The 72,089-nt window shown below is 46.1% G+C and overlaps 2 non-coding genes across 2 annotated transcripts; one reads left to right on the forward strand and one right to left on the reverse strand.

Annotated features, from left to right (window-relative positions):
* Positions 1–13,971: 13,971 nt before the first annotated feature.
* Positions 13,972–14,045, reverse strand: trnan-guu (transfer RNA asparagine (anticodon GUU)). The gene has a single exon. It is a non-coding gene; the product is annotated as a tRNA-Asn (tRNA).
* Positions 14,046–60,615: 46,570 nt separating this feature from the next.
* On the forward strand, positions 60,616–60,687 carry trnaw-cca (transfer RNA tryptophan (anticodon CCA)). Its single transcript has one exon. It is a non-coding gene; the product is annotated as a tRNA-Trp (tRNA).
* Positions 60,688–72,089: the final 11,402 nt, after the last annotated feature.

The raw sequence follows: 72,089 nt of genomic DNA on the forward strand, positions 1-72,089 counted from the left end.
CCTCAGTTGCTGTCTCTCAAATGAAAGATTTCATTGTAGCTTCTGCTCTCAGTAAGGACAAAATATCTTTGAAAGCTGCTCTGAAATTCCAGTCTTCACAACAATACTTCTGCTTTCCTTCAGTCCAAATTGTCTGTGCTGACCAGATATCCCAAATTAACATAGTCTCATTTGTCAGCACTTAGCCTATATCCCTCTCCATTCACCCTGTTACCAGATGCCATTTAAAATGCTGTAAATATACCAGCCTCCACCACGGCCTCTGGCAGCTCATTCCATGCTTGCATCACTCTCTGTGTGAGAAAGTTGTCCATAAGGTTCCTTTTAAATCTTTCCCCTCTCACCTCAAATCTATGCCCTCTAGTTTTGGACTTCCCTACTATGTGGAAATGTTTTTGGATATTCACCCTATCCATGCTCCATATGAACTTCTATAAAGTCACCCCTCAGCCTTCAATGCTCCAGGGAAAACAGCCCCGGCCTATTCAGCCTCTCCCTATAGCTCAAACCCTCCAACTCTGGCAATAGCCTTGTAAATCTTTGCCAAACCCTTTCAAAGGTTCACAACACTTTTCCTGTAGCAGGGTAACCAGAACTGAACACAGTATTCCAAAAGTGGCCTAATCAATGTCCAGTGCAGGGGCAACATGACCTCCCAACATCTGTACTGAAATGCACTGACCTATAAAGGCAAGCATACCAAACACCCCCTTCACTGTCCTGTCTACCTGCGACTCCACTTTCAAGAAACTATGAACCAGCACTCAAAGCTATCTTTATTCAACAACACTCCCCATTAACTTTGCAGATCCTGCCCTGATCTGCCTTTCCAAAATCAAAATTTCAAAATGGGGTTGAGAAACGTATCAGTCGTGATTGAATGGTGGAGTTGATCTGATGGGCTGAATGGCCTCATTTCTGCACCTATGTCATATGGTCTCTTGCTGTCCTGGACACAAAGTGTGAGAATTGGGAGCAGGAATAGGTCATTTGGTCTTTCCAGTCGGCACCAGCATTGAACAGTTCATAACTGGATATAAATATACCGGCATCTAGGTGAACAGGGTGGGATTTTTTTCACCGCAGCATCGGAGGTTGAGAGATGACCTTAGAGAGGATTATAAAATCTTCAGGGGTATCGATGAGGTGAACAGCAGGTATTCTTTCCCTGGGATGGGTGTTTCAAGGTTAGGGAGCAAACTTTGAAGATGAGAGGAGAAATATTTTAAAAAGACATGAGGGGCACCTTTTTATTTTAAGACAGAGAATGGTTCTCATGTGGTATCAATGTCCAGAGGAGGTGGTGGATGCAGGTGCAGTTACAGTGTTTAAAAGACATTTGGATAAGTACATAGAGTCATAGAGATGTACAGCATGGAAACAGACCCTTCGGTCCAACGCATCCATGCCGACCAAATATCCCAACCCAATCTAATCCCACCTGCCAGCACCCAGCCCATATCCCTCCAAACCCTTCCTATTCATATACCCATCCAAATGCCTCTTAAATGTTCCAATTGTAATAGGAAAGGTTCAAAGAATCTGGGCCAAACACTGGCAGGTGGGACTAGTTTAGTTTCAGAACACAGTCAGCATGGACTAGTTGGACTTAATGGTTTGTTTCTGTGCTGTATGACTGTAACTGTTCTATACTGGTCTTAAAACCATTTTCTTACCTCCCCCAATACCCATCACTTCTTTGTTCTTCAAAGTCAAATGAACTCAGCCTTGAATACATTCAATGACTGACCTAACTGCAGGAAGACATCCCCACTTCTGAACTCAATTCCTCTTGCTAATATACCACTTGCCTTGCTGATTGCTTGCTGCGCCTGTCTGCCAACTGGTGTAGAAGGACGCTGAGGCCCCTTTGTCCATCCACACATCATTCCTGATGAAGGGCTCATGCCCAAAACATTGACTCTCCTCCTCCTCAGTTGCTGCCTAACCTGCTGTGCTTTTCCAGCGCCGCACTTTTCAACTCTGACCTCCATCATCTCACTTTGACCACATCTCAACATATCACCATTTAAACAATACGTCTCCTCTCTGCGCTTTTCTTTTACATCAAAGGCTATAGATTGTGTCACTGCATTTGCCATGTGTTTGTAAATTGAGACAGACCTGGATCAACTTTTCCAGAGTCTGTCCCTCCGCCGCCCCCCGATTCACTCTTTCCTTTTAGTTGCTGCAAGTTAACAATTGAACCCCAGAATGAAACAAAAAATGGAAAAAGTGGTGAGAAACAGACTGTTGTACTCACAAAAGTTAGACAGAGGAAGGAAGTTACAGTCTATCGTGAAGTTCACAGAGGAAGGAACAGCAGCAGCTTCAGAGCTCATCGTCCAACCTCCACATTTCGACAATGGCCGGCTCTGGTTGGCAGGAGGACCAGTCTCCTTCCGGTCCTCCAAGGTTCTCCATTGGTCCATGGAAAGGAGCTGACGCGCAGTTTCTGCGGGCACCAAGGAATATGCGCAGTGCTTTGCTGACACTGGCGGTCATGCGCAGTATTTGCTGACACCGCGGAGCATGCTCAGTGTGCAGGAATTTGTTACAAATTTTAAAGTTAAAAATCACAAAACACCTGGTTATAGTCCAACAGACTTATTTGGAAGCACTAGCTTTCAGAGCGCTGCTCCTCCATCAGGTGGTTGTGGAGTATAAGATCGTAAGACACAGAATTTATGATCTTATACTCCACAACCGCCTGATGAAGGAGCGGCGCTCCGAAAGCTAGTGCTTCCAAACAAGCCGATTGGACTGTAACCTGGTGTTTGTGATTTTTAACTTCGTACACCCCAGTCCAACACGGGCACCTCCACATCATGACAAATTTTAAGTGTCCAAATGCGAATACGAGAGAAAAACACCAAAGCAAATTTTGTCGAAATGTTTTTCCCCTGTGCCTAGACATGTTATTCCTTTTGCATTTTGTCTGGCTGCTCAACGTTTCTGTCGTTTCCCCAGGGTAGAAGTATTGCAAAACTACAGGGTATAGGTTTAGGGTGAGGGGAAAAGATTTTAAAAGATTTGAAAGACTCGGAATATAACATTCACCCCTTACAGGGCGAAAGTGAGGACTGCAGATGCAGGAAATTAGGGTCGAGAGTGTGGAGCTGGAAAAGCACAGCAGGTCAGGCAGCATCTGAGGAGCAGGAGAATCGACGTTTTGGGCAAAACCGTTCATCAGGAAATAGCCATGGGGAACTGCAGGGCTGTAGCGTAATCGAGTGAGTCTGGGTAGGATGCTGTTGGGAAGGTCGGTGTGAATGGTCTGCAGGGATGATATGCCTTAGCCATGCTTATATTGAGAAATGGTTGCCACAAATCTGCTGTGGGACGAGTGGGTTCCAGTTCGTGGGACACTGACACCAGTCCTGGGGAAGGTGGGATTTGTGCTGTCTCTCGCTTCCCATTCTGCCCCTTGTCCATTTTCTCCCCACCCACTGCCCCCGCCCTTTCTCCCCTCTTCACACTGCACCCCGATTCTCTCCCCAACCCTCTGAACCCCAGTCATTCTCTGCTCCACAACCTCTGTCTCCTCTCCATTTCTCTCCCTTCTCCAGTGCCCCCGCCCGTCCTTTCTCGTGCCTCAGCCCTCTTTGATCTAGTGGCCGAGCAGAGGCTGATAACCAAGTTTAGAACACATGAGGATGGCCTCAGCCGAGACCCTGGGTTCACGTCACACTACAGGAGACCCAGCTACACAATACACTCTCACACACACAAGCACACTCTCTTACATACTCACACGCTCGTGCAGACCCTTTCTGATAGACATGCTCTCTCTCAGACACACAGTAATACATCCCCACACTCAAACCTACGCACACATCATCTCACATGCTTATACTCCATCTCACACACACATAGTACCCAGCATGCACACACACACACACACTCACACACAGTACCCAGCATGCACACGCACACACACGCTCTCTCTCTCATGCATGCACTCACATATAGAAGTCTTTGGGGTGAATCTGCGTTTGCAGGATTATATATTTGGAAATAGAACCCGTCTCACTCAAGATTAGGATACAGATAGACCCTACCCTCACAGCTTTCATGCGTTGTCTGATCTGAGGTGTCACCTCCTTTTATAGAACCTAAAGTTACCTGGAGAATGTGACTTTTAAAAGGTTCTGGGATATACAGATTAATGAACCGAAATCTACAACCCGTTTTAAAAGATGAAAGACTCAACAGCAATCTAGGTTTCTTCAATATATCATTTATGTTACATGACACTATAATCTTTTATTCTATATTCTGTGTCTTATGATCCTCCTCCACAGCAACTACAGGTCCAAGGAGATCTGTCCCAACTTTCCAATCTAACTTCAGAACTGACACTCCTCAGGCACGGCACCATTCACGTCAACCTGTTCCTACCCTGACACCAACGAGCCACATGCCATGGACGCAGCCAGCTCCAGAAGCCGCTGAGACTTGCTCAGTACGAAATACATTGTACATTGCTTCCAGAATTTCAAGCCGCAACGAGTTTCAAGAACATCTGCTTCTCAGTCTGTCTCCTGCTCCCAGAACACTGCTGTTTGTCCCGTCCCCAGGGACCGGGCTCTCTGCACTAGCGGATAATTGAACCATTTTGTTTCTGCTTGCAAGCTGTGCTGGTGGAAGGCAGAGCCCATTCGCTCTTCTGCTCTCTCTCACTATCACTTGGGGTAGGAGACATCATTGACACGAATACATCAAATGGCAACTTTGAACTTGTTCCAAAGGTCTGTTATCGGAGAAATGGCAAGGTGATGTGCTATCGGGACAGACAGAAATGGACACCGGAGACTCTTCCCTCAGGTAAATTGATATGAGTGCCTTCTTGTGCAGCCTGTTTGGTGTTCAGAATTTGCCTTGACACAGCAATCCTGCAGAAAGTATTTTGTTACACGGGCGTCTGTTTCTTTACCGCAGGAAATGGACAAAAAAACAGCAAGTCATGTGTTTCAACTTCACCAGTTCATTACCATCTGAGCGAAGAGGTTTCACACTTGAGATCAGAACACACCGACAGAAGAGGACGAGGCAACTCAGAGCTTCACAAGGGTGCCAGCGCAACTGTGTAAATCTGACCCTAACCACTCTCTGCACGAAAATGTTCTTCATAATGTTATTTTTACTTCCTCTCCTCAAGACTCTGCCTAATTGTTGGCGATCCTTCAGGCGTGGTACCATTTTCACTATATTGTTTTCTCTGTCTAGACGCCTCGTGTCTTGGAAAACGTCAGCTGGGCCAGATTTCAAACGTATGTTCCTCAAGGAGAGCTGTCCCAACTTTCCAATCTGCCTTAATTACTGACATTCCTCATACACGGCACAATTCACGACAACCTGCCCAGCGCTGTCTCCAATCACAGCAATTCCCCGCTTCCTGAAATTTGACTCTCAGATTGGAGCAATAACGCAGTTGGAGGATTCATTCAGACTCGGATTGTGTGGGCGAACAATCTGCAATACTTGTTCTAACTTTGAACAAGTGTTTCGCTTCGCTGTGTTCGCTGCAATGGTAGCTCAGCCCCATCCCCTACTTCTGGCAGTCTGATCTCGTTTAACGAAGATGCTTTTGTGAAAAAGTGATCTCGCACTTTTGCTCTTCTGCTGTCTCCATCACTGAATCACTTGGGTGAGAGGTGTCAGTTTCACTAAAAAGGCCCTGACCTTGCGGTTGCCTGCCACTTTAACACATCACCCTGTTCCCTGACCAACATCTCTGTCTCAGGCTTGCAGCAGTGTTCTAGCTCCAGATGAAAGAACAACACCTCATTTTCCACTTGCCGAATCGTTGTGGATCCTTTCAGGTGTGGGAGCATTTTCACAACATTATTTCCTGTTTCTAGGTCCCTCATGACTTGGAAAAGTTCGGTTCTCCGAGGAGAGCTGTTCAATTTTCCAATCTCCCTTGATTGTTGACATTCCTCAAACACCGCACCACTCACGTCAACCTGTTGAACACTATCTCCAACCATTTCACTTCCCTGTCTTCTGCCTCATTCGTACTCCAAACAGCCCAACCTCGTTTCACGAAGGCGTTTTTTGAGAAAATTAATCAGGCGGTTTTGCACAAGTCAAGTTAAAAAACGCGGGCTCGTCCGGGATTTGAACCCGGGACCTCTCCCAGCTCGGTGCAGCAAAGGGCCCAAAACGAGAATCATACGCCTCGACCAACGAGCCAGAGGGCTGAAGCGCTACTAACCCCCCACACCGCTTGCGCGACCTGAGACTTGCTCAGTATGAAATACATTTGAGATTGCTCTGAGAATTGCAAACGGCAAAGAGTTTCCCGAACAGCTGCTTCTCATTCAGTCTCCCTGCTGCTGTTTGTCCCGTCCCCAGGAACCGGGCTCTCTCCACTGGCAGATAATTCAACCATTTTGTTTCGAAACTTTTCTCTGACACCCGAGTGGCCAGTGACAAGCATTGCCCTCCTCAACATAGGATACAGAGAACAGGAGAAGACCACGCAGACCTCCACGAGTGTATCAACGCGACTGTGCACATTGGGCCAGTATATCACTGGGAAATATTTATGTCCAAGCTTTTTTTCGGCAGCAGATGAGAAGGCGAAGTGCAGAACAGAGCGCTGTTATACCGGAAAGCTGCTAAAGACGACATTGAGTGAATAGGAGAGAATGCTTTCTCAGCTGGGTTATGGTCCCAACACGCACCCGTTGTGCCAGGGGTTCCACCTCGGTTCCACTCTTCCTTCACTCACAACACCCCACACCCACCTCCCATAGTGCCAAGGCACTTTCCCCTGCAACCGCCGAATGTGTAACACCTGCCCATTTACCTGCTCCCTCCTGAATATCCAAGGGCTCAAACATACCTGCCAGGTCAAGCAGCACTTTTGCCACAACCTAGTCCGCTGCATTCGCTGCTCACAGTGTCGTTTCCCCAATGTAGCATGAAGCATAAACTGGGTGACTGCTTCGCAGAACATCCCGGTTCTGCCCGCAGAAAAAAGGCCCGCCACAGTGATGACACTTTTGTCATCAAAAAATGAAGTAAATTAGAGGAAAACTACAACACCATCAACAATATCCTTACTGGCATAAAATTCACAAAAGAGGAGAACAACAACAAAGTGCCATTTCGAGATGTCACAGTAGAGCGAACAGTCAATGGTAAATTCAAAACAGCGTCTACAGGAAAACAACACACACGAACCAAGTACTTAGCTACAGAATCAATGATCCCTACACATACAAACAAGCCTGAATCAGGACACTATTTCAACGAGGCATGACACACTGCAGGAGCCAGTAACGACGAAGACCAATAAGGAACTGTACAGCGCATTTAAGGAGAATGGGTAGGCAAAAGGTCCACTGAGAAATACTTCCCTGACCGGGAATGGAACCCGGGCCGCAGCGGTGAAAGCGCCGAATCCTAACCACTAGACCACCAGGAAGACAGCAGGGCTCTCTCACAGCTCTAATGTAAATTGCTTCCCTGCCCGGAAATCGAACCTGGGCCACAATCGTGAGAAGGCTTCCACCAATGTCATTGCTTGTATCCATTGCTCCCGATGCGGTCTCCTCTACATTGGGGAGACTGGAGACTCCTCGCAGAGTCAAGTCACAGCGCTTGAGGGAACATCTCCACGACACCCGCACCAATCAACCCCATCACCCTCTGGCCCAACATTTCAACCCCCCTCCCACTCTGCCCAGAACATGCAGGTCCTGGGCCTCCTCCATCGCCGCTCACTCCCCACCCGATGCCTGAAGGAAGAACGCCCCAACTTTCGCCTCGGATAAATTCAACCCCAGGACATCAATGTGGACTTCACCAGTTTCCTCATTTCCCCTCCCCCCACCTTACCTCAGTTCCACCCTTCCAGCTCAGCGCTGTCCTCATGACCTGTCCTACCTGCCAATCTCCCTTCTCAACTGTTCGCTCCACCCTCCTCTCTGACCTATCACCTCCATCCCCACCCCCATTCACCTATTGTACTCTTTGCTACCTTCGGCCCAGCACCCGCCAATTTATCTCGCCATCCCTGGAAGCGTCCTGCCTCTATTCCTGATGAAGGGCTTAAGCCCGAAATGTCGATTTTCCTGCTCCTCGGAAGCTGTCTGACCTGCTGTGCCTTTCCAGTACCACTCTGATCTAAACTCTGGTTTCCAGCATCTGCAGTCCCCACTTTTGCCTACCCAATAAACCCAGTGTGACGATTTCACATCAACAAACTGACACTAGCAGACACAACGTCTTCAGAAACCCTAGCCACATTACTTTACATTAAAGACATCTGGGAAATGATTTCCAGATAACTCAACCCTCTCAGCATTAAACAACGGCTAGTGAACCTTAAATACCCTATACAAACAACCCGCAAACGTATGTTATTTACAAAATACCATACAAGGAAATATATACATGAACTCTGCCGCACAGTTCTCTGTGGCAAGAAATGCTGGGATGAGATAAGGAAGATTTTTTTCAGCCAAAACGAATCGGCACTGACTGGACAGCCATTTAAAATCAACGCTGTCAGGCCAGGATGGAAGATCCAACAGGATGAACAGATTTCTTATTTCCTGAAGATTTACAAAGCTGAGACTGGGTTTTGGTGTTTGTTCCCTTTCCACTCCCAGGAGCCGCAGTGGTTGGGGAGGTGAGTTGGAAAAGTGAAATATGTCCATGAGCAGCGTGTGGGGCGATTTCAGCTTCCCCTCCTCTGACAGCGCTGTGACGTGACTCTGATGTTCTCAGGGACACTTACTGACGCGAGACAGTGAAAAGATTCCCTTTCCCGCAAATTAGGAATTCAAACCGTATGCCGGCTTCATGACAATGAGAAAGATTAATTGGGGTGTGTGAAGAAGCTGTGAGCTGCATTTCAAAGAGGTAGGTGGAGTCAGATGCGTCATCCATTGCGCCCCGGCAATGTGCGTTCCTGACGCCACCATGCTGCAGAGTTCTGACGTTAACACGGACATGCGCAGCAATGGGAACATTCACAAGAGGAACAGCCAAAGATAATCACCGTCACTGCTTCCCTTCCATTGTCCTAACTTGGTAAAGCAGTACCTTTCACTGGCAAATAAAACACATTCGTCCTCAGGTGCCTGCTTCATTTCGATCACGACTTCACGCCCCTCACTGTTCTCGTCTCATTTCCAACACTTGGCTCATAGCCTCAAAAGTAGCTCTGTGGGTATCTGCTTGTTCCACCCTGACAGGCAATGCGTTGCAGATTTCCAACCCCTCCACTGATGTGAATCTTAAAGAAGAAACCGGGGAACAGTCTTCCTTTCTTTTTGACGACATTTCTCAACTGTTGTCGGCAAGGTTCACACCTGCGTGGGGAAACCGCAATCGATCTCAAATCCATCGTATTAACCACTCGACCCACGAATAAAGAACCACACTGACAGCTTCATTTCCCAGGTCTCTGCCTGCGGAGCTGAGAAATAGTGAGTTATTGCTGGGTTTGTTTGAATACAATCACTTCACAGGTTTCGAAAGGGTTACATATCTGCACATGGCGAGTCTGGTTGTTTCATCACGAAAGATGAAATAAACTTTCAGTTAAAAGCAAAAACAGAAATTGCAGGAGCAACTCAGCAGGTCAGGCACCATCGGTGGAAAGAGAATCAGAGACAATATTTCAGAACTCTGTTTTCTCCCACAGGTACTGCCAAACCGGCTGAGTTTCTCCAGCAGCTCCTCTTTGTGTCTCTGATTCTCAGCATCCGCAGTCCTTTACGTTAGAAATTAAATCAATTCAGCCTCATGTGCAGGAATGAGAATCCTTTCAATTTCCCAAAAATTGGCAGAGATTTCAAGGCATTTGGAAAGAAAAGTAAAAGTGACATTAGGAAGAACACTTTCTTGTCCCTGTCTGACCGTGACAAGGAGGCAGATTCAAGAACACAAAAGGGAATTCGGTGGCCATGTCCAAAGTAACAATGTGGAGACTTACAGGGCGAAGGCAAGAGAATGATACGAATAGAGACTCTCATTTACTTGCTGTGTAGAACCAGCAGAGCTAATGTGGGCCTCAAATTGCGCTGTGACACGTGTTGTGATTCAGAGTGAACTCACAGTTCAATCAACGGAAGGTGGGGATTTAGAAAAGTTTATATTTATCCAATCTCCTCACGTCAACGCAACAACAAAGTGGTTTAATTATCCGCCAGTGGAGAGAACCCGGTTCCTGGAGATGGGACAAAAAGCTGGCTAAGGGATATCAATCCACATTGCTCTCTTTGCCACGAGTTCAGAGGGAGAACATTGGAGGGACAAAGGAGAGAATAACGATCTGTGTCGGAGGGTGACTAACTGTTCATGGAGACTATTCCTGGCTAACAATAAGTCGTGTGTAACAGCAGACGATGTGATAACACGGCCTCGTGTGGGTGTGGTAGGGATCAAGGGCATGGGGGAGTTCGGGTCCAAATAACATTGAACTCGATCTTGAAGACTGGAGGATTCCAAACGGAAAATGAGGCGCTGGTCTTCCATCTGGAGTGGAGCTTTGCTGGAACACTGCTGCATGCCTGAGACAGAGATGTGGGTCAGGGAACAGGGTGGCGTGTTAAAGTGACAGTCAACCAGAAGCTCATCGTTTCTGGGTGGGCTCGAACCACCAACCTTTCAGTTAACAGCCGAACGCGCTGACCAATTGCACCACAGAGACAGGCGATGACGTGGGCTGCGCCATCGCTTAGGGGAGGCTATTAGTGAATTCATAATTCAGCCTCCCGGCCTCGAATTCCAGTTGTCGTCTATCAGTTTTACTTTTCCATAATAAAGCCTGGGACATTCATTGTGGAGACACCGGGGACAGGCTGGAGACACATCCATGTCAGGAGGAACTAGCTTTCTTACTCCGGGCCGTCATCCTTCGAGCCTTTCCGTGTTTTGCCGGTTCCCGAGTTCTCTCATTGGCTCGGAGGCGAGAAGGGGTTTGAATTCCTGATGTGCAGGAACGACAATTCTTTCAATGTCTCAGATCAGGTCATGTCCCGAGAACATCAGAGTCAATCTCCCGGCCTCTTCAACAAGGGGACGGTGTCTGGACTGTCTCTACTCAGTCGGACAGTTCATCTTTCATTCTCCTCTCAATCCGCTTCCCAAAGAGTTTCTAAAGATTCACAAAGCTGGAGACTGGGATTTCTGTTTTGCTTCATGAACATTTTTCCATTTCGTAACTGACAATATTTTGCCAAAACCTCTTCCCAATTGTACGCCATGATTCATTTCCAGGGATGAGGAATTTCCATTTTGGAGAGACATTCCCAAGGTTGGGAATGTTCGCTTTGGAGCAAAGAAGGTTAACTGGAGATTTCCTGGGGCTGTTGGTCATGATGGGAGAAGAAGCGGTGGGAATGGGCAGATTAATGATCAGAAGAATCAATTGCCACTGACCAGAGTCAGTTACCAGAGGACAGGGATTGAAGTTCTTGAATGAAAAGCAGCACTTGTGCCTAATAAACATAGAGAATACTGCAGAAAGCCAACAGGTCGAGCAGCATCTGTGGAAAGGTAAACAGAGCTGACGTTGTGAGGCTGGTACTTTGTTTGTTCACAACCCGACTTTCCTGCATGGCAATCAATTCCCAGACATGAGAAAACTGGATTTTATCGAGACGGGTTTTGTGAAGTTTGAGCGATAATGCAGCCAACAGGAAGTCATTTAAAATCGCCAGTGAAGAAAGCATAGTCAGCAGGTTACCACCCTGAGCGGGGGAGCCCCAAAGGATCTCTACGCCAGCACCTTAAGTGTTCGGCGACAACTACACGCCCAAAGTTGTGGTCTAACATTTCTCATGGAATGGTTCTAACAGGAAAGGTGAGTATTGGGCTTGTCCTGTCCGCGCCATAGTCCCAACCTATTCTGTTCCCCTGGATTTGATCAGGACAGAGGAGGCTGATGGGAGATCGAACTGAACTACACACATTGCTGAGTGAAAGAACGGGTGGGAAGGATCCATTCCCATGCATAGAGAGATTAATAATCAGGGCCGAAAATAAGGAGCCACTTCAAGAAATTTGGGGTTCATTAGCAAAGCTAATGTGGAACTGTTCACAGAAAATTGTGGTGAAAGTCTCTCGAGTTATTTTGATGAGAAGTGTTGATGATGCTAATACAATCGATAGGATGAACGTAGATTGGTAAATGTATTTGGTGACAGCTCTGTTCTAGCCCTGTGAGCGAAACCTGGATCTGAAGGAATAAAAGGGACATTAACAACATCGATCTGAAATTGGATACGTGACAAGAAACAGAGCCATCATTAACAGTTGGCTTTTGAACTGGAAAGGTTTTCTCGTGAAATTAGCTTGAGGCTTGAGGTATGCAAGGTCAAGATAATTTAGGTAAAACACGGAAACGCTATCCTCATTAGCAGACAGTGAAAGGATTACAAGATGCAAATTAAACATTTTCGATAAGTGATACAGGGGACTGGGAAGATAAGTATTATAAACTGTGAACAACAAAGTTCTGGAGCACAACACTTACATTCAAAGACCGAAAACATCCAGGTCCTGATTAATCAGATCGCATTGTGGTGCTTTTCTGCAAAACATCCACTTGCAATGTCCTACAAAAGAGTGACAAAACCCATCCCTGTCAGCCGAAGATAGAAAATCCGAAGGGATGAAGTTTTGCTGATTTTCTGAAGATTCACAAAGCTAAGACTGGGTTTTGGTGATTGTTTCCTTTCCACTCCCAGGAGCCGCAGTGGTTGAGGCGTTGAGTTGGGGAAAGGAAAGTGTGCCCGTGAGCAGCGTGTGGGGCTATTTCAGCTTCCCCTCCTCTGACAGCGCTGTGACGTGACTCTGATGTTCTCAGGGACACTTACTGACGCGAGACAGTGAAAAGAGTCTCGTTCCCGCAGATCGGGAATTCAAACCGTATGCCGGCTTCAGGACAATGAGAAAGATTAATTGGGGTGTGTGAAGACACTGTGAGCTGCATTTCAAACAGGTAGGTGGAGTCAGGTGCGTCATCCATTGCGCCGCGGCCCTGTGCGTATCTCACGCCGCCATGCTGCAGAGTTCTGACGTTAACACGGACATGCGCAGCAATGGGAACCTTCACAAGGTGAACAACCAAAGATAATCACCGTCACTGATTCCCTTCCACAGGCCCAACTTTGTGAAGCAGTATCTTTCACTGGCAAAGGAAATACCCTTGTCCTCAGGTGCCTGCTTCATTTCGATCACGATTTCAAGCCCCTCACTGTTCTAATCTCATTTCCAAACACTTTGCTCATAGCCTCAAACGAAGCTCTGCGGGTATCTGCTTGTTCCACCCGAACAGGCAGTGGGTTACAGATTCCCACCAGTCCCAATGTGAGTGAAATACTTTTCCCCCTCCGCTGATTTGAATCTCAAAGAAGAAGCCGGGGAGCAAGCTCCCTTTCTTTTCGACGACATTTCTCATTTTGTACTCGGCAGGGTTCACACCTGCGTGGGGAAACCGCAATGGATTTCAAGTCCATCGCATGAACCACTCGGCCCACGAATACAGAACCACACTGACAACTTCACTTCCCCGGTCTGTCTGCCTGTGGAGCTGAGAAAGAGTGAATCATCGCAGAGTTTGTTTGAATCCAATCACTTCACAGTGATTCGAAAGGGTTAAATATCTGCACATGGCGAGTCGAGGTGTTTCATCCCAAAAGGTGAAATGAACTTTCCATGAAAAACAAAACGAGAAATTGCAGGAGGAACTCAGCAGGTCAGGCAACATCTGTGGAAAGAGAATCAGAGACAACATTTCAGAATTCTGTTTTCTCCGACAGGTACTGTCAAACCTGCTGAGTTTCTCTTTTTGTCTCGGCTTCTCCACATCCGCAGTCCCTTACGTTAGACATGAATTCAATTCAAAAACCCCTTTGTGGAGAGGATTTCCGTTTGGGGAACACTTTCCTGACCCCATTAAAAGCGTTCAGCTTCGAAGCCGAGGAAGAACAGCAAACACAGCGCCCCTGGGTGGGCTCGAACCACCAACCTTTCGGTTAACAGCCGAACGCGCTGACCAATTGCGCCACAGAGACAGGCGCTGGGGTAGGATGCACCATCTTTAGGGGAGGCTATTAGTGAATTCATAATTCAGCCTCCCCGCCTAGAATTACAATTGTTGTCTTCCGCGCAGTCTTGCGAGGAATCCCGGCTTTCTTAACTTGACTTGTGCAAAAATGCCCGATTAAACTTCTCAAAAAGAACCTTCGTTAAACGAGACTGGGCTCACTGGAGTACGAATGGGACAGCAAGTGAAATGATTGGATATAGCATTTAACAGGTTGACGTGTTTACTTCCCAAATTTTCTTCTCCCTATGCCAATTGGCACGTGGCTTGGGCAGTAATGTTATTACACACACTGGAGCAGTGGGATTTGAACCTGAGCCTCAGGGCTCTATGGGAGACTCCAGCTTCACCACACAAAAAAAAACTCTAGTAGATAGGTCCTCTTCTGTTGAATGAGAGGAAACAGCTTCCTCCTCAACATGATAGACGACCACTGTACCCTCCGTGCCCATTACAATAACTTGAGCCGCCTCCTGTTGAATGAATGAGTGGGAACCCCTCTCCGAGTTCCAAGAAGCGGGGGGCCCGGCTGGAGGCTGGATTTGCTCAAGGCTTGTATCTATTAACTTATTTAAATGGTACCTCCTGTATGGGAGTATGGTTTCCATTAAAACCGGAGGATCATGTCAGAGTGTTTGTTTATATTTAGCAGTTGTAGTTGGTAAAATACACTCCCTGGAGGAGCACCTTCTATGATGCTGGATTTCTTGCCTTCTGCCCTTCCCCCATTTGTTATCTCTCATCTCGATTTTACATTTTCACTCAAATTTAATTTCACATTAATCAGCCTTGGTATTCACTGTATATTATTAATTAATCTGTTGGATTGTTGTAAAACAAAATTAATGGTGTAATTTCATTTATGTTGTCTGAGTTTGACATTGAATGTGCAGGTGTGAATGCCAGTAAGTTGTAAAAATAAATCAAGAACTTGTGGTTTTTAAACAAAAAGACGAGTTCAATGGTATTACTGGCATTGTCTCCTTTGAGGATGATGATTATAGTCTGACCAACAAACCATTTCATGCAGTCACCCAGTTTAATTAAAGTCTTTTGGAAAATAACTCTGGCAGGCAAAGATTTATACAACCCAAAATACGGTTGGTAATCATGTATATTCTTATCTTTTAAACCGTAACAGAAGACATTGCGTGGCGGTTTGAGACTGAAACTTCGCTGGAAAGAATGTAGATTGATGAGGGAAGTCAAAATGGCAGAGTCTGGGGCCACAATCTATCAGTCTGGCTTGATTGCATGAGTGGTGGTTCTTCAAAAGCACTTCCAAGTCATGACCTCAACCAACAAGAACAAACAAGTGTGAACACAGGATTCCGACTGCAAGATATTTTTTTTTTTAGATAGATTAGATAGATTACTTTCAGTGTGGAAACAGGCCCTTCGGCCCAACAAGTCCACACCGACCCGCCGAAGCGCAACCCACCCATTCCCCTACATTTACCCCTTACCTAACACTACGGGCAATTTAGCATGGCCAATTCACCTAACCTGCACATCTTTGGACTGTGGGAGGAAACCAGAGCACCCGGAGGAAACCCACGCAGACACGGGGAGAATGTGCAAACTCCACACAGTCAGTCGCCTGAGTCGGGAATTGTAACCCGGGTCTCTGGCGCTGTGAGGCAGCAGCGCTAACCGCTGTGCCACCGTGCCGCCCACAATATCGCATTGTTTCTTTGTTATTGTCCAAAATGCTGGAACTCTCTCCTGAACATTGTTGCAGTCCACACCATATTTGTGAAGCAATTTAAGAGACTGTTCAGCACCACCTTTTCAAGGTCAGTTTGGGAAGAGTTGGCACTGCCAATGATATTCACATCTCATGAAGTAGTAAGCAAAGAGCCCACGGTGTTGGGAGGCTGTATGTTAGCATGGATAGAGGATTGGCGAACTACCACAGTTGTGGTAAGGGGCATGTGCAGCATGACAACTTGTAACTAGTGGTGTACCACAGGGATCAGCGCTGGGGCCAACATTATTTACAATATATATACGAATTACTTGGATAAGTAAAGTGAATGTACTATTGCTAAATTTGCAGAAGAGACAGTTGATGTGAAAGCATGGTGAGGATGACATTAGATATCTGGAGAGGGATATAGACAGGTTAAGCAAATGAGCGAAAGCTTGGCAGATGAGAAAATGAGGTAATGCAGTTTGTCAGGAGGTGAAGAACTGAATATTAAATGGAGAAAGCTTTAGAATAGAGGGATTTGGAATCAAATCCACGAGTCTCTTCATCCAGTTTCAGTGAGTAATAGGGAGGCAAATGGGAGGTTGGCCTTTTCAATAGAGTAGAAATGTAGGGAGGTTATAGTTAACCTATGTAAGGCATTAGTCAGGCCACAACTGAATACTGCGAACAGTTTAGGGCCGTTTACCTGAGGAAAGATATATTGGTATTGGAGGCAGTCCAGAGAAGGTTGACCATGATGATACCAGGATGGAAAAAATGTCTTATGAGGAGAACTGAATAGGTTGGGCCTGTGCTTATTAGAAGTTAGAAGAATTAGAGGTAACCTTATTGTCACGTACAAGATTCTGAGGAGACTTGACAGGCGAGACGTGGAAACGTGGGTGAGTCTGGGACCAGAGGAAGTAACCTCTAAATAGGAGATTGCATGTTTAGGACAGATAGGAATTTCTCCTGAGGGCAGTAAATCTGTGGAACTTGATACTACAGAGGGCTGTTGAGCCTGGGTTGTTACGTGCATTCAAGGCTGAGAGAGTTTTTTTTAAATCAATAAGTGAATTGAGGATTATGGGGAAATGGCAGCAAAATGGAGTAAATGTTTCCCAGAATAATCGTGATCTGAATAAATGGCAGAGTCAGCTCAATGGGCTGAATTGATTAGTAAATAGTAAATAGTAAGTAGGAAAAGGATACAACTGGCAATTACAGACCAGTCAGTGTTGGAAAGCCTAGAGATTGTAGGGAGTTGTTGGCATTTGGGAATTGTTCCTGGATTTAACATCTGGAGTTTCAAATTGATGCTGCTATGGCCCCGATGCAATTTGAAATCAATTTATGTATCTGGAATATAAACTTATCGCTGCTTTGGTGATCTTATCAATTGTCATAAGTACCTATCTTGTTCACTAATGACCTTTTTTTTTAAGGAAGGAAATCTTCAGTCCTTTCCCAGTTTGGTGAATGTGTCACTCTTGATCCAAAGTCATGTGGTTGACTCTTAACTGCCCTCTGAATTGGCACTTGCTTATTTTTTGGGAGACCAAGTGTCACGTTCCATGAATGAATAAAGAAAAATATTCAGGACAAGATTGTCAATGTCACTGTCAGTGAAGGGAAGATTGTGATGTAGTGATACTGGTTAAGTAGCCCAGAGATCTCGGTCTTCTGAGAACAAAAATTAAAATCTCATCATGGATGCGAGTGGACTTTATTTTCAATATATAAAAAGATCTGGAAGTGAGAGTTTGTCGCTGTATTGGAAACCAGGAAACCATTATTGGCTAAGACAATGAATTGCAGATGTTGGAGATCAGCAACAAAAGGCACAATTGCTGGGGAAATGCAGCAGGACTGGCAGCATCTGTGGAAAGAAAACAGTTAATGTTTTGAATCCAGCCTAATTTTGAAGGGCCACCGGACTCAAAACAGTAACACTGTCGTCTCCTCATAGATGCTGCCAGAACTGTTATTTTTGTCGAATCATTACAGAGTGTTGTGTAAGTGTTCTTTTAGGGAGGGAAATCTACCACTCACAACCCTACACACGCGTGCACACGCTCACATCATGTGACTCCAGACCAACTACAATGTGGTTGACTCTCAACTGCCTTCTAGCATGTAGCCAATTGCTCAGTCCAAAGGCCATGAGGGATGGGGAGCAAATGTTGGACGTGCTAGCAACACTCCCATCCCTCAAAATATTTTCTTATATATTATAAAGCATAGGTTAATGAAGGACAACCAAAACAAACTGTTTTGGGAAAGTCATGCCCAACTAACCTGATTTGGTTGTAGTTATAAATATTGTTTTAAAATCCTCTTCAGAGAGGACATTGGTTCCATCATTGTTGCAATACTGCATGCAACTGTGAGCTTTCTGCTACAGGAAGGGTGTTGTGAAACTTGAAAGGGTTCAGAAAACATTTACAAGGATGCTGCCAGGGTTGGAGGGTTTGAGCTACAGGAAGAGGCTGAACAGACTGGAGCTATTTTCCCTGGAGCTTTGGAGGCTGAGGGGTGACATTAAAGACATTTATAAAATCATGAGGGGCATGGGTAGGGTAAATAGGCAAGGTCTTTTCCCTTGGGTGGGGGAGTCCAAAATTAGAGGGCATAGGTTTAAGGTTAATGGCAAATGGTGTTTAATATAGATAAGTGTGAGGTCTTACATTTTGTGTAGTCAAATCAAGGTAGGAATTTCATGGTGAATGGTAGGACCTTAAGGAGTGTAGTGGAACAGAGGGATCTTGGAGTACATGTTCACAGTTCTCTGAAAGTGAAGTCACAAGTAGAACTTTTTTGGCACACTGGCCTTCATCAGTCATGGCATTCAGTATAAAATACCGAATTAGAGTCGAGATAAGCACCAAATCTGTTTCATATGCAGTATTTCAAACCAAGAGATGTAGGGGTGCAGGTTCATAGCTCCGAGAAAGTGGAGTCATGGGTAGACAGGGCAGTGAAGAAGACTTTCGGCATGCTTGCTTTCATCAGTCAGAGCACTGAGTACAGGAGTTAGGATGAATTGATGCACCTGTCACAGATTCCACACAACAACAACAAGACGTGACCCTGCCCTCCCCTGACTGACCATCCCTTTGCATATCAGGGAGAAGACACCCTTTAATTGTGATGATCAGAAAACATCACATCCTTCAAAAAAACGGCTGTGTTCACAAATATTTTGACAGAGGAAGGAAGTTGCAGTCTGGGTGAAGACCAATCTTCATTCAGAGAGAGAGAGAGAGGAAGAGCAGCAGCAGCTTCAGAAGTTTATGGTCCAACTTCTGAAAGGCCCTTGTCTGATTTGCAGTTGTTTCTGGGCTTGTAATATCGTACTGCAGCATATTGTAGATCTTCAGTAAGAGTGTCAATACTGCACTACAGAGGTCCATTCAGCAACTTGAGTCCATGTGAACTCTTCGTGGAGGTATGCAGTCTGCCCCATAACCCTGTTGGTTTACAGTTACATATAGATCTACACAAAGATCTTTGGGATTAAGAGAGGAAAGAATGTTCCACAGTAACTAGAATTGCGTTCAGATTTTCTCTCATGGACTGACTGTGATGACCTTTGCAATCACTTCACAGGAATGTTACAAGAGAAGAATTTGGCGGCAGAAATCTCAGACCAAACATCACATCAAAGTCTGACAGTCACTTGTTTCACGAGGACGTGGATATTGATGGCCTTGAAAACAAAGGGGAGAAGGTCTGTCAGCTTAGTTAGGTTTTAAACGTCAGTGTGACTGGAAACTCAGAGTCTCACATACCCACACACCCGAGTAGTGACTGGAACAAGCTTTACAGACTGAATGAGAGTGTTCCAATTATCAGCGGGTTCACCAGTAACACCACACACATGCTGTAAGCATAAGCGAGTTTTCAACTGATTGTTAAGGTCTGAGGCAGACGAGGACACCTGCACCATGGAGAAACCGTGGAAATGTGGGGAGTGTGGGAATGGTTTCGCTTCGCCATCTGTGCTGGAGATTCATCGGCGTTTGCACACCGGGCAGCGGCTGTTCACCTGCACTCAGTGCAGGAAAGGCTTCACTCAGTTACACCACCTCCTGGCCCACCAGAGGGTCCACACCAGCAAGAACCCGTTCATTTGCCCCGTGTGTGGACAGGGCTTCACTCAGTCACACCAGCTACTGCCGCACCAGCGGATGCACACCGGGGAGAAACTTTTCCTGCTCCGTGTGCGGGAAGGGCTACACCCAGTCGTATCACCTGCTGCTCAGCTTCTGCGTCCACACTGAGGAGAAGCCGTTCACTTGTCCCGTGTGGAGCAATGACTTCTGTGATTCCTCCACCCTGCGCAAATACCAGCGCATCCACACCAAGGAGCGGCCGTTCACCTGTCCAGTGTGTGGGAAGGGCTTCACCCAGTCATGCGACTTGTGGAGACACCAGCAACTTCACAAATGAGATGGCGCAGGGATTCAGGTTGGACTCTGCTGTTACCGCTGCTGAGAGTCTCATCTTGAACCCTGTTTAGTTGGTGAAGTGGGAGGGGTAAGGGGTTCCTTTATGCTGAATGGCCGCTCTCTCACCCACTTTATTTCCAGTGGGGGCTGATACTCTCTGAGCCTGGGATTGCACCTTCCCTACGGAAACAGTCCAGAAGCGGCTGAAGTGCAGGTAGATCTGAAATAGATACATAAGTCTCTGTCCCATTGAGTCTCCAGCACAGTCGATCCAATTGGCCTCTGTCAGTGTTTGTGCTCCACCTGAGCCTCCACCCACCCCTTCATCAGCATACAGGTATCCCCTGCTTTTTGAAAGTTCACTTTACCCCCATCTCCACCCCGCCCAAGCCTGTGCCAATTCTTAATCCTAACTTAGACCTGCTATTTATTGCCGATGCATGGTTTCTGTCCCTGTATTCACCTCCCATTCATGTGTCTATCCAGATAACCTTCAGTGTTGCTAAGGTGCCTCTTACCACTACATCCACTGGCAGTGCATTCCGGGCATCCACCATCCAACTGTGTGAAAAATCTTCCCTTTCAATTCTCCCCCAGACTGTCCCCCTCTCGCCTTGAACCTGCGCCCTCTTGTAGTTGACATTTCCACCCTGGGGGTGGGGGGAGGGGGGGTGGGGGGTGGGGGAAGCCTCTGACAATCTAACAGACTATCTGGCCCAACACCAAACATCCAAAGAATAATCCACACAGACCCATTTCCCTACCTCTATTACTCGACATTTACCCCTGACTAATGTACCTAACTTTCACATTCCTGAACACTGTGGGGCAATTTAAACACGGACAATCCAACTTAACCTGCCAATCCCTGGGCATTGGGGTAATTTAGCATAGCCACTCCACCCTAACCTACACATTTGGATTGTGAGAGGAAACCTGAGGAAACCCATATCGACACAGGGAGAATGTGAAAACTCCACACAGTCACCTGGGACTGAAATCGAACCAGTTTCCCTGGCGCTGTGAGGCATCAGAGCTAATGATTGAGACACCACGCCGCCCCCGTCCAGTCAATCTGTGTGTCTCATCATTTTGTTGAGGTCATCTCTCTGCCCCATCTTTACAGTGAAAATAATCCAGGTTTATCCCATTCTCTTCTCATAATGAGACATCCAGACCAGGCAGTGTCCTAGTGAACCTTCTCTATACCCTCTCCCAGAGCATCGATGTCCTTCTGGTAGTGTAGGGACCAGAACTGCACGCAATATTCTGAATGTGACCGGAATAAATAACTGTAACATAACTCGCCAACTCTTACACTCAACGCAAACGTGCTATGTGCCTTCTTGATCACCTTACCCGCCTGTATTGCCACTTTTGTAGATCTATATGGCCAGATCCCTCTGTATGCCAGTGCTTCTATGTGGTCTGAAATTTATCGTACAATTCTTGTATTTCTTATGTATCTGTATCCAGCTTCACTTTAATTGTGTTCCCCTCTTTATCTCTTTTCCCCCATTCTCACCCCTTCACACATCAGCATATCATAAGATTATAGGAGCAGAAATTATGCCATTCAGCCCATTGAGTCTGCTCCACCATTCAATCATGGCTGATAAGTTTCTCAACCCCATTCTCTCCGTTACCTTTGATCCTCTTGATACTCAAGAACCTAGTTATCCCCATCTTAAATGTATTCAACGATCTGGCCTTCACAGCCTTCTGGGGCAGTGAATTCCATAGATACACCACTGTCTGTCTGAAGAAGTTCTCCTTATCTCCGGTCCAAAAGGTCTTCCCTTTACTTGAAGGCTGAGCCCTCGGGTCCTCGTTTCTCCTACCAATGGGAACATTTTCCCAACATCCACTCTGTCTAAGCTGTTCAGTATGCTGTAGGTTTCAATTAGTTCCCTTGTCATCTTCTAAACTCCATTGAGTATAGACCCAGAGTCCTCAAATGTTCTTCATATGTTAAGCTTTTCAATCCTGGGACCTTTCTCATCAACCTCCTCTGAACATGTTCCAGAGCCAGTACATCCTTCCTGAGATATGGAGACCAAAACTGCGTACAGTACTCCAATTGTGGCCTGACTGGAACCTGAAAGATCCTCAGAAGTACATCCCTGCTTTTATATTCAAGTCCTGTCAAAATAAATGCCATTGTTGCATTTGCCTTCCTAACTACTGACTCAACCTGTAAGTTGACCTTGAGAGAATCCTTGGCTCGAAGTCCCAAGTCTCTTTGCTCTTCGGATTTCTGAATTTTCTCCCCATAATCCTTCTGTTCCAGGGTAGCAGTAGAGACTTCTAGACACACTGATTTGTATTCCGGGATATCCAGGGATCTCAAGAACTGCCAGTATCTCAGGAGGAATCGTTATTCTGGGAGGAGGCAGAGAGGAGTGCGGTGTGCACCTGTAAACTCCAGAACTTCCAAAACTTCACGAGTCAACAATAACTCTTTCTGGACCAAGAAACGAAAGGGCCGACGAGAAACTGTGACACCACAGGAAGTGAAATTAGGCCATTCAGCCCACTGAGTCTGCTCCACCACTCACTCATTCTTGAGTATCAAGGGGCTCAAAGGTGACAGGGAGAATGGGGTTAAGAAAAATATCAGCCATGATTGAATGGCAGAGCAGATTCAATCCGATAAATGGCTTAATTTCTGCTAGTTAACATCCATGGGAAGAAGGAGGCAACACAACATGTTGTTTCTTGGGACAGGCAAGATAATGTTGTTTAATAATGGTGTGACAAAAGGACAATTAATTCTGCCTGTAGAAGGAAAGCCCTGACATAGAGGGGTTAATTGCAGGGCAGGCTGTTTCAAACAGACAGCTAACCCACAAGGATAAGAAGGTAAGCTACAGACCTGCGGTCTCCAGCAATGTGAGGTGATGTTAGAGTCTTAAAAACAAAAGTCACACCACAGATTGGAAATTGAGGAAACGCCACCAAAATTCAACTCCAGAATGATGCAGCCGCAGCAGTACTTAGAAGAATAATATTGCATCAAACCCCTGGAAATTCGAGAGATGGGCACCGTCGGTGGAAAACCAGTTAAATTCAGCCATCAACTGGGTGATAGCCAAGTTTGGAGAGTGGAGCTGAATGAACTTGAGGGGTTTTATTTGTGGTTGCTACATGCAATAAAGTGCAAATAATTGTTTCAGCAGTTGATTCTCTGTGCGGTTTCTGAGTCTGGAGTCAAATTCAGGTGATTCACCCACAACCACACCAAGAGGCTGGGATTAATATTGACTCCATTGCATTCAAGAGAATGTCATCAATACTGTTACAAAGCGAAGGCTGAACCCACCCTCTCACTCACCAAGATCTCAAACTGAAACGTCCAAAGAGTGGCATGTTGCCCTTTAATCTGTAAAGTCAGTGTGATAAGTGGTGTAACCTGCTGTAGTGTTAAAAGTTACAACCGACAATCAGCAATTTATTTAACCAACTCTCACGGTGAACAAATGAACAAAACTACTAACAAACTGAATAAATCCGTCCTAACTACTGAGTATTCTGGAATAAATCAAGATTCTTCTGGTATGCTGTTCCAATCAATACATGCCCCACTCAGATAACACAAAATAGAATTTAATCTCTCAGATTACAACCAGGTTATGTGTCTTCCGGAATATTCTGCGCCATTTTCTGTCGGGGATGCCTCCGCCGATTCCTCCGTCAGGATTGTCCTTCTCTGTTTTTCTAAATGATGCTTTATCTAATACACAGATGAATGAGAGCACCAATTCTTTATGATAGGATTGGTCCTGATGTCAAAACTTTAGGATTTAAATTTAAGAAATTTTTGGTAGCCAATGGGGCTGATTTAAATTGATTGGTGAAATTGAAAACCTGTTTTCTTGTCCTACTAACTGTACAGCCTTTTGTTACAAATGTTTCAGTTCAAGTGCTTTTTTGTTGTGATCATGCTGCTCATTTAAGAAGATTACGTTGCTGGTTTATTTTCAGGAGGGGTTGTAAAAGGCTTCCCATTTATTCTAGGATTAAGGTTTTCGCTAATGGTTAACAGATACTGGCTAAGGCAACAATCCAGGAAAAGGGTTTGACTTTTTTTTTCTAAAACACTTCTGCAATGAAAGGGCAGTTGTCCCATTCTTTTCCCCTGGTTTTGGTTTTGGCAAGCAGTCTGTCTGAAGCTGCTGCAGGAAGAGATGTTTCCTGATTCAACAGATGTTTCTGGCTGACTCTAAAGCTTCAGGGAAAATAGTACCAGCGTATTCAGCCTCTCCCTGTAGCTCAAACCTTGCAGCCCTGGCAACATCCTTCCAAACCTTTTCTGAACCCTTTAAAGTTTCACAATGTTTTAAAAAGACGTCTACTTTGCTCGACTAATGAGAGAGAATTTTCTGCATGACGCGTTGTGTCTGAAAGAGCCCTCCCCTGTGCTATGACAGAGCTGCAGTGACTTTCAAAAGCCTGACAAATGCGGTTATCAGTCAAAGATTCATTGGGAGAAGCTTCTCAATCACATCTGTAAATGGAGAAAGTGTTTTTAATAATGAGACATGAATAAAGGTTCCATTAATCTTTTGTTCTGAAGATTTACTCATACATCTCAAAACAGAGCATATGAACCCGGTCGCAAGAAGTCTACGGCAATATAAGACACCACTGCCTATTTCCTGACCAGGACCGACTTTACACAGAAAACATAGACATTTTCATTGAATGGGGTGCCATTCGTTTTAAGATCAGGTGAACTTCAGAGGCACAGCATTGGCTTAGAAATGAGAGATCCTTGACACACGCACAGCTAAAATGATCACTGCCATTATTATCAAATTAAAATTTAGGCTGGATAGGCTGGGATGTTTTTCCACTGGAGCAGAGGAAGTTGAGAGGCAATATTTTCAAACCATGAGGGGTAGGGTTGGCTTAATGATAGCTGTCTCTTCCCGAGGGGGAGGATTTCAAGAGCAAGGACGCGTTTTTATGGTGAGTGGAGAAAGATGGAAGAAAAGATATCGGGCAAAGTATTTACAGAGTGTAGTTCGCCTGGGGAAACAGCTGCCAGTGGAAGTGGTTGAAGCAGGTACATTAACAGCATTGAAAAGGCTTTTCAACAAATACATGGATAGGAAAGCTTCAGAAAGATATGGGCCAAGTGCAGGGAAATGAGGTTATAGTGTTGACAAACATTTTGGTCAGCATGGATCGGTTTGGGCTGAAGGGCCTGTCTCTGTGCTATAGTACTCGATGACTGGCGTCTCTTTGTAACTCTGACAGTGTTGAGTTTCCACATGAACCAGGAAAAAGTGAGGACTGCAAATGCTGGAGATCAGAGTTGAGAGTGTGGTGCTGGAAAAGCACAGCAGGTCAGGCAGCACCCAAGGCGCAGGAGAATCGATGTTTCAGGCATAAGGATATCCAGATGAATATCTTACTAAATCATGCTGAATAAAATCTGATCTCATTCGTCCACTCTGATGTGGAGGTGCTGGGGGTGGACAGGTCAGAAGTCACACAACACCAGGTGACAATCCCAATAGATTGATTTTAACTCATGAGCTTTCGAAGCACTGTTCCTTCATCAGGTGAAGTGATGAAGGAGCAGCACTGATGAAGGAGCAATGCTCCCAAAGCTTGGGATTTCAAATAAACCTGTTGGACTGTAACCTGGTGTTGTGTGACCTCTGACTTGTTCAAATTTGCATTCATGTTGAACTTGATGGGATACTTTATCCAACTCGGCGTAGTTAACTCATATCGCTTGGAGGGGTTCATTTGAAACCTTTCAGGAGGTGAATTCAACAAGATTGAATTATACATAGTTACTCAATTCTAAACTTACATCAGGACCGGTAGTCATAGAGAGGTACAGCGCGGAAACAGATCCTTCAGTCCAACTCGTCCACGCTGACCAGATATTCTAAATTAATCTCGTCCCATTTTCCAGCACTTGGCCCAAATCCCTCTAACCCTTTCTATTCATGTCCCCAAACAAATGTCTTTTAAATTCTGTAATTCTACCAGCCTCCTCCACTTCCTCTGGCAGCTTATTCCATACACGGACCACACTCTGCATGAAAAGCTTTCCCTTTAGGTCCATTTTAAATCTTTCCCCTCTCACTCTAAACCTATGCCCTCTAGTTCTAACAACATCCTGATAAATCCTTTCTGATGGAGATGTCAACGTTTCGGGTAGAACCCTTCTTCAGTCCTGAGGGTTAATACCTGAAGTGCTGACTTCTCCACTTCCTGGTCTGCCTGCCTTATTGTGCCCAGCCTCCTGTTTGTCTATTTTAGATTCCAGCACCTGCAGTTTTTTATTTTGTCTCTAACAAATGGTGGAGCAGATTCGATGGGTCAAAATATCCTAACTTCTGCTCCAATGGTCTTGTGGTCGTAGGTTTGTGCGGGTCTTGGGCTCAATGAGCAGCAGTGCCCACTGGAAGCAAGGTTCACAGAAACATAGAGCCACGACAGTGTGGAAACTGGCCCTTCTGCTCAACAGGTTCAGAGCGACCCTTTGAAGAGTAACTCACCCAGACACATTCTCCTACCCTATCACTCTGCACTTACCCCTAACTAATACACCACACCTACACATTCATGAACACTATGGGACTATTTAGCTTGGCCAATTCGCCCAAACATGCGCACGTTTGGACTTTGGGAAGACACTGGAACACGCAGAGGAAACCCACGCAGACACAGGGGGGAATTACATGCAAACGCCACACAGACAGTCACCCTGAGGATGGAATTAAATCTGGGTCCCTGGCGCTGTGAGGCAGCAGTGCTCACCACTGAGCCACCACCCCCCCCTTCCGCCCTACTCCCCCAGTAGAAAACAAAGAAGCCTCCCAACGCTCCCACTACCCCCACTGTCAGAAAGGGCAGGAGGTTCAGTCCTGGGGGTGACCCTCAGCAGCGTTACCGGCAGAATCTGATTGTTAGGAGCATTGGTGCTTCCGCTGGTGCTTGTTCAAGCTGCAGGACATTGTGAACCTTTGCCCACACTCGGGGCAGGCAAACGGCCTCTCCCCAGTGTGGACCCGCTGATGCGTCAGTAGAGTGGAGGAGACAGCAAGGCCCTTCCTCCCACTCGAGGCAGGTGAAGGGCCTCTCCCCTGTGTGAACCCGCAAGTGCCTCAGCTGGGCGGAGGAATCGCTGAAGTTCTTCCTGCACTCAGGACAGCTGAAGGGCCTCTCCCCTGTGTGCACCCGCCGGTGTCTCAGCAGGGCAGAGGAATCACTGAAGGCTTTCCCACACTCAGGACAGGAGAATGGCTTCTCCCTGGTGTGACTGCGCCGATGTGTCTCCAGGGCAGACGGGATACGGAAGCCTTTCCCACAGTCGCCACACTTCCATGGTTTCTCCATGGCCGAAGCTACAGTTGCACACAAACGCGTGTATGTCCCATCCCTGCCTTGAATTGCTCTTTCCAGGCCAGATAACTGTTTCAGGCTCCACACTCAGTGCGTTGCTGCAACAGTAGGGTTTCTCTTCCAGTCCCACTGATGCTGAAAACGTACTGAAACAGGAACCAATTGGATCATAGTTGAAAATTGTTGCAGTCCTGATGGATTGAGTGATTCACAAATGCTGGAGAATCAGAGTCGAAAACTGCAGGTTAGGCAGCATCTGAGGAGCAGGAGAGTCAACGGTTCAGGCATAAGCCTTTCATCTATCGATTTTGAAACTTCATCTTCAGATCAAATACTCTAAAAAGAGATTACAAAAGTCATCACTGTCAGTCCAGGGTAGAAATTCAGAACAAGCAATTCTACTTTCTGCAGAATATTCTTTTCATTTGTTATTCCACAAAACTGAAAGCACCATCCCTCTCTCTCTCTCTTCCTCTGTTCTCACTCCATTCTAATTCTCCTGAAAGTGCTGATTCAGGATCTGACAGGGACAGAAGAGCAAAACAGTCACAACTGACACCTCTCTGAATTTTGGATACTTCCTCCTGAAAATTAATATCTTCCACGACATTAGGATACTGTTGAGAGTGAGCAGGTCTGATTTTTGGAAGTAAAAATATAGTGTGTAAATTCAGGATGAACCTGCAATGCAACTTCTTGGCAACCAATCAGACACAAAATGGTTAACGTGCCACCACAGGGTTGGGGGAGTTTTAGAATGACACCAGAGAGAAATTGAACAGACTGGCGTGGCAAGCCAGAGTCATCTAGATATACAGCACAAAAACAGGTCCTTTGGTCCACTGGTCTATGCTGACCAGATATCCTCACTTAATCTGGTCTCATTTGCCAGCATTTGGCCCATATCCTCTAAACCCTTCCTAGTCATAAACCGATCCAGATGCCTTTTAAATGTGTCATAATTATACCAGCATCTACTACTTCCTCTGGCAGCTCTTTCGTTACACGCGCCATCTTCTGCATGAATTGCCCCTTAGGTTCCTTTTAAATTCCTCGCCCCCTCCCCGGGCCACCTCAGCCTAATCCTATTACTCTATAGTTCTACACTCCCAGAGAAAAGCCCTTGTCTATTTACCCTATCCATTCCTCTCGATTTTATAAACGATGGAAGCATCAACGGCTCAGGGCGGGGATGGGGCGGGGGTGGGGGGGGGGGGGGGGGGCAGGAAGCTGTATGTGCTGGAGCCAACGCGGAAGAAGAGGACACAAAACCTTGAAGCTGCAATGAAGAATACTGCATGTGCTGTACTTGTACCTGTTGATTTTATTTGTGGGAATCAAGTGCATTTTAAAAATAAAAACAAACAAGATATCTATCCCTCCCCTTTCCCAATCTCCTAATGCTGTCCTAGACACAGAGTGAGAGCAGGAGTTGGCCATTTGAGCCTGCACCAACACTGAACAGATCATAACTGAATATGAATCTACCTACAGCCAGGTGGATAGATTGGGTTTTCTTTCACTGGAGCAGAGGAGATTGAGAGGTGACCTTATAGAGGATTATAATATCATGAGGGGTACAGATGAGGTGAAAGGCAGGTGTCCTTTCCCTAGGGTGGGGCTTTCAAAATTAGGGAGCAAATTTTGAAGGGGAGAGGAGAAAGATTTTAAAAAGGCATGAAGAGCTCCACTTTTTTTCTCACAGAGAGTGGTTTGTGTGTGGAATGTGTGTCCAGAGGAAGTAGTGGATGCATGTACAGTGACAATGTTTAAAAGACATTTGGAAATGTACATGAATAGGAAAGGTTCGGAGGTATATGAGCCAATCACTGGCAGATAGGACTAGTTGGGTTTGAGAACATAGTCAGCATAGACTAGTTGGACCGAAGAGTCTGTTTCTGTGCTGTATGACCCTGTCGCTGTCTGCACTGATCTTAAAATCATTTTCTTGGAAATCGAAGATGGCGGTGGTTTGAGTGGTCTGCTGTGCTGGGCTCTGTGCCATACACCCGGAAAGGTGGACTTTTACCCCTCCCCTCACCTCTTTAACCATCCGTAGAAGAAAAGAATTGCTAATATCAACTTACTGAACGTCTGGAGCTGCTATAATTGTGGTTTGACAGCTTTAGGACAAGAATGAAAGCAAATGAAGGAAAGGGGCCGACAGGGGTGGAGCAGGTAGGGCACTCCCCTACTGCATCGGGGGCGCCTGGAGCCATTGCTCAAACTCCCAGGGCAGTCCCTTTGGGTTTAATGGGACAGCAGCAGTTACTCTCAGAGTTTGCCAAACTCTGAGAAAAGATTGAAGCAGCGGTGGAACCACTATCTGCCACGCTGGAAAAGCATGGTCAGGAAATTCAAATGTTGGACCGAAGAGAATAGGCAGCGGAGGAGAGGACCGTGGCATTGGAGACCGTGGCGGAGGTCTCAGGAGGAAGGATCCAAACTCTGGAAGACCAGGTTCGGGTCCTTCAGGAGCAAGTGGACAACCTGGAAAACTAAAGTAGAAGAAAAATCTACAGCTCGTGGGTCTTCCGGAATGTGACGAAGGCGAAGACCTGATTGGATTCCTGGGGCTGGAGTTGGAGTCGGGCCTATTGAGTGTGGCGCAGGCCCACCGGATCGAAATGCGCAGGTCAGGATCGGACCCGCAGCCCCGCATGGTCCTAGTGCGCCTCCTGCATTACTAAGAAAAACAGTTAGTGATTGAAACAGCAAGACGACTGGGAACAGATCCACAGGCTTTAATGCACAAAGGCTCAAGAATAATATATTTCCAGGACTTCTCAGGAGCCTGGATTATGAAAAGGGCATTTGATGAAGTTAAGAGAAAATTAAGGGATCTGAACATACAATATTCCTTGAGGTCCCTGACCGTATTGCGTTTCACTCATGGAGGGACGGTATATAACTTTGATTCAGCAGAAAAGGCTGAATTCTCTGAATTAAAGAAATCGAGTTGGGGTGAAGGCGGGAGGGACATAATTAAAGACAATGCTACTTTTTTGCCCCTTTTTTGTGGTTATCGGCTTTATACGTACTGCCTTGACAAAAAAATGGAATTATTTATTATATCGGTCAGTTGTGGGGCCTTTTCTTTGACTGCTGTCCTTTTGTTTTTGGATTGGGGGTGGCTATACCTGTGCTTAAGATGTATGGAGAAAGGGGTGTGGGGAGATGGGTAACCATTGTTAACGCTCAGAATGTAAATAACATGTTTTTTTCAATCTGTGAATTGCCTGGCGTTTGGGGCACAGCCTCAGTGGGAAGGAGCCAGGATGGTGGCAATGGTGGGGTTTGGGGAGGTAGGGATAAGAGATCTCTACATAATTGGGGGTTATTTGAGCGTTTGCTTAAGTTATATGTGGTGGTTAGATTTTTATTTATCGTAGTTTTTAATAGGAGCAGTTTTTAGACTTTATAGAGTTAATGTCTTTGTTGCTCACTGCACCTCAGATAAGCTTCCTCCTCGTGGGAAACCACGGGCTGCCCTGGATGTCCATGGTTACTGATTCGTTCAGGTGGTACACCTGGAATGTAAAAGGGAGCCATTCCCCCGTTAAAAAGAAAGAAGGTGCTGTCAAGCCTCAGGAAGGAAAAGGTGGACATCGCGCTGCTGCAGGGGACACATTTAACTGATAAGGAACATCTGAAACTGCAGCAAGGAGGTTATGATGGGTATTCTTCTCCTCCTTTAGCTCCAAGTGTAGAGGAGTGGCTATACTGGTAAGAAGGAACCTCCCTTTGCAGATAATTGAGCAAATTAAGGACAAACATGGACTGTCCGTCATTCTTAAAGCTCGAATACATGGTGAAGAGTATGGCGTCCTGAATGTGTATTGTCCCCCCGGTGCACCCTCTTAAATTTCTAATTGATGCAGTTGCTAAATTAATGAGTCTTGGGGTACGCCGCATGGTCATTGGAGGGGATTTTAATCACCTAATGGATCCCGAGGTAGCCAGGGTGCCAAGGGGCCAGGCAGGTACACCCACGCAATCTATGCAGTTGGTGGGCATGTGCGAGGAGTTGGGATTAGTGGAAGTGTGGAGGCATCTCCACCCTAATGGAAGAGACTTTACTTTCTCTCCCAACCCACACAAGTACCACATGGGAACTGACACTTTTTAATGCCATTGGATTGCTTGGACAGAACATTGGCTTGTGAAATTGGCAATATAGCTGTCTCGGACCATGTGCCAGTGTATTTAGATGGTAAAATCAAGAGTGGTGGAATGGATGCACAGCACTGGTGCATGGACCCATTCCTGTTAAGGGATAGCAAAATTGTTGAGTACATCACTAGAGTTCAGAGCCTTCTGGGATATCAACTCGGGTACAGCCAGTAATCCGTAAATACTGTAGGAGGCCACTAAGGCATATTTATGAGGCCTGATTATTTTTTATATTTTTTATATTTAACTAGAAGGATGCAGAGGAAAGAGCAACAACAGATGTTGGAGACCCATCTGCAGATAGCTGAGGAAGTATATTATAATATAAGTATATTATAATGTTTGAGGTGAGGGATGCCATGGACGTCCCTACTGATAACACTTGCAGGAAGTGCACCCATCTCCAGCTCCTCCAAGACCGTGTTCGGGAACTGGAGCTGGAGTTGGATGAACTTAGGATCATTCGGGAGGCAGAGGGGGTCATAGATCGGAGCTTTAGGGAAGTAGTAACTCCAAAGATGGCAGATAGATGGGTGACAGTGAGGGGGACTGGGAGGAAGCAGCCAGTGCAGGGACCCCCTGCGGCCGTTCCCCTCAAGAACAAGTATACCGTTTTGGATACTTGTCGGGGGGGGGGGGGGACTTACCAGAGGCAAGTAACGGGGCTCAGGCCTCTGGCACGGTGCCTGTCCCCGTTAATCAGAAGGGAAGGGTGGAGAAGAGCAGAGCAATAGTAATTGGGGACTCGATAGTTCGGGGCACAGATAGGAGGTTTTGTGGGAACGAGAGAGACTCACGTTTGGTATGTTGCCTCCCAGGTGCAAGGGTACGTGATGTCTCTGATCGTGTTTTCCGGGTCCTTAAGGGGGAGGGGGAGCAGCCCGAAGTCGTGGTCCACATTGGCACCAATGACATAGGTAGGAGGAGCGATGAGGATGTTAGGCAGGCTTTCAGGGAGCTAGTTTGGAAGCTCAGAGTTAGAACGAACAGAGTTGTTGTCTCTGGTTTGTTACCCGTGCCACGTGATAGAGAGTCGAGGAATAGTGAGAGAGAACAGTTAAATGCGTGGCTACAGGGATGGTGCAGGAGGGAGGGATTCCGGTATTTGGATAGCTGGGGTTCTTTCAGGGGAAGGTGGGTCCTCTATAAACAGGATGGTCTGCACCTGAACCTGAGGGGCACTAGTATCCTTGGTGGGAGGTTTGCTAGTGCTCTTGGGGGGGGGGGGGGGGGTTTAAACTAACTCTGCAGGGGCATGGGAACTCGGACTGTAGCTTTAGGGTGCAGGACCTGGAATGTAGGGAGGTTAGGAACATGGCATCAATTTCAAAGGAGGGTGCCTGTAAACAGGAAAGTGGTTTGAAGTTTGTATACTTCAATGCAAGAAGTATACGAAAAAAGGTAGGTGAACTTGCAGCGTGGGTTGGTACCTGGGACTTCGATGTTGTGGCTATTACGGAGACATGGGTAGAACAGGGACAGGATTGGCTGTTGCAGGTTCCAGGGTTTAAATGTTTTAGTAGGGTCAGAGGTGGGGGTAAAAGAGGGGGAGGTGTGGCATTGCTTGTCAAAGATAGTATTACAGCGGTGGAAAGGACGATGGATGAAGACTCGCCATCTGAGGTAGTTTGGGCTGAGGTTAGGAATAGGAAAGGTGAGGTCACCCTGTTAGGAGTTTTTTACAGGCCTCCTAATAGTCCTAGAAACGTAGAAGAAAGGATTGCGAGGATGATTCAAGAGAAGAGTGAAAGTAATAGGGTGGTTGTTATGGGGGAGTTTAACTTTCCTGATATTAATTGGGAAAGCTATAGCTCAAGTTCATTAGATGGATCAGTGTTTGTCCAATGTGTGCAGGAGGGTTTCCTGACACAATATGTAGATAGGCCAACAAGAGGTGAGGCCATACTGGATTTGGTTCTGGGTAATGAACCAGGCCAGGTGTTAGAATTAGAGGTAGGTGAGCACTTTGGGGACAGTGACCACAATTCGGTGACCTTTACTCTAGTGATGGAGAGGGATAGGTGTGCACTACAGGGCAAGAGTTATAGATGGGGGCAGGGAAATTATGATGCTGTGAGGCATGACTTAGGATCTGTGGCCTGGAAAAGTAAGCTTCAAGGCAAGGGTGTAATTGATATGTGGAGCTTGTTCAAGGAGCAACTATTGAGTGTCCTTGATAAGTATGTGCCCGTCGGGCAGGGAGGAAAGGGTCGTGTGAGGGGGCCGTGGTTTAATAAGGAATTGGAATCCCTTGTTAAATGGAAGAGGGCGGCCTATGTAAAGATGAGGCGTGAAGGTTCAATTGGGGCGATTGAGAGTTATAAGGTAGCCAGGAAGGACCTGAAGAGAGAGCTAAGAGCAGCAAGGAGGGGACATGAAAGGTCCTTAGTTGGTAGGATTAGGGAAAACCCTAAGGCTTTTTATAGGTATGTCAGGAATAAAAGAATGACTAGGGTAGGAATAGGTCCAGTCAAGGATAGTAGTGGGAAGTTGCGTGTGGAGGCTGAAGAGATTGGGGAGACACTGAATGAATACTTTTCGTCAGTATTCAATCAGGAACAGGACATTGTTGTCAATGTGAGTACTGAGTCACAATTAAGTAGAATGGATGGCTTTGAGGTATGCAGAGAAGAGGTGTTGGAAATTCTGGAAAGGGTGAAAATAGATACGTCCCCTGGGCCTGATGGCATTTATCCTAGGATTCTCTGGGAAGCAAGGGAAGAGATTGCAGAGCCATTGGTCTTGATTTTTATGTCCTCGTTGTCAACAGGAGCAGTGCCAGAAGATTGGAGGCTAGCAAATGTGGTTCCCTTGTTCAAGAAGGGGAGTAGGGATAAGAAATGGAAATGTGTTGCTGAAGAAGGGCTAATGCCCGAAACGTCGATTCTCCTGTTCCCTAGATGCTGCCTGACCTGCTGCGCTTTTCCAGCAACACATTTCCATCTCTGATCTCCAGCATCTGCAGACCTCACTTTCTCCTCAGAGCAGGGATAACCCGAGTAACTATAGGCCGGTGAGTCTCATTTCTGTTGTGGGCAAAATCTTAGAGAGAATTGTTAGGGATAGGATTTATGAACATCTGGATAGGAATAATGTGATCAAGGATAGTCAGCATGGTTTTGTGAAGGGCAGGTCGTGCCTCACAAACCTTATTGAATTCTTTGAGAAGGTGACTAAGGAGGTGGACGAGGGGAAAGCGGTAGATGTGGTGTATATGGATTTTAGTAAGGCGTTTGATAAGGTTCCCCATGGTAGACTACTGCAAAAAATACGGAGGTATGGCATTGAGGGTGAGTTGGAGGTTTGGATTAGGAGTTGGCTAGCTGGAAGAAGACAGAGGGTAGTAGGTGATGGCAAATGTTCATCTTGGAGTGCCGTCACTAGCGGTGTTCCGCAAGGATCTGTTTTGGGACCATTGCTGTTTGTCAGTTTTATAAATGACCTGGAGGAGGGGTTAGAAGGTTGGGTGAGTAAGTTTGCGGATGATACGAAAGTCGGAGGAGTTGTAGACAGTGAGGAAGGATGTGCCAGGTTACAGCGGGATATAGATAAGCTGCAGAACTGGGCAGAAAGGTGGCAAATGGAGTTCAATGTAGCTAAGTGTGAGGTGATTCACTTTGGTAAGAGTAATAAAAAGATGGGGTACCGGGCTAACGGTCGGATACTTGGAAGTGTGGATGAGCAGAGGGATCTTGGTGTCCATGTACACAAATCTTTGAAAGTTGCCACCCAGGTAAATAGTGCGGTGAAGAAGGCATATGGCGTACTGGCTTTTATTGGTAGAGGAATTGAGTTCCGGAGTACTGAGGTCATGTTGCAGTTGTATAAGACTCTGGTGCGGCCACATCTGGAGTATTGTGTGCAGTTTTGGTCGCCATACTATAGGAAGGATGTGGAGGCACTGGAACGGGTGCAGAGGAGGTTTACCAGGATGTTGCCTGGTATGGTAGGAAGATCGTATGAGGAAAGGCTGAGGCACTTGGGGTTGTTTTCATTGGAGAAAAGAAGGTTTAGGGGTGACTTGATAGAGGTGTATAAGATGATTAGGGGTTTAGATAGGGTCGACAGTGAGAATCTTTTTCCACGTATGGAGTCAGCTATTACAAGGGGGCATAGCTTTAAATTAAGGGGGGGGGGGGTAGATATAGGACAGATGTTAGGGGTAGGTTCTTTACTCAGCGAGTCGTGAGTTCATGGAATGCCCTGCCAGTAGCAGTGGTGGACTCTCCCTCATTATGGGCATTTAAGCGGGCATTGGATAGGCATATGGAGGATAGTGGGCTAGTGTAGGTTAGGTGGGCTTGGATCGGCGCAACATCGAGGGCCGAAGGGCCTGTACTGCGCTGTATTCTTCTATGTTCTATGTTCTATGTAATAGGCCTTCACTGGTCAAGCTGCAGCTCTCCGGGCTGCTCCCAACTCATTGCACACACTGGGAAAGAAAAGGTATGCTTTGCTCAACAAAGATTGTTTGAATTTGGAGGTAAGCCACGTAGATATCTGGTTAGAAAGAAAAATGCTTCCCAATCTATTATGTCTGTTAGAGAGAAGGTTGGCACAGTTACCCGTGAGTTAAAGAAGATTAATGTTAGATGTAGGGAATACTTTGCAGAGTTATATCAGTCAGAGAGAGATGAACACAGTGCAGCGAGAATGCAGGCCTTTTTTGAGATCCTGCACCTCCCTAGTATAAACACGGAACAGGTTTCCTGTTGAATTGGCCTATGACAATACAGGAGGTGCAGGAAGCAATAAAGCATCTCCAAGGTGGCAAAGCACTGGGCTCAGATGAATTCCCAAGTGAATTCTATAAGGAATTCAAAAATGTGTTGGTGGAGCCACCTCTGAGGATGTACAGCTATTCATATGCACAGGATTATCTTCCGCCCTCTCTTAGGGAGGCTAATATCTCCCTCATTTTAAAGAAGGAGAAAGATCCCGAAGAATGTGCTTCATACAGACCCATTTCACTGTTGAATGTAGATTTTAAAATTCTACCCAAGACGCTGGCCCTGAGGTTGAATAAGGTGTTGTCCTGTATTGTGAAAGAAGATCAGATGGGTTTCGTTAAGGGCCGTAGCTCCTCCAACAATATCAGGAGGGTACTGAACATGGTGCAGGTATGCCAGCAAAGGTTGATCCTGGGTTCAATGGCCTCCCTAGATGCAGAAAAGGCATTTGACCAGATAGAATGGTCATACCTGATTGGGGTCCTCAAGCGCTTTCGTCTGGGGACAATCTTTGCTAGATGGGTGGTGGTTTTGTATAATGATCCGAAGGCAGCAGTCATCACAAACGGCACTAAGTCAGATAACTTTAAACCTGGGAGAGGTAGTCGACAGGGATGTCCTCTTTCACCGCTGTTATTTACCTTGGCAATTGATCCATCAGCTGAGGCTATCAGGAGGGATCCTGAAATAGTGGCACCAGGAGTGGGAATGGGGGAACGTAAGATTACCCTATATACTGATGATGTCCTTTTGTTCTTGGCCAATCTGGAGGAGTCCGTTCCTCGATTGATTCGAACAATTAATTTAGTTGGCAGTTTTTCCGGCTGCAAGATCAACTATACAAAATCAGAAGCCATGCCGATGGGGGAGGGGAAGAATTAGTGGAGGTGCCTGATCTGAAGGATGGAATGCAGTTCCTGTTTCGATGGTCGTCAAAAGGGTTTTTGTATTTGGGAATTTTTATTACCACTGCCTTCCACCAACTGTATAAAGCTAACTATGTACAATTACTGGAGAGGATAAAGCAGGATTTGCAGCGGTGGGAGGGATTACCGTTATCATGGTTAGGCCGAATAGCTCTGATTAAAATGAATGTTCTTCCTCGCCTGTTGTACCCCATGAGAATGCTCCTGTTGTTGCTACCCAGATGAGTATTACTGAGGCTCAATGGTTGGCTAGGTTCTTTTATTTGGTGTCGCAGCCGCCCCCTAATTAAGTTTATCAAATTGCAGCTCTCACAGGGTGAGGAGGAGTGGACCTTTTGGACTTGAAGAGATATCAAAAAAGCGCTTTCTTAGCATATGTGTGTGACTGGGCACGAGGGGACTCGGGTCGATTTTGCTTGACGTTGAAGCATTGCAGTCTAGATGTCCCCTAGTTAATCTATTATTCATTGATAAGATGAAATCCGAGACTGAGCAGTGTAAGAGTACAATCATTCTAAATCCAGTGAAAACCTGGAGGATAATGAGGCAAGACAAGGGCAATTGGCTGAAGACCTCACTGATTACCCCACTGGTGGTAGTTCAAGGATTTAAACCTGGGGCAATGGACTCCGGCTTTAAGTCATGGGAGAATAAAGGAATCTTCTGTCTGGGAGATTTATTCGAGGGTTAGGTCTTGATGTCATTTAGCCAGCTAAGTCAGAAATATGCGTTGTCTAATAGGGACCTTTTCCGGTACTTTCAGCCAAGGGATTATATACAGAGGAATACCACGCTCCTGGCTCAGCATTACAGGTCAAATGTGGAATAAAGAGTACTCTGGTGTACAGGTGCTCTTTCAGTTAGTACGTTGTATCATTTACAGAAGGGATGTACCTTACGGGATGTGGAGGGACTCTCTAGGATGTGGAATCGGGAGCTAGGATAGGATATTTCATTAGAAGTATGGCAAGATATATGGGAAAATGTAAGGAAAATTTCAATATGTAACAAAGCACAGGGCATGCAATTGAAGATTTTACATAGGGCTTATGTGTTGCCAGAGAGGCTAGCTAAGTTCAAGATAGGCACAACACCAGGGTGTCCCAAATGTAAAATTAGTATAGGCACTCACACACTGGTATTGGTCATGTTGTAAGATCCAGAGATACCGGAGTGCTATAGTAAGGGAGTTGAAGGACATCCTGGGGGATTAAAGTTAAAGTGAATCCGGTACTTCTTCTTCTGGGGTTGCCAAATTTGCCTTCTCTCGGAGAACACAGGAACAGACTGTAACATTCTTATGCACTGTCAAAGGAAGAACATTTTAATTAATTGGATGTTGGAAAACCCCCCAGGGCTTATGGGGTGACATATGCTGGTGATGGAGCATCCCACCCATGATGACCTCACAAATATGGTGCACCACAAAACAGTAGTTTTACAAGACGTGGCAGCCCTTTCTAAATTATATTGATGCAGATTGATCAGCAGTATTAATTAGAGCTGTGGTATAACTGTGGGAATCAGTCTGGGCGCTCATGGGGCCCTGGGAGGGCAAGGCTGGGTGAAAAGAATATGGGTGCAATAACTGGTGCTCCCATGGATGGGAGCCTTAATGGAGGTGTGGTGAGTGAAATAGAATAAAGTAATGTGATAGAATTCAAATTAACTTAAATTATGTTTAATTTTATTTTTATTCAATTTGATTGTAGTTTAGTTTAAGTTAAGTTTGTTCTAGTAGAATATTAGGTAGCTCATTATTAATAGTATCATAATATGACATTGTTGTACTGCTATTTTTCTGTATTTTGGTATTGTTCTTTTCTGTATAGAGGTGTTGTGAGAGATTTGAATAAGTTTCTAATAAAAATATACTTTTTTAAAAATTCTTGCCTTCCCCCATAACTATTTTTGACATTCAAAAATCAGATGATCTCAGCTTTGAATATATTCAATATCTCCCTAACTACAGAAAGGCATCCCCATTTTGAACTCAATTCCTCTTGCTAATATACCACTTGCCTTGCTGATTGCTTGCTGCACCTATATGACAACTGGCATTGACTGGAGTAGAAAGCCTGAGCAGAAGGTAGCTGAGGCACGTTTGTACATCCACACATCATTCCTGATGAAGGGCTTTTGCCCAAAACGTTGACTGCTCTGCACCTCGGATGCTGTCTGACCAGCTGTGCTTTTCCATCGCCACAATTTTCGACTCTGATTTCCCGTATCTGCAGTCCTCACTTATTCCACATCCCAACATATCACCATTTAAACAATGTTCCTCCTTTCTGTTTTTATTTCATAGGAAAGGCTATAATTTCACACTGCGTTACTACATTTACCATGTGTTTGCCAATTAAGACACATACCTGAGCCAACTTTGCTACAAGTCAAGAACTGAACACCAGTGTGAAAAAATAAAATGGAAAAGGGGGTGAGAAGAGTATGTTGTACTCACAGATGTTGGACAGAGGAAAGAAGTTGCAGTCTGGGATGAAGTTCAATCTTCATGCACAGAGAGAGGAGCAGCAACACCTTCACAAGCGCATAGTCCAACTTCCGCATTCAGACAATAGGGGGGAGGCTCTCAATGGCAGGAGGACCACACTCCTTCCGGTCCTTCAGAGCTTCCCATTGGTCGATCAAGAATGTTGCGTGCCGTTTCCGCTGACAGCAAAGAGCATGCGTAGTATTTTGCTGACACCAGCGGACATGCGCAATGCTTCCTGACATCGAGAAGCATGCGCAGTATGCCCAGTGGAGATGCTGGTCCAACTGCCAATCGGAGAGAAAAAAAGGCTGGAGCCAGACTTGTTTTATTTCCTGGGGCTCAACAGTTTATTCCTTTTGCATTTTGTCTGGCTGCTCAATTTTTGAATGTCTTTTCCCCAGGGTAGAGGAAAGCCAAAACTGGAGGGGCATAGGTTTAGGGTGAGAGGGGAAACGTTTAAATGGGACCGAACTGGTAACATTTTCATGCAGAGCGTGGTATATGTATGGAATGAGCTGCCAGAGACAGTGGTCGAGGCTGGAACAATTACAACATTTCAAAGGCATCTGGATGGGTATATGAATAGGAAGGGTTGAGAGAGATATGGGCCAAATGGTGGCAAATGGATCACCAGATTATTTTAGAATATGTGGTTGGCATGCACCGAAAGGTTTGTTTCCCTGCTCTGCAACTCTATGATTCTATTTCTAATTAATCTGAACCAACTTCACAAGTCGAGGAATTGGCCATTCCATCCTGACAGCCTATCCTCAACTGTGGCCTAATTGCACAGATTTCAATACAAGTTTCAGAAAAATGCAGCTTTTTAAAAAAATAATCGAATTTGCTTTCAAACTTTACTGATGTTTTTGAAAATATGATTTTAGCGATTCTCAATGTTAAAGATAAGCCATTTCTCACACCCCACCCTCCCATCTCCCAGGTAGAGTCATCACCATCCACGCACTCTCTATCCTTAGAAGGGCTGATACAGTGATCAAAGAGGGCTCGAGACACAAGAAAGGATGAGGATGGGGGTGCAGGTAGAGAAATTGGACGGGAAACAGAGGCTAGGGGGAAGAGAGAGAGAGAAATGGACCCGGGGACAGAGCATTGGAGTTAGAGAAACTGGGGGTGCACAGGGTGGGGGCAGAGCGTTTGTCAGAGAGAGAGAGAGAATGGGGGTGCAGAGTGTGGGGAGAGAGAATGGACGTGGGTCAGTGGGTGGGGAGAGAATGGAAGGGGGCTGAGGGTGGGGGAGAAAGAGAGCAACAATGAATGTGAGGAGAGGGTGGGGGTAGAGAGAGGGAATGGATGGAGAGCAGAGGGTGGGGGAAGAGAGTGAATGGAGGGGAGCAGAGAGTGGGAGGAGAGAAAGAATGATTGTGGGGAGAGGGACTGGATGGAGGAAGGCAGAGGGTGGACGAGAGACTGGACTAGACAGGGGGAACAGGGTATGGAGATAGAATGGACGGAGAGGATGGCATGTGTGTGAGAGGGGTGAAGCGAGGGATAGCGAGAGAGAATAGACAGGGGGCGCTGTGGGCATGATTGGGTCTTGATTGAATGGGGAGGTGGTGAATGCGTCCCACCCACTCCCAGCATCCCCTTCTTTGCACATGTGCAGTGCAGATTTTTGTGAATGACGCAAGAGAGAATCTGGAGCGTGAGCGCAATTCCCCTCAGATCCTGGCATCAGCAAACCACTGCCTTTCTGTTTTAAAACCTAAATAAAGATGTGGGCAATATACTGGGAATGGCAAGAAGTGACTAAGAAACTGAACCGAGAGTCAGCGCTTTCCGGTGAGGGGAGCTGGGCAAAAACAGGAGGATGGAAGGATGAATTCGAGTTGGAATCCATTGAAAGGTGGACGAAATGGGAGACAGAGATTTCGGGTAGGAGACAGGGAAGGCTGTTCGGTCCAAACTAGAATTCTCTTATCCTATTTCCTGCCCTGCACTGACATCAATGATCTGTTTTCTCGAGGTATTAGCAGAGGAGGATTTGCTGTTCAAGCGTGCACAAGAAATTTACTCAGGGCCTGAATATCAGCAGCGTTTGAATCCAGGAGGGGAAATTATTTCAAACATCAACGTGACTTGAGAAGCCCCGTGATTACACGCAGCCTGCGTGGGAGTGTTCCAGGGTTCTGACTGTGCAGAGAACTTTAACTCTGTAGCGAAATGTGGACTAGTGTTCTCGCTGTCGACGAGCCCTTCTTTGGATCGTTGAAGCTGCTGAGACGCAATGACCCCTGCACCGTGGAAACTCTGTGGAAGTAAATTCAATTCCCCAAACGGGCTGGAGTGTCACCAGGACTGGAATGAAGCCAATCTATTCCTTCAATCCAAGACTCTAGGCGGCGTGGCAGCAGCTCAGTGGTTAGCGCCGCTGTCTCACAGTGCCAGGGACTTGAGTTCGATGCCACCCCCAGGGTGATTGTGTGGAGTTTGCACTTTTCTACCCTCCCCCCTCCCATCTCTGGGTGGTCTGGTTTCCTCCCAAGGTCCCAAAATGCGCATCTTCGAGTGGATTGAGTGTTCTAAATTCAGGGATGAGCTGTGGAGGTTATTGGGTGGGATGCTCGAACGGGGGTCAGTGTGGATTGTTGGCCCAAAGGGCCTGTTTCCAGAGTGGAGGGGGTTTGATGATTCCCCCAACGTGTCTGCAGCCTGGTTTCCAGCTGCATCTCTTTGAGCCGAAGGTCCTCCAGCATGTGTTTTCCCTAGTTTCCAGCACCCAGAACCTCCCACCTTCTGTAAATCGAAAGACAAATCCCACCCTGCCCTCTCCAATGTGTGCTATGTAACTGCTTATTCAGTTTTAGTGGCCCAGCAGAGGCTGGTAGCCAAGTTCAGAACACATGAGGATGGCCTCAACCAGGATCTTGGGTTCATGTCACATGACAGGTAACCCCACTTCACTGTCACGCTCTCTCACACCCACACAAAGCATACACTCTCACACACGCTCACATTCACACAGATCACTCTCTCAGACACACACACATATACACCCTCTCACAGGCTGATACTCTATCACTCACACACTTACATATAAGTCTTTTGTGTGATTTTGAATTTGCAGAATTATATTTGCAGATACATTGTGCGCTTTTTGAGCAAAATACAATCTACAGACAGTCAATCCATGTGAGATTTTATAAATTCCTACTTTGGAAATAGAACCAGTCTCAATCAAGATTGGGATCCAGACCTTAAGTTGTCTCGAGAATGTGTCTTCAAACAAGTTCTGGGATTTACATATTAATGAACCAAAACCTGCAACCCATTCTAAAAGACGAAAGACTTCACAACAATCTATGTTTGTTCTATATCATTTCTGTTGCATGAAACTGCGATCTTTTGCTATAAATTCTCCTATGACCCTGCTCCACAAACACCTGATGAAGGAGCAGTTAGTGTTTCCAAATAAACATGTTGGACTATAACCTGGTGTTGTATGATTTTTAACTTTGTTTCTCATGAATACATCCCACACCTCCCGGTGCTGCCAGTAAACGTTACAATGTCGATGAAATGATGCAATACCTGCAGAGATGAAAAATTTACAATTTCTAACGATATTCACTGCTCCTTCTGATACATGATATTGGAAACTTAGTGCAAGAGGTTGAACGGAGTGAGCAGCTTTAAAACAAAAACCTATTGGATCTCATAGCTTTCATTGACAGTCTGAGACTGGGGTTAAGTTCAAGTAACCTTTATTGCAACCCAACTTTGTTACAGCTTCAGATCTCCCCAGCAAAAAAAAAGTGTATGAAAAGAAGCTTTTTTTGAAAACAGCTCAAAGCTCACACACTCCTCCCAACTCCACTTCCTTTACTGTTGGTCAGCGCCGAGTTGTCCCTTTATAATTGGATCCTTGGTACAGCCTTAAGCTAAAGGAAGTATTGCCTCACTCAGCAATTTCAAACCACACACTGTATCCATTTAAGTTACTCCCACTCATTTGCCATGGGTAGAGCAGTCAAGAGTCAACCATGCTGCTGTGGGTCTAGAGTCAGACCGGATAAAGAATGCAGTTGAGATGACTGAGTGAACCCTTTCCCACAATGGCAGTTTCCTTTCCTAAAAGGGACTTTAGTGAATTAGATGCAGTTTCTCCCCCCAAAAATGGTTTCATTATTCGATTCAGAACTCCAAATTTCTGACCAAATTCCAATCCCACCAACTGCCTCGGCAGGATTCAAACCCCGGGAATCCCCGGAACTGGGTTGATAGTCCAGTCGATAATGGCACTCGGCCATCGCTCCTTCAATCCCTCTGCATGGCACATGAACTCAATAGACAATAGGTGCAGGAGTAGTCCTCTCTGCGCTTCGAGCCTGCACCACCATTCGTTATGATCATGGCTAATCATCCTCAATCAGTATCCTGTTCCTGCCTTATCTCCATACCCCTTGATTCCACTTTCCTTGAGAGCTCTATCCAACTCTTTCTTAAACGAATCCAGAGACTCGGCCTCCACTGCCTTCTGGGGCACAGCATTCCACACACCCACCACTCTCTGGGTGAAGAAGTTTCTCCTCATCTCTGTCCTAAATGGTCTCCCCCTTATTTTTAAGCTGCGTCCTCTGGTTCGGGACTCACCCATCAGCGGAAACATGTTTCCTGCCTCCAGAGTGTCCAATCCTTTAATAATCTTATATGTCTCAATCAGATCTCCTCTCGGTCTTCTAAACTCAAGGATATACAAGCCCAGTCGCTCCAATCTTTCAACATAAGATAGTCCTGCCATTCAAGGAATTGACCTCGTGAACCTACGCTGAACTCCCTCAATAGGCAGAATCTCTTTCCTCAAATTTGGAGACCAGAACTGCACACAATATTCCAGTTGCGGTCTCACCAGGGCCCTGTACAGCTGCAGAAGAAACTCTTTGCTTCTATACTCAATCCCTCTTGTTATGAAGGCCAGCATGCTATTAGCTTTCTTGTACCTGCTGTACCTGCATGCTTGCCTTCATTGACTGGTGTACAAGAACACCCAGATTTCTTTGTACTGCCCCTTTACCTAACTTGACTCCATTTAGGTAGTAATCTGCCTTCCTGTTCTTGTCACCAAAGTGGATAACCATACATTAAACTGCATCTGCCATGCATCTGTCCACTCACCTAACCTGTCCAGGTCACCCTGTAATCTCCTAACATCCTCCTCACATTTCACCCTGCCACCCAGCTTTGTATCATAAGCAAATTTGCTAATGTGACTATTAATACCATCGTCTATATCATTAATATATATTGTAAAAAGCTGCGGACCCAGCACTGATCCCTGCAGTAGCCCACTGGTCACTGCCTGCCGTTCTGAAAGGGAGCCGTTTATCACTAGTCTTTGTTTCCTGTCAGCCAACCAATTTTCAATCCAAGTCAGTCCTTTGCCCCCAATACCATGCGCCCTAATTTTGCTCACTAACCTCCTATGTGGGACTTTATCAAAGGCTTTCTGAAAGTCCAGGTACACTACATCCACTGGGTCTCCCTTGTCCATCTTCAGAGTTATATCCTCAAAAAAATCCAGAACTCGCTGGTGGCTCTGCAGGTGGGAGGAGCGGGTGAAGCCCTTTCCACACTGAGAGCAGATTAACGCCCTCTCCATGAGATGGACCCTTTGGTAGATTACAGTGTAGATGTCTGAGTGAACCCCTTCCCGCACACAGAGCATGTGAACGGCCTCTCCGATGTGGACCTGCTGGTGGATCAGCAGGGTGTAAGAATCGACAAATCCCTTCCTGCACTCAGAGCAGGTGAACGGCCTCTCCCCCAGGTGAACCCGCTGGTGTTTCAGGACGTGGAATGCATCGATGAATCGCTGCCCACACAGAGAGCAGGAGAACGGCCTCTCCCTACTGTGAACCTGCTGGTGTGACTACAGGTGGGACGACTGAATGAATCATCTCCCACAATGGTGGCAGATGAACGGCCTCTCCCTGGTGTGAACTTGCTGGTGTGTCTGCAGGCTGCACAGCCAACTGAATCCCTTCCCACACACTGAGCAAGAGAACGGCGTCTCCCCAGTGAGAACGCGTCTGTGGGTGTGTAGCCCCAATGGGGAAGGGAACCCTTTCCCACAGTCCCCACATTTACATGGTTTCCCCATGAGGGGAGCATTCTTTGTGTCGCGCTGGGTTTGAAATTCAAAACAGAATGGATACATAGTCTCTCCCCACTGTGAGGGGTGAGATTTTGATCTTCAAAGCTGAGTAAATTGTTTGACGCATTTTTCACAGAGCATACTGAATCTCCCTCACTCGGGTGTCTCAGTATTATTCCTGCCATCCCAGTGTTCAAAATCTCTCACACAGACAAAAGCAAACATTTCTTCTCGAATTCAATGGCTGCTGATATTCAAGGCCCATTGATTCAAGTGGCTCTGTCAGAAGATGACGTATCATTTGTTTTCAGATTTCTTTCTGCATGTCTTCCTTCAAAAAAAATCACAAATTGAGTGATCACTGTCAGTACTGTTAAATGAACATAACAGCGGTGGCAATGCCTGTAGATTGCTAGATGAGTGCTGACCATATATTATGCAGGACGCAGAAAACCCTCATGCGACAAGATAGCCTTAAGTGTGGATGGAGGAAAACGTAATTTAGATCGCAATAACCTGGAACAAGCTGTTGACAAAGGTGCTGAAAATGGAGCTGAATCAAGAATATGATAATGAAATGTCAAGACTGCTTCGGAAAATAAAGCCAGTGAAGTTACTGCATGATTTCCTGCTGTCCTAGTAAATAAAAAAGAGACAAGCGATATAGAACGTAACTCTATTACTGCATTAGAAGGTGAAAAACCATAGCCACAAAGTTTTTATAACAGCCAACAATATCAGATATACACCATATGAAGCAACAGATGTTTACATTTGAAATCAATGTGCCAATCCCTTAAATACTGCTCAGTTCCATGAGAAACTACCCTTATAATTCTGAACATGAGGAAAGAAGTAAACCTTTTCCAGGGTGCAAACTCTATACGTGCCAAACTGAGGGAATACACAAGGAAAATATCTTTGAGAGGGACAGAGAGCATCTGAGCACCTTTGGAGAGCCTGCTCCCTCCATGGAGTCACTCCAGTTGCTACAAGTGAACAGTCTCCACCCCCAGCACACCCCGCCACGCCTCTCTCTCCCCCGCTCCCAGGATGAGGAATGGAAAGGGGGAGACATTGCTTTGCTCCCAGATGTTACCCAGAGGGAGGGAGTTTCACTCTGAAATTGACAGGGCTACCTCCACATTGTGACATCCACAATGGGGTGGGGGGGGGCGCACTGCGCCTGCGCTGCCGTGCAGCTGAGGCACATGGGGAGGGGAGGACACTTTGCAAACTCCTTTCACTCTTCTCCACGTCAATGCAGTTTGAGTTCAAGCAAAGCATGGGGTTTAATTTTAGCTTTACAGTCTCAGAAGACGCCCACCTCTGTGAATCCAACACTTTACTCTCCCCTCCACTCCGTGGAAATATCGATTTGAGAGACTCCAGAGTTGGAGTTGCTACCATACCTGCTGTAGGGGGTTTGGCATAAGCTGTTTATTTTAATGAACCATTTCAATTCAACCTCATGCTTACCATTCAAATACTAATTTTACACAGAGGGTGGTTGATGTGTGGAATGAACCACCTCAGGAAGCTGTGGATGCGGGTACAATAAAAAGACATTTGTTTTAGTACATAAATAGGAAAGGTTTGGAGGGATACAGGCCAACAGCAGGCAGGAGAGACTGATTTAGTTTGGGATTATGGTTGGCATGGAGTGGTTGGATCAAAGGTCCATGACCATGCTGTATGACTCAATGGTAAGTTCATAGTTCCTTGAAAGGGGAAACTATGTTCATAGACAGCATATTGAAGAAGGTGTTTGATATGCCTGCCTTTATTGGTCAGTGCACTGAGTGCAGGAGTCGGGAGGTCATGTTGGGACTGTAGAAGACATTGGTTAGGCCACGTTTGGAGTATTGCATGCAATTCTGGTACCAGCGATCCCACCCTGACACACCATAAACCAGAGATAGTGACTGAAATTGACTCTGATACAAAATCAAATCATTAAATTGCTGCAGTGCAGAAAGAGGCCATTTGTCTCATTGAATGCATTGGGTATAGCAGTTGGGAGGTCATGTTGTAGCTGTACAGGACATTGGTTCGGCCACTTTTGGATTATTGCATTCGATTCTGGTCTCCCGACTATAGGATAGGAACGATGTTGTGAAACTTGAAAGTGTGCAGAAAAGATTGAGAAGGATGTCGCCAGGGTTGGAGGGTTTGTGGTATAAGGAGATCCTGAATAGGATGGGGCTGCTTCCCTGGAGTGTCGGAGGCTGAGGGGTGATCTTATGGACATTTATAAAATCATGAGGGGCACGGATAGAGTAAATAGGCTAGAAGAAGTGGTGGATGCTGGTACAATTACAACATTTAAAAGGCATCTGGATGGATGTGTGAATAGGAAAGGTTTGGAGGGATATGGGCTAAATGCTGGCAAATGGGACACTAGATTGATATAGGACATCTTGTCAGCATGGATGTGTTGGATCAAAAAGTCTATTTCCGTGCTATATATCTCTATGTCTATTTGATAACCGATGCTTTATTGCTGTTGATGTAAATATTGTTCGGGAGAGAGAATTCCTCAAGTAGGGGATGATAAGAATCCAGGGACACCCCTAATTTTGGTTTACTATCTAATGAACACACGTTAAGCACCAAATGTGCATTTATGTCTAATTTTGTTTCATTTTTCTTGTTTTATTCCCTGCTCCGATGACTCTCAGTCTGGATGGTTGTCAGGCTGAGAATATTGTGGATTGGGCCTTGATCGACTGAATGTTTTATTGCTCTGGAAGGTGTAAAAGGCGCTCAAAGTTTCAGCAGAAAGCCAGCTGAGCTGAGAACAAACAACATCTTACTCTGTAGGAACAGGGAGAAGAGGACAGAGAAATCAGGACCTGAAATCCGAGCTGACACCAGAGTACCATGTTGTTAGTGCTTTGATTAGCAGTGCCAACCCTCTACCTTTACCTCGCTTCCTATTCAACTTGAATGCCACGTACCCCCTCAATATTCAGATCCAATCCTTGTCATCCTGAAGCCATGTCCCCGTAAGGAGTCTCAGATCATCATTATTCTCTTCAATTTGTACAGTCAATTCATTCAGTTTTGTTACATTGCAGCACACATTCAGCCCTACAGTCTTCGGTTTCAATTCTTGTGTTCTGTTGAATCCAGTTTTGATTGATTAGATTCGATTCCCTACAGTGTGGAAACAGGCCCTTCGGCCCAACAGGTCCACACCGACACCCTGAAGAGTGACCCACCCAGACCCATTTCTTTCTGATTAATGAACCTAACACTAGGGAAAATTTAGCATGGTCATTTGACCTGACCTGCACATCTTTGGACTTTTACTTTCCGTGTCCCTTTCTATCATTCTCTGATGTTCATTTCCACATCACTACATTGCTCACCTGCCTTGATACGGATTGGCCATAAAAAATGCATGTTTATACATTCCCAGTAATAGAAGCAGGAGTAGGTCATTGAGCTACTCCACCATTCATAAAGATCATGGCTCATCAATCCATCGTCTCAGCTCCTCTTACCTGCATTATCCTGACTATCCTAAATTCACCTACCATACAAGATCCCATCGAACTATGTCTTGAATATGGCTGCTTCTACTGCTTCCTTGGGCAGAGAATTCCATAGATTCACCACTCTCTGGGAAAAGCAGTTCCTTCTCCTCTGTCTTAAACCTACTCCACCAAATCTTGTGACCTAGTCTCACTCACCGGCAGAAATGACTAGATAGGGTGGGTATGGGTGGCATGCTCATCGGATGGGTCAGTGTGGACTTGATGGGACGAATGGCCTGCTTCCACGCTGTAGTGATTCTATGATTTACCGCAGTTGTGTTTGCCATGGACCGCAGCACCAGTACCTCCCACCTTCTGCAAATCGAAAGACAAGTCCCACCCTGCCCTCTTGTACGTGTGTTATCTAACAGCGTAATCATTTCTAGTGAATCCCAGCCCACACCTCCCGCTGCTGCCAGTAACCTTTACAAAGCTGATGAGACAATGCTATACCTGCAGTACTGAACATTGTAAGGCTTCTAACGATGCCAGTTACTGATTCACCACTCCCACTGATGGACAGCATTGGAAATACAATGTTGGAGGCTGAAAGAAATGAGCAGTTTAAAACAAAAACCCACCTAACCCTTCACAGGCTCCCTGCTCAGCACACTTTACTTAAATCACTTCAACTCCACATTGCAACAAATTCCCACTTTCCACCAATATCCTGAATGTCCTCACTCAGTTGCTGTCTCACAAATGAAAGATTTCATTGTAGCTTCCAGAAAGGACAAAACATCTTTGAAAGCTGCTTTGAAAGTCCAGTCTTCACAATGACACTTCTGCTTTCCTTCAGTCCAAATTGTCCGTGCTGACCAGATATTCCAAATTAACATCGTCTCATTTGTCAGCACATAACCCATACCCCTCTCAATTCTCCCTATTACCAGATGTCTTTTGAAATGCTTTAATTATACCAGTCTCCACCACTTCCTCTGGCAGCTCATTCTATACACACAACACCCTCTGTGTGAGAAAGGTTTGTGCAAAGTTCCTTTTAAATATTTCCCCTCTCACCTCAGACCTCTGACCACTAGTTTTGGACTCCCCTACTCTGGAGAAAAGATTTTGGCTATTCACCCTATCCATGCTCCTTATGAACTTCTATAAAGTCACCCCTCAGCCCCCAATGATCCAGAGAAAACAGCCCCAGCCTATTCAGCCTCTCCATATAGATCAAACCCTCCAACTCTGGCAATAGCCTTGTAAATCGTTTCCAAATCCATACAAAGGTTTGTAACACTTTTCCTGTAGCAGGGAAACCAGAACCGAATACAGTATTCCAAAAGTGGCCTAATCAATGTCCGGTACAGCCGCAACATGACCTCCCAACATCTGTATTGAAATGCACTGACCTATAAAAGCAAATATACCAAACACCTTCTTTGCTATCCTGTCAACCCGCGACTCCACTATGAACCAGCACTCCATGGTATGTTTATTCAACAACACTCCCCATTAAATGTGCAGATCCTTTTCTGATCTGCCTTTCCAAAATCCATATTTCAAAATGGGGTCAAGAAACGTATAAGCCGTGATTGAATGGTGGAGCAGATCTCTTGGGCTAAATGGCTTAATTTCTGCGCCTATGTCGTTTGGTCTCTTGCTGTCCTGGAGACAGTGAGAGAATTGGAAGCAGGAATAGGTCATTTGTCTTTCCAGCTGGCACCAGTATTGAACAGTTCATAACTGGATATAAATATACCTGCATCTAGATGGATAGCTAGGACTTTTTTCACTGGAGCATCAGAGGTTGAGAGGTGACCTTAGAGAGGATTATAAAATCATGAGAGGTATAGATGAGGTGAACGGCAGGTATTCTTTCCCTCGTGTGGGTGGTTCAAGATGAGGGAGCAAATTTTGAAGGTGAAGAAAGAAATATTTTAAAAAGACATGAGGGGCACCTTTTTTTTAAAGATAAAGAGTAGTTTGTGTGAGGAATCAATGTCCAGAGGAGTTGCTGGATGCAGGTACAGTTACAATGTTTAAAAGACATTTGGATAAGTACATGAATAGGAAAGGTTCGGAGGGGTATAGGCCAATCATTGGCAGGTGGGACCAGTTTAGTTTCAGAACACCGCCAGCATGGACTAGTTGGACTGAATGGTCTGTTTCTGTGCTGTTCGACTCTGTAACTGTTCTGTACTGGTTTTAAAACCATTTTCTTGCCTTCTCCCATAACTTCTTTGTTCTTCAAAGTCACATGAACTCAGCCTTGAATACATTCAATAACCGACCTAACTGCAGGAAGACATCCCCACTTCTGAACTCAATTCCTCTTGCTGATATACCACTTGCTTTGCTCATTGCTTGCTGCACTTTCTGACAACTGGCAGTGACTGGTGTAGAAGGACACTGAGGCCCCTTGGTTTATCCACACATCACTCCTGATGAAGGGCTCGTGCCCGAAACGTCGACTCTCCTCCTCCTCAGTTGCTGCCTGACCGATTGTGGTTTTCCAGCGCCACAATATTCAACTCTGATCTCCAGCATCTCACTTTCGCCACATCTCAACATATCACCATTTAAATAATGCACCTCCTTTCTGCTATTTTGTTTACACTGCAAAGGCTAGAACTTCACATTGTGGTACTGCATTTGCCATGTGTTTGCAAGTTGACACACAGACCTGGATCAACTTTTCCAGAGTCTGGCCCCTCCCTCGGTTCACTCTTGAACCCCAGAATGAAAACGTGGTGAGAAAAACACTGTTGTACTCACAAATGTTAGACAGAGGAAGGAAGTTACAGTCTGAGGTGAAGTTTAACCTTATGCAGAGAGAAAAGAACAGCAGCAGCAGCTTCAGAGCTCACGGTCCAACCTCCGCGTTTCCACAATGGCCGGCTCTGATTGACAGGAGGACCAGACTCCTTCCGGTCCTCCAACGTTCTCCACTGCTCCATGGAAAGCAGCTCGCGCGCCATTTCTGCGGACACCCAAGAGTATGCGCAGTGCTTTGCTGACACTGGCGGTCATGCGCAGTACTTGCTGTCACCGCGGAGCATGCTCAGTGTACAGGAATTTGTTACAAATTTTAAAGTTAAAAATCACAAAGCACCTGGTGATAGTCCAACAGACTTATTTGGAAGCACTAGCTTTCGGAGCCCTGCTCCTTCATCAGCTGATTGTAGAGTATAACATCGTAAGACACAGAATTTATGATCTTATGATCTTATATTCCACAACCACCTGATGAAGGAGCGGCGCTCCGAAAGCGAGTGCTTCCAAACAAGCCGATTGGACTGTAACCTGGTGTTGTGTGATTTTTAACTTCGTACACCTTAGTCCAACACGGGCACCTCCCGATCATGACAAATATTAAGCCTCCAAATGCGAATACGAGAGAAAAATGACGAAGCTATTTTATTTTGCCGATTTTTTTCCCCCTGTGCCTCCACATTTTATTTCTTTTGCATTTTGTCAGGCTGCTCAACGTTTCTGCCTTTTCCGCAGGGTAGAGGTATTCCAAAACTAGATGATAAAGGTTTAGGGTGTGGGGGAAAGATTTTAAAAGATCTAAAAGTCGAGGAATAGAACATTCACCCCTTGCTGGGCGAAAGTGAGGACTGCAGATGCTGGAGATTAGGGTCGAGAGTGTGGTGCTGGAAAAGCACAACAGGTCAGGGAGCATCCGAGGAGCAGGAGACTCGACGTTTCGGGCAAAACCCTTCGTCAGGAAATAGCCATGGGGAACTGCAGGGCTGTAGCGTAAACGAGTGAGTCTAAGTGGAATGCTGTTGGGAAAGTCGGTGTGAATGGCCTGTAGGGATGATATGGTTCCACTGCCTTAGCCACGCGTATTTTGAGAAATGTGGGAGGAGTGGGTTCCAGTTCGTTGGACACTGACACGAGTCCTGGAGAAGGTGGCATTTGTGCTGTCTCTCTCTTCACATTCTGGCCCCCTGTCCATTTTCTCCCCATCCACTGCCCCCTGCCTATTCTCTCTCCTCACACTGCACCCTCTATTCTCTCCCCCAGCCCTCTGAACCCCAGTCTGTTCCCCTGTCCATTTCCCTCCCTTCTCCATCACCACCAGAAACCCCTTCACCCTCTCCATCCCCACAATCGTCCTTTCTCGTGCCTCAGCCCTCTTTGATCGCTGTATGAAGTCTTTCTCAGGGAAGAGAGAGAATGGATGGTGATGACTTTACCTGGGAAACACGGCATGTGAGAAATAGCTGATTTTTAAAATTGAGAATAACTAATATCAAATATTCAGAAACTTCGTTACAGTAGGGAAGAATGTTATTTTTTTTTTCAAAACAAAAGCTGCACAAATCTTTCTGAAACTTGCATTGATGTATGTGCAGTTAGGCCACAACAAAGGACAGGCTGTAAGGAGTGAATGAGTGAATAAAAGACAAGTCCAACCTTGCTCTCGAGGAGAAAATGAAAAATGCAGATGCTGGCGATCAGAGTCGAGAGTGTGGTGTTGGAAAAGCACAGCAGGTCCGGCAGCATCCAAGGAGCAGGAGAATCGACGTTTCCTGCATCGACACTTGGCACTCGGCCATCGCTCCTTCAATCCCCCTGTGATGGCGTGTGAACTCGCTGGTGCTTCCGCAGGTGGGAGGAGCAGGTGAATCCCTTCCGGCACATGCAGCAGGTGAATAGCCTCTCTCCAGGGTGGAGCCGCTGGTGGGTCAGCAGTGCAGCTGACTGAGTGAAACCTCTCCCGTACATGGGGCAGTGAATGGCTTCTCTCCCTTGTGGACCCTCTCGTGCGTCTCCAGATGGCTGATCCGACTGAAGCCCTTCCTGCACACCGAGCAGGTGAATGGCCTCTCCCGGTGTGAATGCGTCTGTGGGTTTCCAGCAGGGATGGGGAAGGGAATCCATTCCCACAGACCCCACATTTCCAACGTTTCCCCTTTGGATGGAGCTTTCCTTGTGTTGCTCTGGGATTGAAATTACAAACAGAACGGGTACATAGCCTTTCCCACCTTGAGGGGTGAGACTTTGATTCCTCCAAGCTGAGTAAATGGTTTGAAGCACTTTTCACAGTCAGCGCACTGAATCTCCCTCACTCGGTGTCTCAGTATTCTTCCTGCCACAGGACTGTCCAAAATCTCTCAAACAAACAAAAGCAAACATGCCTTCTTGATTGGAATGGCTGCTGATATTCAAGTCCCAATGAATCAAGTGGCTCTGTCAGAAGTTGATGTATCATTTGCTGTAAGATTTCTTTCTGCACGTCTTCTTGCAAAGAAAAATCACAAAATAAGTGATCACTGTCAGTACAGTTAATGAACATAACATAGGTGGCAATTCCTGTAGATTGCCAGATGTCTGCTGATCACATATTATCCAGGCCACAGAAACCTGAAAACACTCATGCAGCCAGATAGCCTGGGCTGTGCATGGAGGAAAAGTTCATTTCAGTGACAATAACATGGAACAAACTGCCTACAAAGATGCTGGAAATGGAGCTGAATCAAGGATATGAAAATGAAATGTTAAGGCTGGTTGAGAAAAGAAAGGCAGTAAAATTGCTGAATGACTTCCTGCTGACCTATTAAATAAAAAATTATGACAAAAAAGGACGTAACTCCATTCCTACATTAGACGGTGAATAATAATTACAAAGAAACTTTTACAACAGCCAACAATATCAGATATACACCATATTGAACAAAGAACAAAGAAAGTTTACAGCCCAGGAACAGGCCCTTCAAGCCTGAGCCGATCCAAATGTACTGTCTGAACCTGTCGGTCAATTCCTAAGCATCTGTATCCCTCTACTCCCCACCCACTCATGCATTTATCCAGATGCATCTTTCATGAATCGAGGGTGCCTGCCTCTACCACCTCTGCTGGCAACGCGTTCCAAACGCCCACCACCCTCTGTGTGAAGTAAAACGCGTTTTTGCTTTGAATAAGTGCTGCCCTTGCCGCGTTCATTGTAACGGGAGCTCTGCCCCATCCCTGATTCAGGCAGTCGAATCTCGTTAACTGAAGCTGCTTTTTGAGAATATTGACTGGCCGTTTTTGCACAAGGCAGTATAAGAAACAAGGGCTCGTCCGGGATTTGAACCCGGGATCTCTCGCATGCCCACGCACCAGAACGCCCGAAGCAAGAATCATACCCCTAGACCAACGAGCCACAGGCCCCAGACGTCTTACATTTTTTGAGCAATGTGCCAATCCCGTAAATACTGTTCAGTTCCTTGTGAATCTCACCTTTTCGTTGTGAACATGAGGAAAGGAGCAATCCTTTTCTAAGGTGCAAACTGTATACGTGCCAAACTGAGGGAATACGCAAGCAAAATAGCTTTAAGAGAGATAGAAAGTATTTGAGCACCTTTGGAGTATCTGCTCCCTCCCTGGATTCACTCCGGTTGCGACAAGTGAACAGTATTTCGACCACCCCGACCACCCCTTCCCCCTCGCTGCTGGAGGATGGTATATGGAAAGGGGGAGACATTGCTTGGCTCCCAGATGTTGCCCAGAGGGAGGGAGTTTCACGCTGGAACTGACAGGGTTGCATCCGTTTTGTGACGTCAACAATGGAGGGCGGGCCAGACAGCTGCTCTGCAGTTGAGGCACGTGTGGAGGGGAGGACACTTTGCAAATCCCACTCTCCTCTAAGTCAATGCAGTTTGAGTTCAAGTAAAGCAAGGGGTTTAAATATACTTTAGAAAACCTCCTTTGTGCCGTGGGAAAACTCCGGCCGCGGGAAATGCAGTATTACAGATTCATAGTAACCTTCCTACCCTCCAACCTCCAACCCTGGCAACATCCTTGTAAATATTTTCTGCACCTTTTCTAGATTCACAACATCTTTCCGATAGGAAGCAGACCAAAATTACATGCAATATTCCAAACGTGGCCTGACCACTGTTCTGTACAGTGGCAGCATGAGCTCCCAACATCTATCCTCGATGCTCTGACCAACAAAGGAAAGCACACCAAACGCCTTCTTTACTATCCAATCTGCCTGCGTCTCTACTTTTAAGGAACTATCAACCTGAACTCCAAGGTCTCTTTGTTCAGCAACACTTCCAAGGAACTTACCATTAAGTGTAAAAGTCCTGCTCTGATTTGTTTTTCCAAAATGCAGCACCTCATATTTATCTACATTAACCTCCAACTGCCATTCCTCAGCCCATTGGCCCATCTGCACAAGGTCCCGTTGTGATCTGAGGTAACCTTCTTTACTGTCCACTTCGCCTCCAATTTTGGTGTCATCTACAAACTTGCGAACTATACCTCCTCCGTTTGCATACAAATCATTTATATAAATGACAAAAAGTAGCGGACCCAGCATCAATCCTTGTGACACACCATTGGTCACAGGCCTTCAGTCTGAAAAGCAACCCTCCATCACCACCCTCTGTCTTCTGCCTTCTAGCCAGTTCTGTATCCAAATGGTTAGTTGTCCCTGCATGCCATGAGGTTAGACCTTGCTCACCAGTCTCCCATGAGGAACCTTGATGAACGCCTTCCTGAAGTCCAGAGAGATCAAGTCCACCGCTCTGCCCTCATCAATCCACTTTGTTACTTCTTCAAAAAACCCAATCATGTTCATGAGACATGATTTCCCAAGCAGAAAGCCATTCTGACTATCCCTAATCAATTCTTGCCTTTCCAAATACATGTAAATCCTGTCTCTTAGGATTCTCTCCAAAATCTTGCCTATCACGGATGTCAGGTTCACTGGTCTATAGTTTCCTGGCTTTTCCTTCCCACCTTTCTTAAATAGCGGCAACACATTAGCCACCCTCTAGCCTTCCGGCACCTCACCTGTGACTATTAATGATACAAATATCTCAGCAAGAGGCCCAGCAATCACTTCCCCAGTTTCCCATAGAGTTCTAGCGTACTCCTGATCAGGTCCTTGGGATTTATCCACTTTTATGCATATCAAGATATCCAGCAATTTCTCATCTGTAATATGGGCATTTTTTCAACATGTCACCATCTACTTTCTCACATTCTATATCTTGCATGCCCTTCTCCACAGTAAACACTGGTGCACAATATCTGTTCAGTATCCCGCACCCCCCGGCCCATCTACTGCAGCTCCACATAAAGGCCGCCTTGCTGATCTTTCTGGGGCCGTATTCTCTCCCTTGTTATCCTTTTGTCCTTAATGTATTTATAAAATCCCTTTGGATTATCCATGACTCTATTTGCCAAAGCTATCTCATGTCCCCTTTTTGCCCTCATGATATCCCTCTTAAGTATGCTCATACTGCCTTTGTACTCTAAGGATTCACTCGATCTCTCTGCCGATATCTGATATAGAACATAGAACATAGAAGAATACAGCGCAGTACAGGCCCTTTGGCCCTCGATGTTGCGCCGATCCAAGCCCACCTAACCTATACTAACCCACTATCCTCCATATACCTCTCCAATGCCCGCTTAAATGCCCATAAAGAGGGAGAGTCCACCACTGCTACTGGCAGGGCATTCCATGAACTTACGACTCGCTGAGTGAAGAACCTACCCCTAACTTCAGTCCTATATCTACCCCCCCTTAATTTAAAGCTATGCCCCCTTGTAATACCCGACTCCATACGCGGGAAAAGGTTCACACTGTCAACCATATCTAACCCCCTAATCATCTTGTACACCTCAATCAAGTCACCCCTAAACCTTCTTTTCTCTAATGAAAACAGCCCCAAGTGTCTCAGTCTTTCCTCATACGATCTTCCTTCCATACCAGGCAACATCCTGGTAAACCTCCTCTGCACCCGTTCCAGTGCCTCCACATCCTTCCTATAGTATGGCGACCAAAACTGCACACAATATTCCAGATGCGGCCGCACCAGAGTCTTATACAACTGCATCATGACCTCAGGACTCCGGAACTCAATTCCTCTACCAATAAAAGCCAGTACGCCATATGCCTTCCTCACCGCACTATTTACCTGGGTGGCAACTTTCAGAGATCTGTGTACATGGACACCAAGATCCCTCTGCTCATCCACACTACCAAGTATCCGACCATTAGCCCAGTACCCCATCTTTTTGTTATTCTTCCCAAAGTGAATCACCTCACACTTAGCTACATTGAATTCCATTTGCCACCTTTCTGCCCAGTTCTGCAGCTTCTCTATATCCTGCTGTAACCTGCCACATCCTTCCTCAATGTCAACAACTCCTCCGACTTTCGTATCATCCGCAAACTTGCTCACCCAACCTTCTAACCCCTCTTCCAGGTCATTTATAAAAATGACAAACAGCAATGGTCCCAAAACAGATCCTTGCGGAACACCGCTAGTGACGGCACTCCATGAAGAAACTTTGCCATCAACTACTACCCTCTGTCTTCTTCCATCCAGCCAATTCCTAATCCAAACCTCCAACTCACCCTCAATGCCATATCTCCGTATTTTCTGCAGTAGCCTACCATGGGGAACCTTATCAAACGCCTTACTAAAATCCATATATACCACTACTACCGCTTTCCCCTCATCAACCTCCTTCGTCACCTTTTCAAAGAATTCAATAAGGTTTGTGAGGCACGACCTGCCCTTCACAAAACCATGCTGACTATCCTTGATCACATTATTCCTATCCAGATGTGCATACATCCTATCCCTTACAATTCTCTCTAAGACTTTGCCCACAACAGAAGTGAGACTCACCGGCCTATAGTTACTAGGGTTATTCCTACTCCCCTTTTTGAACAAGGGAACCACATTTGCTATCCTCGAACAAGGGAACCACATTTGCTATATGTGCATCCTTCTTTATCTTAACCAATATCTCATTTTCTCTCGTCATCCAGCATTCCCCAACCTACCAGCCTTTCCTTTCCCCCCAACAGGAATATAGTCTACATCAGACAATCACCTGATGAAGGAGCATCACTCCAAAAGCTCGTGTGCTTCCAAGTAAATCTGTTGGACTATAACCTGGTGTTGTGTGATTTTTAACTTTGTACACCCCAGTCCAACACCAGCATCTCCGATTCAGGAATATACTGTATCTGGACTCTTGTTATCTCATATTTGAAGGCTTCCCATTTTCCAGCAGTCCTTTAACCTGCGAACATCTGCCCCCAATCAGCTTTTGAAAGATCTTGCCTAATACCTGAGTCTTCCTCCAATTTAGAACTTCAACTTTTAGATCTGATATATTATTTTCAATCACTATTCTAATGTTCATAGAATTATAGTTGCTGGCCCTTAGGTTTTGCACCCTCGCCAGTATGTACATCCATATTGTGAATTAGAAAATGTCCTTGGACACACTTAACAAATTCCTATATTTGGCAGACAGGTAAATAGGCAGGAGTTATACCTTGGGTCCACTCTTTCTTCATTCCCATCAACCCTAACCCCATTCCCACCCCAATAGTCCAACGGCACTTTCCCCTGCAACTGCCGAATGTGTGACACCAGCCCATTTACTTGCTCCCTCCTCACTATCCAAGGGCCCAAACTTACCTTCCAGGTGAAGCAGCACTTTACCTGCACTTCCCACAACCTAGTCTACTGCATTTGCTGCTCATAATGTGGTCTCATCTACATTGGGGAAAACGAAGCATAAACTGGGTGACTGCTGCACAAAACATCTACGTTCTACCTGCAAAAAAGACCCTGAGGTTCCGGTTGCCTGCCAATTCCACACCCCACCCTGTTCCCTGGCCAACATCTCTGTCTCAGGTTTGCTGTCGTGTTCCAGCGAAGCTCAGCACCAGCAGAACGAAGAGCACCGAATATTACACTTGGGGACCATACATCCATCTGGTCCCAATATCGAATTCAATAATTCTAGGGCCTGAAATCCATAGTATCCTCGTCCCTTCCACACACACTATCTCCTGCATATAAACCAACGTTTTCCCAATCACCATCAGTTCTGTGGAAGGGTCACCGGCAACTCCTGTTCTTTGTTTCTGATACACAGCATCCACAGTTCTTTCTCCTTTTTATTGAGGTAGAGTTGGAAATTGTTTCGAGAGACAGAAGGAGAGGAGGGAGAGACAGAACAGACATGAACTGTTGATCTCCCTTGTTTCTCAGAACGTAAAATCATTGCAGTGCGATCACTTCCCTGAAGCATGAATAAAGGGTGCAGGGTATGCGTGAGCTTGTGGCGCAACGGTAGCGCGTCTGACTCCAGATCAGAAGGTTGCGTGTTCAAATCACGTCAGGCTCACTAACGTCAACTTCTTACATTTCAAATCAATAAAGGAGGACGTTTCCTCCGAATATCTGTTGAGCCAAATATTCTTTGCGGAAACGTTCGATCACTCTCGTCTGACGGCCCCTCTCCACATGAATGGTGAGCCGAAACTTGATGAACGGCGTCAGTAAAATCCAATGCCGGACACTGATTTGGTTCAATCGATTTTTTTGCCAAGCGTAATTCACCGAGAGGATGCTGCTTTGTGAAACAGCGTGGGGAATTACTGCAGGGCCTCCTGTGCATGGGACACACCGCGAACGGATGTGTTTCACCTTCACCAGTTTATTCCTATCTCGGAGAAGAGGGGTTTGATGATTCGGTTCATAGCAGCCAGACAGAGGACAGGAGAAGAGCACTCAGACCTTCACAAGCTTGTCACCACAGCTGGGTCACCGTGGCCCGTGTATCAGTATGGGATAGTGAGCTGCATCTACTGACTGGAAGCACAGCAAATTGGAGTGCTGGTGGGACTGTCACACAGGAGAAAACGGCTTCAACCTATCAACTGAGTGGCTCCCAATGCGCAACTCCGCTCACCTCAACTGAACAACTGTAAACAAATTACTCAGTGGTTCAAAGGAATGCTCGGTTTTGAATCTGCATTGTGTCATGTACCTTCGAGAATGATGTCAAAACACCTTCATTGTTGTGATGGAGTATCCTGTTGAGCAGAATATATCCGTTGTCAAATTTCCCACGTTCTGTTGGTCCAACTCCGATTTCACTCAGAATCACGAAATGTGTGACAGCGCAGACTGAGGCTACGCAGTCCACCTGAGCTCTGCTGGTTCAACACAATATGTAAATAAGTGTCTCATTCTGTCGCCTTCTCCCTGAAAATCTGCACATTGTGACATTGAACATGCCCACCGAATTCCCTTTTGTGTCCATTGAATCTGCCTCTTTGTCACTGTCAGACAGCGACTTACTGACCCCACTCCCTGTGCGAAAACGGTCTTCCTCATGTCACTTTTACTTATTTTCCTGATGACTTTAAATCTCTGCCAAATCGTTCTCGATCCTTTCAGGTCTGGGAGCATTTTCACTGCATTATTTCCTCTGTCTAAAACCCTCATGACGTGGAAAACTTCAATCAGACAAGCTTTCAGTCCACTGTTCTCCAAAGAGAGCTGCCCCAAACTTTCCAATCTCCCTTCATTGCTGACATCCCTGAGGACGGCACCATTCACGTTAACCTGTTCAGAGCTGTCTGCAATTACTTCACTTCCCCGCTTTCTAAAGTATCACCCTCAGAATTGAGCGTAATACAGATGGAGGATTCATTCAGACTCGGATTGCGCGGGCGAAAAATCTGCAATACTGTTTTCACTTTGAACAAGTGTTTCCCTTCGCCGTGTTCACTGCAATGGCAGCTCTGCACCGTCCCTAATTCAGGCAGTCCGATCTTATTTAACGAAGCGGCTTTTTGAGAAAATTCTTCAGGTATTTTTGCTCAGGTCAATTTAAGGAATGATGGATCACCTGGGATTGGAACCCGGGAATTCTCACGCGGCTGCATATGCTCGAAGACCCAAAGCTAGAATGATATCCCAGACTAACGAGCCACCAGCCATGGGTGCAGCCACCTCCGGAAGCAGCTGAGACTTGCTCAGAACGAAATACATTGTGCATTGCTCCCAGAATTGCAAGCAGGGAAGAGTTTCAAGAACATCTGCTTTTCTTTCTGTCTCCCTGCTCCCAGGACGCTGCTGTTTGTCCCGTCCCCAGGGACCGGGCTGTCTCCACTGGTGGATAATTGAACCATTTCGTTTCTACTTGCAAGCTGTGCTGGTGGAAGGCAGAGCCCATTCACTCTTCTGCTCTCTCACACTATTACGTGAGGCAGGAGAAGTCAGTTACAGTCATGCGTAGGAAATGGGCAACTTTGAACGTGTTCCAAAGGACCTGTTAACGTAGAGATAGAAAGATGCTGTGCTGTTGGGACAGAGAGAAATGGACACCGGAGACTCTTCCCTCAGGTAAATTGATATGAGTACATTTTTGTGCAGCCTGCTTGGTGTTCAGAATATGTCTTAACACAACATTCCCGCAGGAAGTCTTTTCTTGCACCGTTGGTTTCTTTACTGTGTAAATTTGACTTGTGTATCGATGTGATATATTGAGCTCAGATACCCGAAGTCTTGGGAAACAAATGACATGGCAAGGAAAAGAACAGATCGCCGTTATACGGGAAAGCTGCTAAAGACATTAAGTGAATAGGAGAAAATGGTTTCGCTTCTGGGTTATGATCCCAGCATGCACCCGCTGTGCCATTCTCCTGCATTGCACGGTAGCTTTTCCAGAGAAGTATTCAGCTTTTCATCTGGCGTGTGACTTGCCTGTTCGAGAATGATGTCAAAAGATCTTCACTGCTGTAGCGTCATGTGCTGGTGTGCAGACATGTCGCCGATGTGCAAATATAAACTCAGAGAGCAATGTACACTAGAGACTCTGAGCTAGCTGCTCATAGTGTCGTTTCCCCAACGGAGCATGAAGTATAAACTGGGTGACTGCTTCGCAGAACATCTCGGTTCTGCCCGCAAAAAAAGGCCATGAGCTTCTGCTTTCCTGCCACTTTAACACGCCACCCTGTTCCCTGGCCAACATCTCTGTCTCAGGCTTGCAGCAGTGTTCCAGCAAAGCTCAGCTCCAGATGGAAGAACAACGCCTCATATTCCACTTCAAAACCCCACAGCCCTCGAGTTGCATGACTTTAGGGCCTGAAATCCCCCATGTCCTTGGCCCCGACCACACACATACGAGCCCTTGTTATCACACAGTCTGCTACGACACACTACTTATTGTTAGCCACTAACGGTCTCCATTAACAGTTATTCACCCTCCCACACGGATCGTTATTCACTCCTTTGTCCCTCCTATTGTTCTCTCTCTGAGTTGGCGGGAAAGAGAGCAATGTGCACTGGAGACTCTGAGCCAGCTGAAACTTGCTCAGTGTGAAGTACATTCCACTTTGCTCCAAGAATTGCAAGCAGCACAGAGTTTCCAGAACATCTGCTTGTCATTCTGTCCCCGGGATACGGTTTCTGACATGCGGATCGTCTTGTCGGTCACGTCGGAACCGGCGTGGCGAACTACTGCAGGGAAGGCACGAAACCACAAGGTGTGCGTTTCAACTTTATCAGCTCAGCTCATTGGCATCTTAGAGAAGTGGTTTTGCGATTCAGTTCATAGGAAACCGACGAAGAACAGGAGAAGACAACTTAGACCTCCAAAAGCACGTTACTTGAACGGTTTCGCGACAGTATTGGTATGATCCGGGGCATTCAGACACTCAGGAAGTCGTTTGAAAGGCAAGATGCTGAACAGAGTACCATTACAAAGGAAAGTCGCACTTTACCTGCACATTTGTCGCAACCTCGTCTACTGCATTCGCTCGTCCTAGTGACTTTAAAGCTCTTTCGAATCACAATAGATCCTTTCAGGCATGGGAGCATTTTCACAGCATTATTTCCTGTTTCTAGGCCCCTACTGACTTGGAAAACTTTGTTTCTCCGAGGAGAGCAGGCCCAATTTTTCAATCTACCTTTATTGCTGACATTCCTCAAACACCGCACCACTCACTTCAACCTGTCTCAACGCGATCTCCAACCATTTCACTTCCCTGTTTTCTGCCTCATTTGTACTCCAGGCAGCCCAACCTCGTTTTACGAAGGTGCTTTTTGAGAAAAATAATGGGGTATTTTTGCACAAATCAAGTTAAGAGACGCAGCCTCGTCTGGGATTTGAATCTAGGACCGTGCACAAGTCTGCACAGTTAAAGACTCTACCTGAGAATCATGCCCCGAGACCAAAAGCCAAACAGCGGCTATTGCCCCACCCACCACACACCTCTTGAGCCAGCTGAGACTTGCTTGGTGTGAAATACATTTGACATTGCTCTAAGAATTGCAAGTGACAAAGAGTTTCCAGAACAGCTACTTCTCATTGTGTCTCCCTGCTGCTGTTTGTCCCGTTGTTTCGAAACTTTTCTCTGACACCCGAGTGGCCAGTGACAAGTATTGCCCTCCTCAACGTCGGATACAGAGAACAGGAGACCACTCAGAGGTTGTCACCTCAACTGTGCACATTGGGCCAGTATATCATTGTGAAATACTTATGTCGAAGCTTTTTTGGGAAGCGGATGAGAAGGCAAGGGGCAGAACAGAGCGCGGTTACTGCTAAAGCTGCGAAAGACGACGTTGAATGAATAGGAGAGAATGGTTTTTCTTTTGGGTTATGGTCCCAACGCGCGCACGCGTTGTGCCATTCTCCTGCATTGCTCGGCAGTTTTTCCAGAGAAGTATTCAGCTTTTCATCTGGTGTGTGGCAGGCACGTTTGAGAATGACGTCAAAAGATCTTCACTGCTGTCGTGTCATATGCTGTTGTGCAGACATATCGTCGATGTGCAAAAATAAACTCTGTCTAAATTCCCACATTCTCTTTTTCGAACTGTGATTTCGCTCAGAATCACTAATTTTCAAAACTCGCAATATTCAAACTTTAACAAAGTGCTCATAGAAATGATTAGTGAACACCTGGAAGAAATTCGTCCAAACTGAACTGGGGAATTTCGCTTTGAGGGGTCTTGAACTTTAAGTGGAAGGAAGGGACGTTTGTCTCGAGGCTGTTTAATGTGGAGATGTGTTCTCCATGTAAACTGGTCGTAGTTGACCATCCCAGTGCTTCCCGATGCAGGGCTGCCTGACCCCCAGGGAGGTTTACGTGTAGCAACTGGAGTGAATCCAGAGAGGGAGCAGATTCTGCAAAGGTGCTCAAATACTTTCTATCTCTCTTTTAGGTATTTTCCTTGTGTATTCCCTCAGTTTGGCACGTATGCAGTTTGCACCCTGGAAAATGATTGCTTTTTTCCTCATGTTCACAATTAAAAATGTAGTTTCTCATGGAACTGAGCCGCAATGAAAGGATTGGCATATTGATTTAAATGTGTACACGTATTTAATTTTAGATTAGATTTGAATGAAGTTTTCCTCTAAACACACCTAAGCCTATCTGGCTGCATGAGGGATTTCAGGTTTCTGTGTGCTGGGTATTATGTGATCAGCAGGCATCTGGCAAACTACAGGAACTGCCACCTATGTTATGTTCGTTTAAGTGTACTGCCAGTGATCACTTATTTTGTGATTTTTGGTGCAGGAAGACGTGCCGAAAGAAATCTGAAAACAAATGATGCATCAACTTCTGACAGATCCACTTGATTCACTGGGACTTGAATATCAGCAGCCATTCCAATCAAGAAGGCATGTTTGCTTTTGTTTGCTTGAAAGATTTTGGACACTGGTGCGGCAGAAAGAATACTGAGACACCGAGTGAGGGAGATTCAGTGCGGTGACTGTGAAAAGTGCTTCATACCATTTACTCAACTGGGGGAATCAACATCTCACCCCTCACGGTGGGGAGAGACAATGTCCCCGTTCTGATTGTAATTTCAAACCCAGACCAACACAAGGAAAGCTCTCCCAATGGGGAAGCTGTGGAAATGTGGGGACTGAGGGAAAGGATTCCCTTCCCCATCCCTGCTGGAAACCCACAGACGCATTCACACCGGGGAGAGGCCATTCACCTGCTCGGTGTGCAGGAAGGGCTTCAGTCGGATCAGCCATCTGGAGACGCACGAGTGGGTCCACAAGTGAGAGAAGCCATTCACTGCCCCATGTACGGGAGGGTGTTCACTCAGTCAGCTGCACTGCTGACCCACCAGTGGGTCCACACCGGAGAGAGGCCGTTCACCTGCTGTCAGTGCCGGAAGGGCTTCACCTGCTCCTCCCACCTGGGGAGGCACCAGCGCGTTCACGTGCCATCGCAGGGGGAGGGAAGGAGCGATGGCCGAGCGCCACAAACAACCCAGCTCTGGGGACTCTCAGGTTCGAATCCCGTCGCGGCAGATGGCAGAATTGGGATTCGGTCAGTAATCTGGACTTCAGAATCTAAGGATGAAACCATTTTCAGAGGGCAAAAACCCATCTGATTCACTCATGTCCTTTTCAATGATGGAAACTGCCATTGCGGGAAAGGATTCACTCAGTCGTCCCAGCTGCATGCTTTACCCGGCTGTACGAAGGATCCAGTTACAAAGGGACAACTCAACTGACCAATAATAAAGAAAGTGTGGTGGGTGGAGTGGGGGGGAGTGCGTGCACTTTGAGCTTGAGGTGTTTTTTTTAAAATAAAAGCTACTTTTTATACGCCTTGTGATGTGGAGATCTGAAGCTGTAAGAAAGTTGGGTCGCAGTAAAGGTTACCTGAACTTACCGCCAGGCTTAAACTCTCATTGAAAGCTGTGAGATCCAACAGCTTCTCATTTCTTTCAGCCATCAGCACCGGGTTTCCAATGTCGTGTCTCAGAAGGAGCAGTGAATGAGTAGCTAGTATTGTTCGAAATTGTAAATTTGGCAGGACTGCAGGTTTATTGTTTCATTGGCATTGCAAAGTTTACTGGCAACAGTGGGAGGTGTGGGCTGTATTCACTGGAAACAAAGTTTTAAAATGACACAAACACCAGGGTATAGTCCAACAGGTTTATTTGGAAGCACTAGGTTTTGGAGCGCTGTTCCTTCATCAGGTAGCTGTTGAGTAAGACACCGAATGTATAGCAAAAGATTATAGTGTCATGCAACATAAATGATATATTGAAGAAACCTGTTAAGTCTTTCATCTTTTAAAATGGGTTGCAGATTTCGCTTCATTAATCTGTAAATCCCAGAACTTCTTTTTAGTAAAATTCTCCAGGTAACTTAATGTTTTATAATGGGAGGTGATACCTCAGGTCAGACAACGCATGAGAGCTGTGAGGTTCGAGTCTTTCTGTATCCAGGTCCTGAGTCAGACTGGTTCAATTTCCAAATATTTAATCCTGCAAATGCAATTCACCCCAAAGACTTCTATGTGCGAGTGCATGCATGAGACAGAGCGTCTGTGTGTGTGCGTGTGCATGCTGGGTAAAGTGTGCGTGTGATGGAGTATAATTGTGTGAGAAGGTGTGCATGGATGTGAGTGTGAAGGGTGTATCAATGTGTGTCTGAGAGATAGCCTGTCTATCAGAGAGGGTCTGCATGACCGTGTGAGTACTTGAGTGTGTGTGTGTGTGTGTGTGTGTGTGTGTGTGTGTGTGTGTGTGTGTGTGTGCGTGTGTGTGTGTGTGTGTGTGTGTGTGTGTGTGTGTGTGTATGCGTGTTTGTGTGTGTGTGTGAGAGAGAGAGTTTGTGTGTGTATTGTGTAGCTGGGTCTCCTGTAGTGAGACATGATCCAAGGTCTCAGCTGAGTTCATTCTCGTGTGTTCCAAACTTGTTATCAGCCTCTGCTCGGCCACTAGAAATGATTAAGCAGTTAAGCAGTTTCACAACAAACGTTGATTCTCCTGCTCCTTGGATGCTGCCTGACCTGCTGTGCTTTTTCAACACCACACTCTCGACTCTGATCTCCAGCATCTGCAGTTCTCACTTTCTTCTCATGGGCGAGGTGGGACTTGTCTTTTATTCACTCATTCACTCCTACAGCCTGTCCTTGGTTTTGGCCTAACTGTGCATATATCAATGCAAGTTTCAGAAAGATTTCTACAGCTTGTTTTTTTTAAGAAAAGAACATTCTTCCAGACTTTAACAACGTTTCTGAATATATGATTTTAGCTATTCTCAATTTTAAAAATCAGTCATTTCTCGCACACCCTGTTTCCCAGGTAGAATCGTCACCACCCATTCTCTCCCTCTCCTTAAAAGGGTTTGATACAGCGATCAAAGAGGGCTGAGGCACCAGAAAGGAGGGGGAGGGGCGCTGGTGGGGGTGGAGAAGGGAGAGAAATGGAGAGGGGGACAGAGGTTGGGGGGTAGAGAAGGACTGGTGTTCAGAGGGTTATGGGGAGAGAATGGGGGTGCAGTGTGGGGAGAGAGAATGGGCAGGGGGCAGTGGGTGGGGAGAAAATGGACGGGGGGCAGAGTGTGAAGAGAGAGACAGCTCAATCCTACCTTCGCCAGAACTGGTATCAGTGTCCAACGAACGAACCCACTCCTCCCACAGCAGACTTCGGGCAATCATTTCTCAATATACGCATGGCTAAGCCAGTGGAATCATATCATCCCTACGGGCCATTCACACCGACCTTCCCAACAGCATCCCATCCAGACCCACTCGATTATGCTCCAGCTATGCAATTCCACATAGCTATTTCCTGATGAAGAGTTTTGCCGGAAACGTCGATTCTCCTGCACCTCGCACGCTGCCTGACCTGCTGTGGTTTTTCAGCACACACTCTCGACCCTAATCTCCAGTATCTGCAGTCGTCACTTTCGCCCTGTAGGGGGTGAATGTTCTATGTGGAGTAAGTGAGGTCTGCAGATGCTGGAGCAGAGCTGAAAACGTGTTGCTGGAAAAGCGCAGCAGGTCAGGCAGCATCCAGGGAACAGGAGCATCGACGTTTCTGGCATAAGCACTTCTTCAGGAATGAGGAAAGTTTGTCCAGCAGGCTAAGATAAAAGGTAGGGAGAAGGGACTTGGAGGAGGGGCGTCGGAAATGTGCTCGGTGGAAAGAGGTCAAGGTGAGGGTGAATGTTCTATGCCGAGTCTTTTGAACCTCTTCAAATCTTTCCTCCTCACCCTAAACCTATACCCTCTAGTTTTGGAATACCTTTACCCTGGAGTAAAGGCAGGAACGTTGAGCAGCCAGACTAAATGCAAAAGGAACAAAACGTCGAGGCACAGGGAAAAAAAAAACAGTTCGGTAAAAAAAAATGGTGTTGGCATTTTTCTCTCGTATTCGCATTTGGACACTTGAAATTTGTCATGATCTGGAGGTGCCGGTGTTGGACTGGGGTGTACAAAGCTAAAAATCACACAACACCAGGTTACAGTCCAATCGGCTTGTTTAGAAACACTTAGCTTTCGGAGCGTGGCTCTTTCATCAGGTGGTTGTGGAAAAAAGGCCCTGACCTTGTGGTTGCCTGCCACTTTAACACATCACCCTGTTCCCTGGCCAACATCTCTGTCTCAGGCTTGCAGCAGTGTTCTAGCTCCAGATGAACGAACAACACCTCATTTTCCACTTGGAGACCTTACAGCCCTCCGGTCTTCAATATCGAGTTCCATAACTTTAGGGCCTGAACTCCCCCATGTCCTTGACCCCTACCACACAAACGACTCCTTGTTATCACCTCGTCTGCTATGACACACTACGTATCGTTAGCCGCTAACAGTCTCCATTAACAATTATTCGCCCTCTCACGCAGATCGTTATTCACTCCTACGTCCTTCCTATTGTTCTCTCTCTGAGCTGGCGGCAAACACAGCAATATACATCGGAGACTCTGAGCCAGCTGAAACTTGCTCAGTGTGAAGTACATTCCACATTGCTCCAACAATTGCAAGCAGCAAAGCGTTTCCAGAACATCTGCTTGTCATTCTGTCCCCGGGGCGCTGATATTTGTCTCATCCCCAGGAACTGGACTACCTCCACTGGTGGATAAATAAACCATTTTATTTCGACTTGCACGTTGTTCTGCGGGGTGGGACGGGGTGTAGGATGGGGTGCGGGTAGAGTCCATTCGCTCTTCTGCTCTCTCTCTCTTTCTCTCTGAAACCCTTGGGGTGAGAGGTGTCAGTTACATTAATGCGAGGAACATGAACAACTTTGATTGTGAACTTTGTCCAAGGGTCTGTTATCGGAGAGATAGAAAGATGCTGTGCTGGCAGGACAGAAAGAAATGGACACCGAGGACTCTTCGCCCAATTAATTCACATTGTTGTGCAGCCTTCTTGGTGTTCAGAAATCGTCTTCACGCAGCAATCTTACGGAAAGTCTATTGCAAAGTGGGCATTGCTTTCTTTTCTGCGACCGTGCAGCAGTTAACATCTGAGCCCCAAGTGTCCCAGATGAAGAGAATCCGAGTGAAACCTTCACTCACTGAGAGTCATCCCCACGGCCCTGAGCTGAGGGACTGCAGGCAGTCCAACACGGAAGGGACGGTTAAACATAAAGCAGTTTTGCCCCCTCAGCCTCTCTGTTCCATAGAGAGGCAGTGGGACGGCATAAACACGTAGCATCATTCTCGGCGAGACAGAAGCCGTTCAGCCCATCGAGTCCACGACGACTGTCTGTCACTTGTCTCTCTCTCTGAGGTTCTTCACAATCGGTGGTATCCGTCCGAATAGAAGGGGACTATGTCTGAGTCGTGATGCGGTTTCTGACATGCTTGACATTCTCGTCTGAACCAGGGTGGCGAATTACTGCAAGGAATGGACAAAACCGCAAGGCATGTGTTTCAACTTAACCAGCTGATTGGCATCGCAGAGGTCTGGGTTTGCGATTCGATTCAGAGGAAACCGACGAAGACCAGAATGCCACTGAGACCTCCAAAATCGTGCCACTTGATTTGACGAGCGCATCGATACGCTAACATGCCATTTGGACATTGGGTAAGTAGATGCAAAGGCAGCTTGCAGAAGAGAGCACCCATCCAAAGGAAAGCAGCTGGAGGTGACATTGAAGAATAGCAGAGGACGGTTTCGATCCATCGACCTCTGGGTTATGGGCCCAGCACGCCCCCGATGCGCCACTCAGCGGCCGCACGCGGCGCCCCTTCCACAGAACACTTCAGGTTTTCGTCTGGCACGCGGCAGGCACGTTCGAGCCTGATGTCAAAGACCTCCACTGCTGTCGTGTAATATGCTGTTTCGCAGACGTATGGAGGCTGTGTAAATATAAACTTATTTCTAAATTCCCACATTCTGTTGTTCGAACTGTGATTTCACACTGAATCACAACATGTGTCACAGCGCAGACGGAGGCCATGCGGCCCACCTTCGCTCTGCTGGTTCTACACTTAAGTAAACGTGTGTCTCTATTCGTTTCATTCTCTCACCTTCTCAGCGTAAATCTGCACATTTGAACGTGACCATCGAATTCCCTTTTGTGTCCATTGAATCTTCCTCTTTGTCAGTGCCAGACAGGGACTTACTGACCCTAACCACTCCCTGTACGAAAACGTTCTTCCTAATGTCACTTTTACTTCTTTTCCTCGTGACTTTAAAATTCTGCCGAATCGTTGAGGATCCTTTCAGGTGTGGGAGCATTTTCACAACATTATTTCCTGTTGCTGGGTCCCTCATGACTTGGAAAAGTTCGGTTCTCCGAGGAGAGCTGTTCCAATTTTCCAATCTCCCTTGATTGTTGACATTCCTCAAACACCGCACCACTCACGTCAACCTGTTGAACACTACCTCCCACAATTTCACTTCCCTGTTTTCTGCCTCATTCGTACTCCAAACAGCCCAACCTCGTTTCACGAAGGCGTTTTTTGAGAAAATTAATCAGGCAGTTTTGCACAAGTCAAGTTACAAATCGCGGGCTCGTCCGCAATTCGGT

The sequence above is a fragment of the Chiloscyllium plagiosum genome, unplaced genomic scaffold (genome assembly GCF_037043375.1).
Source record: "Chiloscyllium plagiosum isolate Xiang-an unplaced genomic scaffold, Cpla_swu_hap1 HiC_scaffold_27, whole genome shotgun sequence".
NCBI classification, from domain to species: Eukaryota; Metazoa; Chordata; class Chondrichthyes; order Orectolobiformes; family Hemiscylliidae; genus Chiloscyllium; species Chiloscyllium plagiosum.